This window comes from Botryllus schlosseri, chromosome 4, assembly GCF_051294905.1.
Source record: "Botryllus schlosseri isolate E-star chromosome 4, Bs_hap1, whole genome shotgun sequence".
In the NCBI taxonomy this organism is placed as follows: Eukaryota; Metazoa; Chordata; class Ascidiacea; order Stolidobranchia; family Styelidae; genus Botryllus; species Botryllus schlosseri.
Window position 1 is genome coordinate 10074692 of NC_137239.1, and position 72089 is coordinate 10146780.

At 39.8% G+C, this 72089-nt stretch overlaps 1 protein-coding gene across 1 annotated transcript; it reads right to left on the reverse strand.

The window, feature by feature from the left end:
• Positions 1–9104: 9104 nt before the first annotated feature.
• Positions 9105–47704, reverse strand: LOC145438051 (uncharacterized). Its single transcript, XM_080315423.1, has 14 exons — positions 47567–47704; positions 45072–45407; positions 30796–30993; positions 18647–18816; positions 14439–14574; positions 14265–14375; positions 13517–13608; positions 13355–13448; positions 13110–13253; positions 12876–13043; positions 12722–12808; positions 11930–12004; positions 9838–9918; positions 9105–9763 (listed from the first exon to the last, which is right to left on the reverse strand). The coding sequence occupies exons 1-14, from the start codon at positions 47667–47669 to the stop codon at positions 9723–9725; spliced, it is 1836 nt and encodes a 611-aa protein (XP_080171549.1). The 5' UTR covers positions 47670–47704; the 3' UTR covers positions 9105–9722.
• Positions 47705–72089: the final 24385 nt, after the last annotated feature.

Below are 72089 nucleotides of genomic sequence, written 5' to 3' on the forward strand. Positions count from 1 at the left end.
CCATAACAGAATTGAATGCCGAAGATCACTATAAATATCTAGGGATCTGTGAAAGCGACAACATTAAACATGCTGCAATGAAATCAAGTCTCAAAAAAGAATACATTAGCAGGCTCAAGTCAATTCTCAAAACTGAACTCAATTCCAAAAACAAAATCAATGCCATAAACAGCCTTGCAGTGCCTGTCTTGAGATATAGCTTTGGTGTGGTGAACTGGCGCAAAGATGAAATTAAAAAATTGGATACAAAGACGAGAAAATTGATGACAATGCACCACATGCATCACCCAAAATCTGATACACAAAGACTGTACATCCCCAGAAAAAAAGGTGGTCGAGGACTACAAGAAATTGAACAAACTTTCAAAACAGAAATCATCGGCTTGTCACAGTACATCAACAACAGCGAAAACATTTACTGCATACTCATTGCGCAGGAAGACAAACAGCGCAAAACAAAATCTCTGAGCTATCGTCACGACAAGTACGTCAGAGAAGTCAACATGGAAACAGCTAACCTGTACACTGCTGAAAACACTGTTGCCAAACCCACAACAATAGCAAAAGCAGCACGAGTCCAGTACAAAAATGCAATGCTCAAAATGAGAGAAACGATATGGGAATCGATGCCTCTTCATGGACAGCACAAGAAGTTAACTTCACAGCCCCATGTAGACGAGCTTTCATGGACCTGGCTATCCAGCTCTGGCCTGAAACCGGCAAGCGAAGGATTCATTTTCGCAGCACAAGACCAATCGCTTCCTACAAAATACTATCGCAAAAGAATTCTGAAGCAAAACACGGACGGCCAATGCAGAATGTGCCACAACCAAAATGAAACTGTAGCACATCTCATATCCGGCTGTGGTGCACTTGCAGCTACCGAATACACATGGAGACACAATAGGATTGGTCACTACATTCATCTTGAATTATGCAAACATTTTAACATCACCACTTCGACAAAAAATTGGTATGATTACAGCCCAGCACCAGTGACAGAAAACGAACAAGTAAAAATTCTGTGGGATGTACCAGTTATAACTGACCGCGAAATCAGGAGCAACCGCCCGGATATAATCGTCAAACTAAAAAAGAAAAGAGAATGCTTATTCATTGAATTGGCTGTCCCAGCTGATCACAACCTACTGCAAAAAGAATCAGAAAAATACTCCAAATACGCAGACCTCAAAATGGAATGTGAGAAAATGTGGCGATGCAAAATAAACATTGTACCGATAGTCATTGGTGCTACAGGGGTCGTGAGCAAAAAACTCATGAGGCATATCCAACAAATTCCGGGTAACGTTCGATTCGACATGATCCAGAAAATCACATTATTGGGCACTGTGCACATTCTTCGGAAGGCCTTGAATGCACCACTGGACTAAAATTACACTTGTGAATCACAGCATAATTTCTGTAATTTCGATTCTTCATCTTCAATCATCTCTACCTCTGCTCTGTAACCCTTGCCAATTCTTCATCTGCTGCAATTCTGTAATCTGACTTCTCCGTGTATTGCATAGGAATAACAATTTGAATGTATTACTGAAATTTTAAAAATTTACTCCGATCTCGCCATTTTCCTTTGGGGGCAGGTTGCTCCCCGGATTATGTGTGTATCTACCAGTTTTACTGTGAATAAAGAATATAATAATAATAACTGTGATTTTGACAAGGGCGCGACCGTTCGTAAAATTACTCGAATTCGGAGTGACTGGGTAAAAAAATAAAAAGGACTCGAGTTGAGTCGGGTTAATCGTTAAAATCATAGAATGACTTGTGACTCGGGACGACATGACTTTGGTACGACCACGGACGCAACAAAGTATCAAACCATCACTTTGCAAACCAACAAAATGGAATATTTTCTAGACTAACTATTCAACTGAAGGATATTTTTCGAGCTACGCGCGTTTTATGGGAATAGTTTTTTTGATTTTTTATAGGTACCATGCAAATCTAACGCTGATTAAATTTGACGTTGGCCATGACATGAAAAATAGAATGCTTATCAGGACTATAACAGAAAACCGGATTAGGCTACACTTCTCAAATGCTCTGATATATCATACCAATCTTTGGTGAATTGTAAAATATTATACACCGATAATTATGGCACGTCACAGGTCCACTAGCTGCCATATTAAAACGCGAAAGCTTTTACGATGTCGCGATGCATCTGTCCTCTTGCACGAAGCCCATAACTCACTATTTTGACAAATTATGCCCAGCACAAAAATAATTTTATTTAAATATTTTAAAATGTGTTTTGTTTTCGTGCCAAGCGTGAATGGTACAACTGTAAATCACATTTTCACGATATTACTGGAATGCAAGTCTGCATAGATCCGTCAAATATGGCCTACTTGGAAATTATGCATTTAATACCCCAATTAGTAATGCTGCAGGCCGCGACGTCTTAAAAAAAAACTAGGAAATTACCAAGCGAGCACATTTGAGTTTGAGACCCGAGGAATATGAAGGATGGGGATGAAATTCCTCTTGAAAGGATGGGCGGTGTGGACTCTGGAGGTTGGCAAAGTGTTATTACGACCGTCCCAGAATCAAAACCTTGCAGTTACCCTGAACGCATGAATTATTCAATACCCTACTAGTTTTTCTGGCTACGCTACTCTGTTTTCTTTGCCTATCAAGGACAGCTAAAACTTTTGAGTAGGCAGGCCACGAAATATGCGATTATGATGTTTAAAAATGATATAGTTTTCGACCAGTTAACGGAATTATTGCAAATTCGTTCCTCAAAACATTTATCAATACGCGTGTGGGCCTTTGGCGAAAAGGTTGGACGCCTGTGTTCAGCGATATTAGGCCTATGTGGGATATTAAAAACAGTGCATTCAATATTACTAAGTGAGAGTTCATTCATGAGTAGCACCCCATCCAACTACGTCCCTGATGAGCACCTCTACATTCACAAGCAATTCCTGATCAATTTGATATTTCTCTCGTAAGGTCAAAAACCAAAGACAAATACGATTACATTAACCTCAATGTACACTTACGAAGTTTTTCACAATTGAGGAGCCATGTTGGAGTTTTATCTTGACTTTTCACATGATAAGCTACTAGAAGAATCAGTGTCAACTGTCGAAGCATGTTGTTAGACAATGCAGTGCAGAATTGTATAAATAACCGCAAACTATTTTATCATACGGATAATTATAGGTACCCCTAAAGTAATTTGTAATATCAAAAAAGACCATCCATGAATACACAAATACCTCTAAATATCACAGGGATATCAGGTCGAGTCGAGGTAAAATTATGGGTTCAATATAATTAATATAGAGCAGATATCCTCATGCCATGAGATATCCCATCAGATGCGTGCGAAACGAAGAAGGCGTTGGAACCGTTCTTTGGCCTCTGTGTAGTAGCCTATGCTACAGCCTTTTCCCTGATAAACACATCAGTTAGCCTTTATCCCCGTCATGAACTACTGAATTCTAGTGGTACTGGGGAGCAACTGTCATTAATTGTGCTTTGAAATAGGTTTCTTGATAAATTCCACCCTAACTTTTGGCGCAGCGCAAGTTACATACACAATATACATAAGCCCCTTATGTCATGGGCCATTGCTTAGTGTTGTGGGTTAAATAATATTTAAACTGCTGGCCAACTCCATCAATGGAAATATAGCGATGAAACAATACGCGGCGTTTACGCAATGTTGTCAAGTGCAGTTGATGTCTTCCATATATGCCTACGGCTAACAAGCTGATTGCTACATAGGCCACTCAGTTCACAATATGCATGCAAATTGCGATGTCAATAAATGTTCGAATGAATAGGATTTTTGCACATAATAGAAAAGGTTTGTATTCAAAACCACCGACCAAGACGCTATGGCATTACTTAGCGTTTAGCATTGGCATTTTTGTTCGTATTTCTATACGATATAAAACTGGCAACTCGACGTATCAATTTCAATCGTTTGGAAAGAATCGATATATGTTTTATTGAGTGCAAATAACTCTCTTGGGGATGAGTGAATTAGTCTTTCCGTGGTGCGAATCATACAATGTTTGCCTAATATGCTGTTGTACTCAATTTTCAATGCTATGTAGGCCTATTCATCAGTAAATCCGGTATGAACCACTTCTAATACGGCATTGCTGTAATCTGGAAGTGGATCGAGGGGACGAAGCCAAACTCTCCAGTCGCACTTAATTCCATATTTATACCAAGCATACTTTTACGACACTGTGTCTCGGACCGCACTATAAAAGCTAACAGGTCGGAGCCACCTGGTCCCTGCACTATACTATGGACATTACGTCCGTTCATCTTCAAATGTTTCTACACGTGGATTCATAATATTATTATGAGTCACAAAGTCCATTTACGATCTATATTAGAGATGGTGCGAACCCCTGAAAGTTTTTGTTTCGTACTTTATTAAAAGATTAGCTGTGAACACGAATATCTGGCGCCACGTCAAACTATACTTCAAGATAAGGTTATGTACGTTTTCAGTGGGCCTACTTGACATATCAAAGTGGTTTTCAAAAAGGCAATAATATCAGATGGTCATTATGATGTTCGAAAATATGATGGCGTCACAATTACTTCATGCGTCATCCGAATAGTTCAGGGGTTCTCAACCCGCGGCCCGCAGACGTTTATTTTGCGCCTCGCGACATCTTTAATTATAAATGCAATTACTAATGACACAGTAATTTTGCAAATTAATTTAGATACTTAGCTCTGTTATCGCACCGTCTCTCTTTCGTTAGATTACTCATTCTTGAAAGCAGTGGTTCTCAAACGGGGGGACGCGCCCCTTGGGGGCCTGAAAGCATCTGAAGTGGGCGGCGGGGGTGTGACGCTGCGGTCAACTAAAAAAATTGCGCTGGGCGCAATTTATCTCCGATTCCTAGTTATTTCTCGGTGTATAGTCAGAATTTCATATTTGAGAATTCTCTCATCAACAGCCTTAACTTTCCATGCCATCAAACTAGCCGATTGTGTTGCTATCAGTGTGGTTGCATTTTGTTATATGACGATAAGGGGGCAATAAATTTTCCATATCAAAAACGGGGGTCTGCCAAAATACTTTGAGAACCACTGCTTCAATGTGATCTCGTTTCTTGATATATGCCTGACTTCAGATTGTTATTGTTTTGAATCGGTATTCGACTGGACTCTAGTTCAAGAGAATTCCGCTACGTAGTAGGCCTACACTTTTAAAGAGTGTTAGACTCACTGCGAACGGTTGTTGAGATTGCCGACGACGTTACAGACGCATCGTTCAAAATTGATTGAAATATCGCTAAACCCAAGAAATCTGCTGGAGAAGGCGTTATTTTAATGAAACCTCAACATTCTGTGCGAATATTTGCTGTTTCCGGAACTTAGTAGCAAGGACAACATCACCCGACGAATTGCAAAGGTACAGTCGTCTGATTCAATCGTGACCAGAGGAAAAACATCAATGTCAATTGATCTTTTATCGCATGTTCTGAAACAAGTTGCCGCGTAGACTACTTCAACCCAGCCTCAGACGAATCCACCGATATCGCATAACTAATCGTCTGGTTGAATTGTATCAGAGTGGACTTATATGCAGGGGAAATGCAGGCTGGACAAGCGTTGGGAGGGGACCAGCAAAAATATTAACTTGACAAAGCTGACCACTGTAATTATTGGAAGGCTTGGAAGGAAAGAAAAAGGGTTGATTGATGGTGTCCTCAGAAAAGGCCCCGATCACCAGACGTCTTCTCATATCGCGCAGAGCTCAATGTGATAATGGCCTCCGTAACGCAAAAGTTACAGTAGTTTTATACATGCTCTCTCACGCATTCAAACAGAGAGTTCGGTTCTCTGGTGGAAGGGTTTGAAGTTGAATATACCGACTTGGTATCGAATACAATGAAGGAATTTACTTGCGCCGCAAGAAGACACATAGTCTCACAACAAGTAGAAGCTGCAAACTTACGAACGCTGTCCATTAATGCTTTAGAATGCATAAAAACGTACTACATCGCCGTATACGACTAGTATAAATAGGCTACATTAGCCTAAGTTTAACAGTAGCCCACAAATACATGTAAATATTTTTCTGCGGCCCGCAGCGTCTTCTGCTGTTAAAATGCGGCCCGTTATACAAGGGAAGTTGAGAACCCCTGGAATAGTCGCTCGACAAACCGCCCGAATAACTCAATAATATATTGCTAAACTGGGAAATTATGACTTCTACAGGACGCTTCTCGTCGACGCATTCCTGACCCACTGATTCTACCGCAATTATTTTTCCCGGACGCCGAGTTTATCATTTCATGAGAAAGGCAAATACATGTTTTTTGAATCATCCCTACCGACCCATAGCATAACAGCAAATATCAGCAACAAATATCATTGTCGGAGTCGCACAAGGCCGGTTACGGCGACAAGCGACAGTCCATACTGGCCGAACGGGTAATATATCGTTTCACGTAGCAGTACCTGACCGTGTATTACAATTGAGACATTGAGACAACGTTGTTATAGTCCTGATTGAGTTTCTTAATCTAAGGACGGAGGGTGACGAGCTCATAATTGCTATTACTCTGCAAATAGTCACCAGCTTCACACATATGCCATGAGTAAGTTTGTGCGAAGATGCTGACCTTAGGAACCAGCACGCTACACCAAGTGGTGGGGTCGTGCAACAATTTTAAATCGAAAATTTGGGGTCGCTATCTTAACAAGTTTAAGAACGGCAGTTATAGAGAATAGCTGCCCTCTGAGCAGCTTAGAAGCAAGTGCGGACGAGAGTGAGAATGTGAATGAACAATCGGTTGCGAAACAATGGCCAATGCCCGTCCGGTTTGCGCTGCTTCTCACTTGCTCCTATATGGTATGGTTGCATCACAATACCAAACTCCTTTACAATGTAACATTCGAGGCGTATTTTGGAGGGTTCCAGGGCCACGAGCAGTATATTTCCGCATTCAGATACCGCGGTAGCTTTCGACTGATGCCCGTTTTATCAAATTTCGCGCTCGGCAAGCCTTCAGCCAAATGTAAAGTGTAACGTATACAAATTTTACTGAGCCGTGAGATTTGCTTGTGTCCACATCATATAGGACACTATGACCGAACCCTGAATCAACGCAAGGAATCACGTGTGGGAACATAAACTTTCCCGTGCATATTTACCAGAAACATTGTTATAACATTATGTAAGTCATCACAGACTATGATGATCAAAATACGCTGGTCTCGAGTAGATAGCCATTTCATCTTTCCCATGTAAAAAAAAACATTTTCAGATATCCACTTCATATCTCACATTGAGGCATGCCATATTCCCCGTTACCTTAGAGGACGTTGCGTTTGTGTCGTAACATAAAGCCTCACTCATATGGACTATTTACATCGCAAAAGCCATTGCAATCTTGCTTGTGGTTTTCCCAGAATACTCAAATAGCTGGTTCACGGTACAAAACTTGAGGATTGCTTTCACCACACCACCCATTGCCAAAATGTGTTTATATTACCTTGAAAGACAATTCGGGTGCCTGTTATCAAGGGTTGCCCTATAGATACGTCATCCTTTAGGAGGATTTGTCCTCGTTTTTCAAGAAATGTCCCCCCTTAGGCCAAAAGTCCTCCTCGTTTGCAACTTGTCCTCCTCGATACAATACAGCAAAATGACACGTAAAAATCATTAGCATTGTGTAAGGTCGGTCAGAAACAGAAACCCCAGACACAATGCACGCCATGAATCATCACTGGGGGAAGTGTTTGTTGCGCTAAAATCACAAGACATTTGCACTTAATTTTCACAAAAGTTGCAGAAAAAAGTTGCATTTAAAATTTTTGTTGAATTATTAGGGTAGGAGATACTCGAAAGGTTCAGTTGTATGACCTAGCTCTGCACAGATGTCAAATTTGTTACTTGGCCATTTCAAGGACGGTCTGGCGAGACCGCCAGAAATTACATATTTTCCCGGTAGCCTACACAGCAAGAAGATTGCGCAATGCGCGAATAATTTCCCCCCCCCAAAAAAGCCAAACAGCATAGCAATAACCCCTCCCCCTAAATCAAGTCAGATAACACACGCCAAACCACCTAGGTCTGCAAACCTGACCCGAGGCATTGCAGAAAACTTAATCTAGGCGACTTTATCAAAATCAATAGCCTGAAAACCTAGTTAAAATGTAATTTTTTGCGGTCTCACCGGGGCGTTCGTGAAATGGAAAACTATCTCAAATTTAATAAAGCGATCTTGTTACATATTGTTCGGGCACAGTCGCACTTTTCTGGGGTAGTTGAACTTCTTGCTTGCAAGCCATTGCGTCATAGATAACAGTGAGATGCAGCTAATCCATCATATAGCTCATCGTTATGCAAATCAAAGAGAATAGAACCATACTAGCATGTTTTTGAATCACTCCTTTGCATTTTTAAGCAATATTTGATAAAAGTTGCCGTAGAAATTGACATAGTAAATAGTGAAAAGTTGCAAAAAGTTGCACTATAAAATCCTTCCAAACAGCTTAAATCATTATTGTACAGTACATAGATTATGAGTATCAAGGAAGCTGTTGTAAGCTGTAAAGCAAGTTGCAAAATTTGCAAAAACTTAACCTAATCATCACATCTACTGGATCACACGACTTACAACAGGGATGTCGCGATATCCCTGGACACACACGCATACGCATGGCAATCTCACATGGCAAAAATATAACGATCAACCAATGACGAGAACGTGTTGACTACGAGCAATCAAAACAGACTCACTTTCCAAGTACTAACGGCGCATTATATTGAAGGACTTCTCGTAACAACAGCTACGATTTTCATGGAGCCTTTTTATTCGACCGGATGCATGATGTCAAAATCACCACAACACTCTAAAATTTACTGATCGTCCCCGAAATGGTGTCCCATGTTGAAGAGCTCGTTTTGTCGCGAGGTACATATTTGTAAATCTGTACTTGCCAATAATGTCTCAATAGTTGCGCTCTTCCGGGTGGTAGGTGCTCGAAACTACTCTTGGGAAAGTAATTGTTCCTGATTTGGTATACCGCACACAGATTTCTAGTTCGTGACGCACCTGGCTTTACAGGCGTAATGCGTCACTCCATTTGTCATCAATATTGGTAATGAAGCAATATCAGATTTTAAATCTCTATCTATGTTTTCTAATTGTATCCAACTGTATTAAGATCGAAATGCTGAAAGAGACAATGAATAGACATAATGCTACACAACCAGGTATCAAATTTGACATTCACATTGAAGTACACTCGAATATCTTCGTCTGCCACTTGTTATGAGTAATCTTCAAGCAACTAGTAGAGAATTTTGTATAACAACAGTCGTATTATTGCAAAGTATATGTACACATTTTTCATGATTAGTTCTATGTCACGTCACAAATCAATCGACAGACCATACATGAGCACATGAAACGGAACATTGTATGAAATGTACGTTATACTTGCCCAGCTTCATATGCATAACTGAAGATTAGCATGATTTGTAGAATAGGATAGAAAAAGTCATAGTCAGTAACAAGGATTACCGCTTTTAATCTGCATATTGCTTGCAACGCTGTGTATTTCATTGAATAGAAATGTGCATACTTGTTGAGAGCAAGGAAGTGCAACAGTATACAAAAAATGTCCCATTAGTAAAGTACATCTGAATAAAGGATAACTCGTCCGGCAAGTTCATTCTTAAAAGGTAAGGCAGATTTTCATTATTGGACAGTAGATCCATGGAGATCATCATCGCCTGCTCCTGCAAATGATGTCAATGTGCAGATGTGAAAAGACTATCTTTATTCTCAGATCTCTAGTCAACAATCACTGTACCTTTTCTTTTTTTATTGGTTCTATCCACAACTGCGTAAGTATCAACGTCGGCTGTAGATGATTCATTTGCTTTCTGCGCGCCTTTAAAAATGTATATAAACCAGAGCATTGGGTTTCGGGTTGCATTTAAAACAAATAGTTGTTTAAACCACTTTTCTCAGACACGCGGACTCGATTTCGGATTGACTGGGTAATTAAATGAAAGTGACTCGAGTTGAGTCGGGTCAAACGTTTAAATCAGAGAAGGACTTGTGACTCGAAACGGTGACCTGGTAATCCTTCGGACGCAACAATCTATGAAACTGTCATTGGGAATAGTAATATATCAAAACGTCGTAGCTTGCGTTGCGTAGGGTATATAGATATCTAATTAGGTCAGTATGGCAACCATTGTCATTCTGCGACCCCCGAGACGTATAATAGTTGGCTAAATGCCGGGTGTTGTTTGTTCTCTTTATCCATGTTATGAACGGTGGCGAGTAAGGTAGTAGTACGCTCAACTGCTGTAACACCAATGATTTTTTCTCCGATTTGACATTTCTATTCCGTTTTTTTAACGAGATCTGCAGACCCCATCGGGGTACGAGGCACCACATCAGCTGTGCGAGATGAATTGTGGAATTAGGCCTGTATGCTGTGGAATATTGTCTTCGCGAATTTATTCAACTGGAAATTACTCTACGCGCTACCCGCGAATTCATGGGAATGGGCTTTCTAATTTTAATATAGGTACCCTCAGGAATTGTGTTCTGAATGGACAGGGGTTACGAGAATTCCCATTGGAAGCACAAGGGATACGATCGCTGAAAAGGTCAAGAAGCAATGCTATTATACTATCGATCAATAATGATTATTTTTATGTTGTTATTGATATGTTCCAATATTATTCGAAGGCAATATCCAACGGTGATGTAATTTGACTTTAGCAACGACAATAACAGTAGCTTATGGGCCTACTAATCACGACTATATCAAAACCAGAACTTGCATGATGTCTATAACTCATTAAATAAAAAAATTATGCCCGACACAAAAACAATTTTATTCATATATCTGAAAATGTGATTTTTCCGTGTCAAGCGTGAATAATATAATGGTAAATTACATTTCTACGATTTTTGTGGAATGCCTCTCTGCAAGGTCCCGTCAAATAAGGCCAACTTGGAAAATATACATTGAATATTCCTATTATTGATGCTGCGGCCCGCGGCTTCATCAAAAACTAGGAAATTGGCCCGCGAGTAAAGCTGCAAAATTTCACTCAGTTACAAGTAAAAGTAGCAATTTTCAAGACATGTCAAAACGTCTTCCAGCTGAAGTCGAAAATGGAAGATCAGAAAAATACCAAAACAACTGATTTCGAAAAGTAGATGTGATTTCGCATACTTTTGCAGCTAATGATCGGTGGTGACTGCTTTCAAACTTACTAGAGGCATTTCTCCGACCAACGCAAAATTACTATAATTACACCACCAGTAGGTTCAATCGACGAAAATATCTTCATTAGTTACGGCCATGGCGATTTCACACGTCAAAGTGACGCAATTTATTCCAACCAATCCCAGGGTTATTATGACTCCAGTCGCGATTTTGTGTCACTCAAGTGCGAGTGTTGGGTCTAACGAGCAGAAACAACATATTCACACCATGTACGATTTTTATTGCAACAAACCCAAAGATGTAAAATTATTCTGCAAGCTTTATCATAAAGCCATGAGGGGTTTCGGAAACCGTTTTAGTAGAATAAAGTGGGTCACGGAAACTATCACTTGTACCAAATCGGTTTGTTTGTTTGAGGCATTCATGATGTTTGTCGACTACTATTGTTATGTACACCAGGGTAATATCGTCAATGTTATTCCGTAACTGCCGGCTTGTGGTGCGGCCCACTTTTAGGCTTTAATAAGACAACCTTTACACGGATGATATGGCGAGAAGGAGCCTAGTTAAACCGCCAAAACTTGGGTAGGAATGCTGGAGTCGACCTCGGTCGGACTTGAACCCCCAACCCATTGGTTTTGCAGCTGTGAATTATACCACTACGCTATCATTCCATCGTACAAGATCAGTCATGATTATTACTTAAGCTTACCCTTATTCTTTTTGTCTACCACAGTGTAGGTGGCATCTGCTGTAACCTCTGCTTCAAACCCAGTGTTTTCCTTGCCTAAAAAATAATCGATAATTATCTTATAAATGTGGTGTAATAATATTCTGTGAAATTAGCCTTGGACCATTATTGACCGCGGACGCTGCAAAATAAAGTCAAAACATGTGTATATAGCACCTATACATATCGGACTTATTCACATATGTAACACAGCAACACCAGTCTAGATGGTGGATATTGTGGCAGAAACAAGAGTTAAATGAGGTTTCTGTGTATGGTTTTGATCGCACTGGCTAGTCACGACTGAGTTACGATGTTATATGCTAACATCATATCACTAGGGCGTACGAAGTCTATCTGATTCTGTTTGGGAAGCGAGTGGCGCAGTCAGTTAACACTGCAGTCACGACAACGAAGGAAGTGGGTTGGAATCCCGGTTCTGGTCATTTTCCATGTGTATGAGGTTTATCTGAGCTCCTCATCGCCGATCTCACTACTACCGTAGTACATTGATAAGACCAGACTCAAAGTGAGCCGCGCTACAAGTCGGCAGCAGACACCACGATGGAGCTGCATGGAAGTGAGAGAGATTGACGTCTGACTGAGGGAAAGAATAAAAGGCGTCCTCAAGAGTGCGAAAGTCAGAAACGTTATGAACATTACACGCATTCGCGTCGTAGTGTACAAAACCTTAAAAAAGCGCTACTGTGTTGTGCCAATCCGTTATATTAATAATATTAACCTAATTGTGTTTACAACGAAATCCTATGTAACCTTTTGTTTTCCCCTTTCCTTTGTCGACAGAAGCATACACATCTTCATTGCCGTTAGTCGGCCCTTGAGGCTTCTTACCCTTCTTGCCTGTTTATGAACAGTAACTAATATTATGGCTAGAACACTAAACCAGTGATGGGACTGGGGAAAATACCTTTCTTGTTCTTTTTATCTACAACAGAATAGACTTCCGTATCATTTTCTGCAGTCCCGTACAGAGGATTCACCACTTCGTCTGATTTTGCTTCCAAGGCAACATCATCTGACGTTCCGTAAAGTGGATTAACATTTTCCACTTTGTCACTTCCGGACTTCAATTTTTCTGAGACACATTCGAAAATATTTCATCAAACCAAAATTCCGAATATATTAATCCATATTCATTCACCTTCTGCGCATCTTTTTCGGCATATTAAGATAATACCAATCACTATCAACAGCAAAAGAACTCCGGAACATGCAAATATGATGGTTGTGATTTGACTTGGATTTGTCGTTGTCTCTGCGGATTTAATGTCATTGGGACTTGTCGCTGTTGGTAAACAGTTAATAGAGTTGATGTGAGTTCCTACATTTATATTGATTTTATTTTGATGTACTTTAAGAGGAAATTCACGGAACTGAGCAACATACCCGGAGTAATTTCCTTCGGACAAAGTATCACTTCATAAAATTCGGCTTGTCCGGATGAATTCGTTCGTAACGACAATTCCGCAAAATTTGTCAGCTTAATGTACGGCATGCACCCATGTTACTCAATATGTTGTATCAGTAGGCCTACTTATCTCTACTCACGTTCTCAGACGGCGTGATCATTTGCCCAATGACACCATATTTCTTACCGCAGCATTCAGTGATATGGCTTACAATTTCTTCATTTCTTTTTCCTGAAAATATAACATCAACGCGTTTAGACGCTATTCGAGCTACAAAACGAAATACCCGTGTGTTTAAATATCAACAATATAAATATGGTGCTGAGCAATTGAGCAGTCATCTGCAAACACTCTAAAGCAGTGGTTCCCAACCTTTCTCGACTCATCCCGCCTTATCAAGCTCGACACAAATTTTCGGCCCTATATTTACTGATCCGGAATAAGGACATATAAACGGGAAATATATTCACCTAGCTCTGATCGCTGGTGAATTGACTAGAAAGGGTCATTTTTCCAGACGGTCGTCGGAAACCTGCTTTCACGGCTACTTTCTGTCTGGACTGACTGTTTTTGAGACAACTTTCGCGTCATAAGCAGAATAAGCCGTCTTCTGATGCATTTTTGGCCGTAGTAATTATATATATCGTTAACATTTTCACCCGCTATCGCCCCCCAATTGAACCCCTTGGTATTTTCGTCCCTTGTTTCTCAAAATCGCCAACATTGGGAATCACTACTCTAAATGAACAGTATACAAAATACATGTAGATTGAAATAATGAAATGATAAATGAAAATTGAGATATGAACTGAGATATGTAAAACTAAGTCAGCCAAACGTATAATGAGTTATTCCAGCCTTGGTTACTTGCAAAAACACCAGTACACCTTTTAAGAGTGTCAGCGAACTTGTCCTCGCTAGCGGGTTGGAATAGAATATAATTGAACCGTTTGGAAATGCGCAGAGCGAGTCATTGTCTTTCGCTGGATATGGCCCAACTGAAAAGAAGCAAAATCAGTTTTAGAGGGGATTAAGGACTATATTCATGAATTCATACTCACACGTGATGTTTAATGTAGACGTAGATGAGTACGTATCGAAAAGTTTTTCAAAGTATCTGGTATAATTGTTCTCAAAGTAGCATGATACCTTTTCTCCGTTAAGACTAGGGTGAAGTGTGATACTAGAGCCCTTTAGCTGCACAAAAAAATAAAAGTATACAACAAATATAATATCATGAATTAGCATTATCAAAGTGCTTGTAGCTTTACCCAATTATAAGATTTTAAATTCCGACTTTTTCATGATAGCAAAACAACGAAAAACAACGATCCGGGAAATTCATGATTCGCGTCACGCATACCGTATCTCTTTTGACTTGATTATAGACAGTTATTGTAGCTATAACTACAGTCGTTGCTTCAATGCTGTCGCCATCCCAACAATTTCAAACAACTACTGAACTTAAGATCGTTTACTTTACTCAGTGGCTCTCCACCTTTTTCCTCCAGCGCCCCCTTTCAAAAATTGCCTGGGTCTGGCGCTCCCCCCCTACTTTAAAGACTGTAGTAAAACACAGTGGGTACGTGGTCGAATTCCGGTATGGGGTTGGGACGTCACTATTAGAAATATTTCGCGCTTAAATTGCGCCCGATTATACCACTCGACTAATTACCGATATATTAATTGTATGTGCTATATTCGGGATCAAATCAAGGTTGTTTAACAACCATGGGGTCGGCCTACGGGCTCTTTGTTCGAGCTCGATGTACACATCCCGAATTCCGTCTGCGATTGGCAATACGTGGAAGTTAGTTGTATTGGGTTTTGTTTTATTGCTTTGTGTGACTACTAAAAAGCCAAGAAGCCAGCCGTGCTACAGGTCGGCAGTTACGGAACAAAAATGAAGAAAATAGGCCTGATGTAAATGTCACCGTTGTCGACACGCACCATGAATACAATAAACGACAAATCAACTGAGAATGTGGTAGAGATTTTTGCTTTTGACTTTAACAAGAATGTTTTCCAAACAAAGCAATCCACATTTTATAACATGGGTTCTTAAAGTATGGGTCGCGAACTAAACGCGTTTCATACAGCTGCTGTCTGCGCGTTCCCCATGTCCGTAATAATATAGCATAGTAATTTTATAAATGCAAGGCTTGGGTCGCGAGCGCCCACTAAAACTAATTTTTGGGAAGCGGTCATAAATGTTTTAGAATCCCTGTTACATAACGTTCCTGTGTGTTGTGTAGGTCACAACACCAAGCAGTATCATCCTTTATGATACGACGAAGAAATATCCTGACGATTCCATTTTATAGCTTTAAAATACAAGTATATTAGATTAATCACTTTTGCCAAAATGCTTCGAAGCATCTTTTATGTACAAAAGTCGCTCTTAGCGCGACGAAATAATTCGAGATTTGACCGATTTTGTCAAATGCGAGGCCACTTTTTCTGCGCCCCCATACCGCCTCCTGAACCAAGCGCAACCCATATAACCCCCTTCAAAATCCAAAACGCCCCATGGGGGGAGGTGCTGGAGACAGGGTCTAGAACCACTGACCTAACTGGCGTGTTGGGATCAAGTCACGACATTTGAGTCACATGTCATGCCGAGTTATTGCACATTTTGATTCGTGTCAAGTGAGGTATTTAGTTTTTAGAAGGTGACTCGAGTTGTAACAAATTGAAATGATGCAATACGAAATCCACCTACCCATCAATAGAATACAATTTAAGCCTGCACCAATTGTCGGCGAGTATTATAAATATATAAACTCGGACTATGGCTCCGATTTCAATTATACAAGATTTTCGTTAATGTGAGCATGCACTGAGCACTCTATAGAACAAAAATACACTTGTCTAGATAGATTACTACTAGTCTCTGACAACGCAAGATCTAAACACTTCGTCTGTTGTCAACTTATTTGCGAATGCGGCATACCAACGGAAACGCAGTTAAAGCAAGCTGAGCTATCGTCTAATGAATTGATGCTAACACAGATTATACCAACGTGTGAAGAAGGGTTGCCCGACATATGAGCATGCGACACAATGAAAAACGACAGTTTAGCATGCGACGCTATAGCATGAGGACACATTAGCATGGTAACACATGAGCATAGGGACACATGAGCATGGGGACACATGCGCATGGGGACATATCAGCATGGTGAAACATGAGCAAGGGGACACATGGGCATGGAAACATATTAGCATGCGACACTTGAGCATGGTTACACATTAGCACGGGGACTAATCAACATGGTTACACATGGGCATGGTACCAAGTGAGCATGGGGGCACATAACCATTGGGACACTTCAGCATGTTGACACTTGTGCATGGTGATATATGAGCATGGTGACATGTTAGCATGGTGACAAATGAGCATGGGGACACTTGAGCATGCGACACTTGAGCATGCGACACTTGAGCATGCGACACTTGAGCATGCGACACTAGAGCATGAGACACTAGAGCATGCGACACTTGAGCATGCGACACTTGAGCATGCGACACTTGAGCATGCGACACTTGAGCATTTGTCATTTCTTAGTGTGTAGTTAACTAGCGTCAAAATCATGGATTTATACCAGTCCGAAAATGATATATCTCCCCTCCTCCAACCCTAATATCCCCCCTCCCAACTTTGATACCCATCACCTCAACCACAATCTTGGGATACCGTAACCCTAACGCAAAGCCTAATCCTAACCCTAACTCTAACCCTAATCTTGGGATACCTTAACACCTTAACCCTAACCCTAACCAACCCTAATATCCCCCCTCCCAACCCTAATACTCAATACTCATCACCCCCAACCCTAATGTTGGGATACCTTAACCCTAACCCTAACCCTAACCAACCCTAATATCCCCCTCCCAACCCTAATACTCATCACCCCCAACCCTAATCTTGGGATACCTTGACAATAACCCTAACCAACCCTAATATCCATCCCCCCAACCCTAATCTTGGGAAACCTTAACCCCAACATGGACCCTAATCATAACCCTAACCTAACCTAACCCTAATCCTAACCCTAACCTAACCCTAATCATAACCCTAACCCATCTCCAACCCTAATGTCCCCCCTACCCACACACGGCACGTAAAACTAAAATAATATAACAAGTCCCGTGTCGAAATGCGAATTTGCAATCGCTTTCGTCTCACAAAAGGATATATTCTTTTAGTTCGTCGGATACGTGTAAACGATTCCAATATATGTGGAGCAATGACAACCTTTATCGCTTTACCGTGATATTTGGAGCTTTGCAGACAAATCTATACGGTCACATGCTCAAGTGTCGCATGCTCAAAAGTCGCTTAAGACACGCAAGTGTCGCATGCTCAAGTGTCGCATGCTCAAGTGTCACATGCTCAAGTGTCGCATGCTCAAGTGTCGCATGCCCAAGTGTCGCATGCCCAAGTGTGGCATGCTCAAGTGTAGCATGCCCACATGCTCAAATGTCGCATGCTCAAGTGTCGCATGCTCAAGTGTCGCATGCCCAAATGTCGCATGCCCAAATGTCGCATGCTCAAGTGTCTGCATATCCACGTGTCGCATGCTCAAGTGTCTGCATGTAGACGTGTCGCATGCTCAAGTGTCGCATGCGTACATGACCCCATGCTCATGTGCACATTTGCTCTTATGTCCCCATGCCCATGTGTCCATATGCGCATGTGTGCCCATGCTCTTGTGTACCCATGCTCATGTGTCGTCAAGGCTCATGTATCGCATGCTCATGTGTCACCATGCTCAAGTGGCACTTATTAAATTGTCACCATGTTGACGTGTCCCTATGCTCACGTGTATCCATGGTCATGTGTCACTATACTTATGTGTCCCCATGCTAATATGTCCTCATGTTAATATGTCCCTGTGCTGATATGTCAACATGCCCACGAGTCGCCATGACCAAAAGTCGCTATGCTCAAGTGTCGCATGCTCAAATGTCGCTTGCTATTGTGTCGCATACTAATATGTCCACGTACCGTGAAGAAGATGTGCCTAAAGGTATAGAGACTTAGTCGACATGATTACTTGATGACTTGAAATTGACTCAAATTTTTTCTTCGAGTCACGAGTCAATCCACATTTTTGTAACGACGAGTCACGTCAAGTGAAGTCATTTTTTTATTAAAACTCAGGTGAAGTCAATACATTGTAAAAAGTTGACTCGAGTCGTCTCAATACTGCTTAACCGTAATTGAATATTCATCAATCTTGATATGTTAGACTGCGAAACTTACCGGTGCATTATTAAGCAAGAATTTCTTCGTACCAGTTATCTCATCTGTGCCCACTGCGGAACAGTCGAACGTTACTTTATTATAGGCACTACTGTTTGCTGATTGGTAGTAATGGAAATATAAAGTTGAGTTGTAGTCATCTTCTTCAACATGAAGCCTCGCATTGATAGCTAAAAGCACGACAGAATTCATCGTTGATGTAGAGATGATGCTAGTTAGCTAACCTAGTAGTAAAATGCATCAAGCCAAGGCTTTGGAGCAGCCGTAAATTTAAACTGCTCCAGCTCCGGCTCCGGAGCTTTCTTCTATCATACATTAGCTCCGGCTCCAGCTCCGGAGCCGCATTATTACCACTGCTCCGGCTCCAGCTCCGGCTCCGGCTCTGAAATTATCGAATGGACCTGTCTATATCAGAGGTGGCCAACCTGCGGGTCAAATGTGGCCCGCGAGAGGGTTTTGCGTGGCCCGCAAGGTAATTTCCTATTGTATTATCGAAAATGAATTGCTCAGATTGTGAACTTGCAATGCCAACCAAAAATTACAAGTCTGGCTGCGACACTTGGGATGTTGATGACTAAAATATCAGTTCGGACGCATTTGTAGATCCAGGGTCCAGTCAAATTTTCAGTAAATCGTCGTACATTACAATAAATATATTACAATAAATAGTAGTGAAATTTTTCTTCACGATTCGCGTGTTTAATTGTCACACGATTTCTTGCTTGGTAGCCTACCCCCTACTGAAAATGAAAAAAAAAACGCCTAATTTACCCGATCGAGTCTAACTGTATTCGCAATTACGGGAGAAAGTCTTTTCGCGTTTGCGCTCGCATAAAGATCGTCGACGGTGAAATGTAGGCACAAAATGATTATCGCATATTATCGGAGACCTTCGATATCGATGTGGCCAGACGCCGAATAGTCGTGTCCTTGCAAACTGAGCCTAGCGGGCGGTATACAGTGGACCCGCAATATACTCAAGTAATAATATTACTGACCTAGTTCATTTATAAACTTTGAAAATTTTACCCGCTTGGTGCGGCTAGTGGACCGCCCACTCGTTCGTCAATTGCATGTGCCCCTTTAGCCGAAAAGGTTGGTCATTCGTAGTCAGTCTATATAGATTACTAATCTACCCAGAGGTTAGTTATCTATAGTAATCTAGAGCAGTGCTCTTCAACCGGGGTGGTCGTACACCCTAGGGTGTACCAGAATTTGCAAAGGGTGTACCACTCGGATGGGGTGTACAGGGGTGTACCAGATCCGAATTACAATGAGCCGATGGCTAGCTATCACAAAGGCAGGTTTATGGGTCAGGACAGGTTGACGCACAGGTTAATGAGCATGCAGCATCGTAACTGCCACACCCCAAACCCCCCAATTGGGGGGGGGTGAGCTCGAAGGGGGCCCCAAATTATTTCGTGAATTAACATAAATTATAGCGTATTTTTTTAAAATTTATGCAATTTTTTCCAAAATTTTTCGCGCTGCGCGCGATTTAAAGTTGCCAATTATGTTCATTATTTGGTACTCTTACCCCAAGAAAAAACACGCAACATTTATAGAAATGGACATATCGGCGTTGGCCATTAACACGTCACCACGCACCAAGATATATAATGATTTAGTACTTATTACATGCGACTCCAAGAAGTGTGCCAGAACGATCGGCAGCGCGAAAAGCTTGGCCGAAACGGACTGCCCTTACGCAGACCGAAAACTTCGTTATATATACCAAATAATAGGTTAAATTGTCCATAGGCGCCTAAATGACTGGCGCCATATGTTCCTGTCTTGGCAATCTGAACCTCAGAAGACAAATACCATCCAGCAAGAAAAATATATATGCCAGTGAAGAAATACCAATTTGAAATCGTGTGCGTCTTTTAGTTTAGTACGTTAGAGCAATTTTATATTTTTGATATAGCAGACAGGAGGTCACGAAATAAAATCATGTAACGAAGTCATACCAACGGGTCCGCCCACCCGAAAATGTTTAATTATTATTTATGGGCCCTACAGTTTCCGGTAAATCTGATAACATGAGCAGAGAGGACAAGATATTGATAGCAATATATATGCAATGCAATCTTATTGGCCGATTGTATCATGAATTATCGAAAATTTTCGCGCTTCGAGCTGGCACACTAAACAGTGCAGCAAATTTCTCGACAAAAGCGAACACTGTGATGAGGGGTCGGTTTATCACCCTATGAGAACCCAAAACCCAAGTTATTGTGGGGGGGCGGGGCTGACGAAGTGCTGTTTAGTTCCTGCCAACGGGTATACGCCCAAAGATGTCTAATTATTATTGGGATGTCCTACAATTTTAAAACAGACTTCGCTCAGCTCTACCGGTAAATCTGATTACGTGAGCAGAGAGAGGATCAAAATTGATAGCAATATATATGTAATTCCCGATCATATTGCCCGATTACATTCTTGAATTACTGAAATTATTCGCGCATCGCGCGTCTAGGCGGGAAAAGCGGTCTCACATAACGTACACCCAGTGGAGATGTGAAATAGCGTCAAAAAGCGGATAGCCAAGGGGGGGTCTGGGGGCCGAAGCCCCCCATAAGTTAGGTTTATCACCCCATGGGGGCCCTAGGCCAATGGTTTGGGGGGGAACTGACGAAGTGCTGTTACGGCCCTGTGAGCATGGTACGATGTTATCTCAAGTGTAATACTGTACACCGTTTGATTGTGATGTCATAAGCACAAATCTCCCGTAATCATTTAGCCGTCGGCAATAGACCAATGGCTCCGTTTGGTGTTGGAAAGTATGCAGTTAACAAACATGTGTTCAGCTAGTCATTTGTCTTTTAGTGATTTTTGAGGAAACCGCCGCGATAGCTCAGACTTCTTGAATCGGTACTTCATACCCGACGTTAATAAATACCGCAACGAAAATAAAAAAGTGACGTAGCCAGCCAGGGTCGAAAAAGCATCCATGATGAAATCGAAACCCTTTTGTTTTAAAATGCCGATGTTATGTCCAATATTTCGCCATACATTTGTAATTTAATATTTTGTTACTAGTGATGCAAATTAGCGACAATAGACTGTGTATAGCGAAATAGGATCTGAGGTTACTGACATCTCATGCAGCCCATGTGCTTCTGTCGACTGTGTGTGGTGTGGGGCAGGCCTGATACGCAGTAGGCTGGTGCGCCTGCTATCATCGCTGATCTGAATTACCGCTTCTGCAGCAGTAGCTTTACCTATTCTCTCCCCAATACTGTTACATTTAGGTTGATTATCGTTCGTAATGTCATGCTGTTTTGGGGCTGACACGAAATAAATTCCAATTTGCGTGACAGGCGGCCTAACTGGCGGTGAATAGACTCTGTGACCAAATACTATTTTATTCAAATCCAAATTTTTGACGGCAATAACTCCGCTTCTACTGGTTGGAATTGAACCAAATTTGAAGAACATCGTTTTTATAGACAACATAATACTTTCATCGGGTGAACAGAAAAATTTCAAATTTTTCGTTATTTATTTTTCCCGTAGCAATGCGGCTACTGGTTGGAATCGAACCAAATTTGGTGTGTAGGCTTAAATTAGGTAACCTAACAATTTTATCAAGTAGCCAGTACGATTTGAGAAAAAAAGTCATTTTTGAAGACCCCTAATGAACAGGGGTGTACGAGTTAAGTTAAAAGGGTGTACCACTCCGAAAAAGGTTGAAGAGCACTGATCTAGAGCCTGTCAGCCGTCAGTAACATCCGATGTAGCAACAAAGACATAGGTGCCGCCGTGCTGGCTTGTGACGTCATAATGAATACTTGTCAATTGTCGATAACATCATAGTTGCACTGGAACGCACTTTACTCTATAATGCCATTGCTGTGTACGGCATTAAAATTCAGGTCTGCTGTTCAATTATGATAAATCAGCAGATGTGGTTGTTGCATATATAATAGCATCGTATGAAATACGTCGGAGCCGGAGCTACTCCTCAGATAACGGGCTCCAGCTCCGGCTCCGGCTCCGGCTGAATTTTATACAGAGCTCCGGCTCCGGCTCCAGCTCCGGCGAAAATACACGGCTCCGGGGCTCCGGCTCCGGGCTCCGGCTCCAAAGCCCTGAATTCAAGACTCGTTGATATTATCAAACATCCACACTTTGAAATGATGGCCAAGGCGTATGGCAATAAATAATCTTGACTCAACCATGACCCCTTTCATATGTGTTCAATTAGTCGTCTGTTGACGACTGGTGAATCTGGACCAGGGTCAAGGCTTGAACTGTATTTTACATGGTGTTTTGGCCATTCTCCAACGAATTGAAGATTGTAAAGTTGTTGTATCATGTTCATCCATGATCTTTCATGGATAAGAAATTATTTTAAACTCGATTAATATAAAGTCAAAACACAGCGACATTTAAAAAAAAAACGGAAATATAGTATTGATGCTGAAATGAACTTTAGTTTTGGTGCTTCTCAAAAATCCAAGGTAGTGTAGCGTACTACTCCCTGCAGTAATCATGATTACCCCGAATAGATTACTATTACCCTCGCTGATTCGCATAGTTGACTACCTCTTGTTGTGTTAGACTCTGTCGTGATTTCAGTTTGTTTTAATGAAGGAGTTAGGCTGACGTGTTAACTTTATCTTAACCAAGCCCCGGAACTAGAAGAAGGCGCGCCGACGACCAGAGCATGCTATTGTACCATCCCTAACTGACGTGCGGTCTGAGCAAGCAGGGTTTCACGAGCCATTCAGTCAATGGAAACAAAACTGACAAAATCGATATTCATGATCATCCACAAATTGTATGAATGATCAATCCCAAACATTTAAAAGTCAAAAACACTCAATGTGAATACTTCCTGTTCAAATACAAGAGTAAAACCGGAGGGAGGTAGCAACAAGCCTACTAACTCGAATCCGCAATGCTGCAAACTCATCATGAATCACGTTAATACATCCATTTGCATATGCCTGTACAAAGATTAAAATGAGCAAATTGTATACTTTTACAGACTAGTTTTGAACAAATTGAGTCAACTGGTTGAGAATTGAGATTTTAAAGATATGGAGAGGATTTATCAACTGTTCCAAGAATTGCCCAAACTGTGGCACTACCCGATTTGCACCTTACACAATATTTTTTTATTTCCTAAATTAAAACAGACCTGGAACTGGGATCGTTACAATTTTGGGGAGAGCTAGAAAACTTTGGGGGGTTTGCTTGGATCACCATCGCGTAGTCAGTAAATTTCTTTTGTTTGTTTTATGAAGTCGAAGGCAGCAGACTATTTGGTTGAAACAAATAACTTATACTTATTGTGTCAAATTTTATTTAATATTTGAAAATGATTCACTTAGTCATGATATTGGGGATAGTGTGAAAAATTGTTATGAAACTTAAAACACGTGTATTGTTTAACAATGGTAAAATAGAGTAAACTATAGATGAATGGTACGACGGATAGATAGTATCGGTAGTGATTACAGATAGTATGGTGTGGTATTGTCTTTCCTGCGTAGATTTGATCAACTTATTACTGTCTGAATTCGAGTCCACAGATGACCTACTTTCTCCATCGAATACCGAACTTTGACCCGGATGGAGTTGAACCAGCGTGTACTCAAAGGTGGTGTGGACACTCGGAAAATGACGTCACCGTCACACCCTGATACCTTTGATAAGATTGTTATTGTCGATCCGCCTGCAGCAGCGATTAAAGGCAAAAGCCGGTATTAATCTTTGTTGATTTCGAAGGTGTTCTATATCGAGATTGGTGACAGGATTTCGCATGGTATAACTTTATGATGTAATCTAATACTGTGCAAAGTTTCAAGGTCGTCGCTTAATGATTAAGGCAGTTATTTCGTTATCAAATTCTAGTATGTTATTGTCGATCCGTTTGCAGCGGTGATTCAAGGCAAAGCCGGTATTAGTCTTTGTTGATCTCCAAGGTGTTCTATATCGAGATTGGTGACAGGATTTCGTATGGTGTAGCTTGATGATGGTATTTAGCACTGTGCAAAGTTTCAAGGTCATCGCTTAATTATTGAGGCAGTTATTTCGTTATCAAAGTCTAGTATGTTATTGTCGATCCGCCTGCTGCAGTGATAAAAATGGCAAAAGCAGGTATTAGTCTTTGTTGATTTCCAAGGTGTTCTATATAGAGATTGGTGACAGGATTTCGTATGGTGTAGCTTGATGATGGTATTTAGCACTGTGCCATGTTTCAAGATCGTCACTTAATGATTAAGGCACTAATTTCGCTGAATCACTCTGCTTGAATGTCAACTGTTGCAGATTGCCAGACTAACTGCCGACGCACATATTGTAATATGAGTTACTGCTGTGTTCCTGGATGTAACTGGTCTTCTGTCAAATCAAACAAGACAGGTACAGGTCGTACTTTCTTTGCTATATTGCGACCAGATTTAGCAAAAAATGAAGAGTAGAAGATTCATAGGGAGACGTTGCGAGGATTTATTTTGTCGCTGCGAAATGCCTCACACAGGAATGACAATATCATGCAGCAGCTTCACAAGGAAACGTAAGATTAGAGATAGTGAGATAGACTTATTGTAAAACAGGCATCTATAGCTTCGTAATAGGCAACTCGGGAATAACGTGGAGAGGAAATATAGTGGCACTGACTTGATAACGTCGCGGTTTCTACCCATATAAACCATCTTCGTTCATATCAGAGTTTTGGCATTTTAGAACATTCAATACCGTAATTATTTCCTTTGAGTCAGGAAGCACTGGAGTCTGTAGCAAGTAATATTGTCGCTGAAGAATCTGAAGCAGATGTAATTTAAAATTGTTTCTTTCATCAGATTAATAGTTGCAGCGAACTACTTTGATATTGAGACATAATAAATTCTGACGCTGACTTCATCCGTCGAAATTGTTTTTCAGTGCTCGTATTTGTGATGTGCATTTCGATGATGATGACATCATCCCTTTTAAAGGAATGAGAAAGTTGAGGATTGGCGCGCTACCAAAACATCACTTACCAAAACCTCAAAATGTTTGTGTGCCACGCAAACTGCCAGCTGTGCGAAAAGTTCAACCTAACAAAATCAGGCATTCAGATCAGAAGGATATTTGGCGTTCAATTAATAGCATGTCTTTGACATTACGAGGTGATACAGCTATGTATATCAGTTTGCAAGAATAAATGAGTGTATTCTTTACCCTGGGAACATTTCATCAAAGTAATCCTGTTTTATGTACAGCTCTGATATACTAGCCTATAATTCAATAATATATTCTTATTGAAAGAAGGACATTGCTTGATACTGAATTCCATGCCGCTCTTTGGATCATGCGTTTTCTGTTTATATGTGCTTGGTTAATACTTTGTGTTCGTTGGCAGGCGATTGGGTCTTTTACTCTAGAAAAGAGATGCTAGTCATGGAGCTACGAAGGAATGGGGCTATTGTTCCTCAAATACGGTATATAAGTCAAACCATGAATTTGCATGATTTTAGTGGCAGTCTCTAGCCCCGAGAACTAACAGGACTTTTTATTCATGTTGGAGTTTGCACAGGATATTAAGCAGATTTGTGCTTCTTTTTATGGTTGGGATGCCCCCATTGAAAGTACCGCCCTGCCTAACTTGAGATTCCAAACCTTACATTCATTTTTGAGTAAGTTCAATATTCCAAAGCTTCGTTAGCAGGATATGTAAAACTGTTAGCGGTAAAGTGCAATATGAGAGAGAATTATTAGTTGTATGATTGGTATTGTAAGCTAGTATTGTGCTGTAGATCATAATTTTTACTGCAGTGGACATCGTAGTTGAGCTGTACCATTACATCAATTTTATTGTTTTTTTCAAGAAAACTTGATTTACAGGTGATATGGATGAGCTGAAAATTTGTTGTGGTAGACCGAATTCAGTCTCAGCATGCAATATCAACATTCACCCAATTCCTATTTGGGATGGTAACAAGGTTTCATCCCAAGATATTAGGAGATCTGCTGATTGTCTGATCATTGGTAAAGTGCATGTTTAAAAATATTGCTGTTTGGTTGAGACTTGAGTACTATTTCTCATCATAGCTGGAGATAGTAAGGATAGTTCTTCACAGTGCATATTTTGTGAGAAGCTAGAAGCCTCATCTGAGTTGACGATGCATCTGGATGAAGAATGCAACATGTCGACTGAGGTAATCAGATTTAATGATTAGTTAGTAATGTTAGCAAGGTAGCACAGCCGTCAGCCTGGCTATGAGATTTCTCTGTACTTTGTTCAGTAGCTAATGTAGTCAGTTTTTACCTTTATGATGACTCAGAAGCTGCCATGCCTCTATTTAGACGTCCCAGGACAAGATTGGCGAAGGAGTGAATGAGTGGCAAAAAGTTTTCATTTCCAATCAAATCGAAGATGCAAAACTTGACCCCGCGGGAAGGAGATATCATCCTGATGTCATCAGATGGGCTCTGGAATTATACTGTCGCTCACCTGCTGCATATCAGCATATCATTACAAGCAAAGCTCTTGTGCTTCCTTCAAGTAAAACATTGCAGAGATACAGGTAAATCTGTTTTGTCATCTGAGGCGTAGTAATGTTGTGATGTAATTGTAATGCTTCCATTCACAGGAACTTTGTGAAGCCTCAACCAGGCATTAACAATCTGGCATTCAAAGAAATTGAGAGAGTAATGATGCAGCATGACCACCTCCCTGCCTTCATCACTCTCGATGAAATGAAAAGTAATAAGATGTACGTTTCGATATATATTAATGTAAATTCATTTCGTTATTATTTTATTAGTCAGAGAAAATTTGGTGATGTCTGAAGGAAAATTGGTGGGCTTTGTTGATGCAAACTTTTCTACTGAATGCAAGCTGGCTACACATATTCTTGGTAGGTTTGTTTTCAATAAGGTTGCGGACTGCGGGATTACAATATTTGATTATTTTCCAGTATTTTACCTGCGCACTGTCAAAGGAGAAATCTCGCTCCCCATTGCGTGGTATCCTACAACTGTTACTCATGGGGGGGGGGGGATCTGGCTTTAAAATTTTGGCACTTACTCCGTGAATGTGAGATAAAGGGCATTCAAGTTCATGCCGTTATTGCTGACGGCATGTCTACAAATAGACAATTTTTCAAAGTTCTGGCTGGAAGCCAAGAAATTCCTCTTAACTGCTCCTTCTCCGCCCCCAATCCATATGGTCGTGATAGACCGATACTTATCTTTTCTGATCCACCTCATCTTCTCAAGGTATTGTACGTAGCTATATACTCCTACCTCATAATTATTTTATTATTTCTTATCTTGCAGACCGTGAGGAATGCTCTTTACTCATCGAAATCAAGTGGAACAAAATACATGTACAAAAACGGGAATGACATACTATGGACGCATATTTTAAAACTCTACGAGAATGAAAAATACAGCCTCAAGCTAAGACGAACCAGGCTCACAGAAGCCCATATTCGATTGAATCCATATTCCAAAGTACATTTTCCATTTCATTCTACAGTTCAATATTATCACAAGCCTTACAATTGATTGTAGATGAACGTGAACTTGGCGAGGGATACTCTAAGCTGGGAAGTTGGAAAAAATTTATCAACGATGGATGGAGCAAAGGGTACCTCTGACTTCATTCTCCTTATAAACAGGTGCAATAGTTTTTTCTCCAATTCATTTATGTGAGCAAAACCAAAATTGGTATATTGTCTTACAGTTGGTTTGAAGTGATTAACTGCGGAGTCAGGAATCCTGTACGCAGTATGGAGGATCACAGGATCAACTTCCTCAGGGAATTTGTCCAGGATCTGCTGTTATGGAAGGTAGACTTCAAATGCTTGCCATGTAAACTAATTAGAGAGATAAATCATTATTTGGAAGGCTGAAGTAGATGAATTGGGGGAGCAAAAACGCATTCTTCCTCGAGCAACCCTGGAGGGATTGATTTTTACATCTCGAAATTTTGATGTTCTCTGTGAACGCTTGCTTCGTGAACTGGACTATGTTTGCCTGCGAACTTTCTCGCAAGACATTTTGGAAGCTTTCTTTGGAAATCTGGTAAAAATATATTTCGAACTGACTAGTTCTGATACCGTATCATCTTTTTCAGAGAAACTTGGGTAGGCACTCGCAAAATCCTGATCTGAAGGCCGTAGCTTACGGAGTGCAGCAGATCACCCAGCGAAAAATTATAAAAAAGGTGAAAGGTGGAAACACCACTTTCGGTACAAAAAACGCTTGGCATGAAGTCTGCAATGAGCCAATACTGAAACGTAGTAAATTCAAAGGTCTGCTAAGTCCTGGTATGAGGAAAGTTATTTAGCAGGCTACTTACACAATTTCCTATTTTCAGAATAATGGTACATGATGGTCATTTTCTCTCGCTGCCACCTCAAATCCCCAAGCAGAGAAGCTGTTGCTGTTTATATCAGTTTTGCATCATATCAATTTGTTTGACTACTCATTACGAGTGTTCTACTGTGCGAGCGATACAACATATTTAGCACGAATACACGTATATTCAACTCTCTATATTCATTCCTTGATAAGAATTAATCCGACCTTGATCTGTATTTCAAACATGTAACAAAAAGCGACTCTAAAATTTGATTTGACCCGACTTCACCAAAAAAAATTGATTGACTTGATTTGTGACTTATGACGAATGCCCCTGATGAGTCTTGGGTTTTTACTTAAACATGAATAGAAAAGTGGCCTGTAACGGAGTAAAAAGCTGTGTTGTTATAATCACTACTTCCATTTTTAATAAACTAATTATTCTGTCTGTCTTTGCATGTTGTGTGTGTCTATTGCAGCCTACTACAATTCACTGTATATTTGAGATATATTAAGAATCAATTATCATATGCAGGTTCGTCATGATACTCCTTTTATTGCCATCATAATACAGAATAAAGGATGAGCAGTGAAAGCTGATAGAAATCAAAACGCCAACAATTTACCTCAATAATTAGAAGTGGTATAAAAACAAGCTGGGATATGTAAAATTCCTTGCACTAGCAGCCTTTGGTTTGTAGTTTCAAATTACCTCTCAACCCTTTGGTTAACATGCATTTACTTCTGATTCTTTCGAATAACTTCTTAGCAAACCCTCTTCCAAGAAGTTTGATAACGGTATTCACAATATGTGTGAGGATTTCCTCCAATAAATCGTAATCTAAGTCCTGGTTGGAAAGATAGATATTTTCAGCAATTTTGAATAAGTACTGATCTTGCCTAATAGTCTCAGCAAACACAGATATGTCGATATTTGTTTGGGACCTGCTAAATTCCGAAGCTAATTTAAGATAAATATTATCATTAAGCGACGACCTTGAAACTTTGCACAGTATTAGATTACATCATAAAGTTATACCATGCGAAATCCTGTCACCAATCTCGATATAGAACACCTTCGAAATCAACAAAGATTAATACCGGCTTTTGCCTTTAATCACTGCTGCAGACGGATCGACAATAACAATCTTATCAAAGGTATCAGGGTGTGACGGTGACGTCATTTTCCGAGTGTCCACAGTGTGGACTCCACACCACCTTTGAGTACACGCTGGTTGAACTAGTCGTGTCGTTTAAGCATGACTTTAGTTTGGGAAACTAGCTTTCTTACGGGTCTTGTCGACTCTGTTCCCGTTCCTGATCTTGGAGCATTGCAAAAATATTCAACAATCGTAGTTGACTAAGGTATTTGTCGCCGTGATGAGCAAAATAAAATCGACTCATAATAACAAGTTCTTACTCAGGAGGAAGTTAGCTTACATAGCATCTAGCGCCGTGGTTCTCAACGTGGACGATATCGATTCTAAGTGGGAGATTTTGAGGAAAAGGCGGGTGAAAATACTAAAGGGAAGTCTGGGAGGCGAAGATTTCAGACCGTCCCGTGAGATATATTTGATTACCACGGCTGAAAAATACACAGACAGATTATTCTGCATATGACGCGAAGGTTGATTAAAAAAAGGTCAAGTGAACGGAAAGTAGACCCGGAAAACAGTTTTCCGAGCACCTTATTGGAAAAATGACATATTTTTAGTCAATTCACCAGCGATCAGAGCCAGGTGAATACATTTCCCATATATATGTCCTCTTTTTCTGGACCCTAATTTTCAAAACAATGGACACAACTCAATGTAGTCTAGCATTTTACCATTATATTTACTTACGGTACAGGCAAGTTATGTGATTAGCATCTTTCCATGTAGCATTAGCCAGGCATTGTGTTTCGATTGCCTCACTGCCATTGCTATACTTCGCAAGTCCATTCCTGTTGTTATCGTTACAACTGATATTTCCAGTGTCCATGTATTTTACAATTTGTGGGTTGTGTGGAACCACGTCGAATTCTGATGTATTCTGACATTCTGAATATGAAAAATATGTCGAGTATCCTGACGCTAAAACAACTCAGGTAATGTAAATGCAATGCAAAACGGTATCAAATTGAATTCAATTCAAGATCAAAGAATATGGAGTATATAGTATCAGGTATGGTTATAAGCATTGATACCTTAATAAAGGAGCAAATGCTTTAAAGCAGTGGTTCTCAACTGCCGGTCTGCCAGGTATAATACAATTTTATACCTAAATTTCAGGATGCAATATGCTGCGGGCTTGTCAATTGATAAAATAAATAAACATTAAATTTTGAACTTTGTGATGTACAATTAGGCCTGCTGGAAACATGTTCGATGCGACTTGAAGTTCAAGCCGTGCCATTTTACGACATGCTAGCGACGAGTACAAGCTGCCTCGCTTAACCGCAGTTAGCACGATTATTCATTTTCGATTCATTAATTTTGTGCGGGGCCGAAACTGTCGGCCCTAAAATTCCCCAATTGAAGGGGCCCAAACTTATTTCGTGGATAAAATGAATTATTTTGTATTCTAATAACATTTTATCAATTTATTTTGTACTTTTTTTCGCGCTGTGAATGATTTGGTCTCAGTAAATGAGGTGCCCTTTCCCATATGACTTATAGGAATAGGCATTTCGGCGTCAGCCATTACCGCGCCACGACGCACCAATACAAGATGAAGTTTAGGCTAACATGGGACTCCAAAAAGTGTCCCATAAATTCTGCTTCGAGGAAACCTTGGCCGAACAATACTACCCCTTGTTGACCGAAAACTTCTATATGTATATATATATAGAACTTTTAAATCGATGTCAAATTGTCCAGTCCATAGAGGGCTAAATGGCTGGTGCCGAATATCGCTGACCTGACAATCTGTACCTTACTTGACAAATGCCATCACACAGAGAAAGGCTACTTGACAGTTAAGAAATACCAATTTAAAATAGTGTGCGTCTTTTAGTACGTTGGGGCTATTTCAATATCTATTGTCTATATAGCTGACAGTAGGTCAAGATATAATGACATGCAAGGAGGTAATTATTCCAACAGGCCCTTCCTAATATTTTTAATGACACTCGGCAACAATTTGGAACGAAGAATTTGTTGACTTTGATTTTGCTCTTGAATTAGGCTGATTTTGCCGTGCTGATTTAAAAAATACCGCTGGTTTTCTAATATCCCGCCAAGTTTTTGCTCTCCGGCCTGTGCCCAAAATATGCAAATTTTCACGAATTTATCCATATTACTCTTCCATACCATATGGAAATCCACACTATTATCATATAATAAGTTATATAGCCAAGAGGTCAATTGGGAAAAAGGTACTGGTATCGATCTAGGCCAGAGGTTCACAACCGTCATTTGGCCCTGGCCCATTTTCGGGTTTGAAAATGTACTGTGGCCCATCTCTTGTCATAGAGTTATAGTCCTGTTCAATGTGTGATAGTCGCCGCCACCGATATGCCTATTTCTTTAAAATATGTAAATTTTTTCTTACTTATCATATTTAAACGTAGGCCTATCGGGCGAAGCGCAACGAAAACTTTCAGGATGTATAAATATCCTCCAACGAAATAGTTTTGCGCCCCTGGAGCTCTCAGCAATTGGAGGTTTGGCGCACGAAAGTTACGGCGCTGTAACATCGTATAACTCTCGTGTAGGCCTACTTTCGCTCCTCCACTTACGTCGCGCAACCCAATGATCCAATCCCCACATCCACACTGTGCGATTGGGGGTTTTAGTTCCAGCATAGAAATCATCAATCAAACAATTCTTTGGTGAATGGGATACTACAGAGACGTGGAGATTTTTTTTATACCATGTCAAGCTGGCAATACAGTCTGGTAGGCTATACTTATTTAAGTTGCGATGTCAGAACATTAAATCCAATGATACAATCAATTTTGTTACTCCTACATTATGTACAATGACTTCAAGGCCGGAGATTTTCAAACCGACTCCAAAGAATAATGTGCTGCGTTAAATCCTCAATCCAAAATGAGTCCGTGCGGTGCTGCCGCACACTCTTTTCAAGGGCATACGGCGTATGACACTGCCGGAAAACTTGGTTACTTCAGCAGTAACATCCAGTTATTATATAATCGAAATTATTTTCATTTCTGTCGGCCGAAGGTTGCCATAGCCGGGGGACGAAATCCGCCGTTTCCCCTTCGATGCTTTCGCCCATTTTTGGTGAGAGGATGTAATCATCCGAGGTTATTTTAGACACATATTTGATGCAAACTGCAGGATATTACAACAAAAATAACACTAGTCAACAAATAGAAAAACATACTTGACAGAACACCTATAGGAGTCGTTTCAGGGGTTTTCACGGTTGCTGATTACGAATATCACATTAGTTTTTCCAGATTGGCTCTGGAAAATAAGATACTCATACCCCTAAAAAAAGCTTAAAATCACCGTCTTTACCCTTGAATATGTCACTACGTAGGAAGTACATCTTGGATATTTCTACTTTTATAGTGCGCATAAATAGATAATTGACCATGATGAACACTCATGTCGTTCTGAGTTATTCCATTAGTATTAAAATGACCTGATGCTAAAACTTTGTTTGTTAAAAAAGCAGTTGGTCAAGCCTAAAAATTGTACTTTTGCACAATGGAAATATATTTTCTCAGGTACCAATTGATCATTCTACGAATATGATAGAGGAGTATACAGCTATCAATGTTGTCCCTGGAAAGCTTAAATAAAATACTCATATGCGTCTCATCTCTTTTCACCACTAAATGGATAATTTTCCGTGAAGCCAACAAAGTGGGTATACCTGTAGTATCAATATCAAACGAGAAGCTTGAATCTGAAATCTTTGATGGATCTGAGATTCGAATATGGACGAAGGATTACAATTTCTTTTTAAGAAAGGTGCTCATTGCCTGAAATCTCTTCTAGGATGTAGTAAATAAAAACTTTTTGGAAGATCACAAAGCACACAACTATAAGCAGTTGGTCCGAGAGTTGGTATCTGCATATGGAAATCTTGGAGCAAACATGAGCATTAAATCTCACTTTCTGTTCCGTCATCCTGATATATTTTCTGATATTATTGTTGATTAGAGGGAATAGAAGGGCAAAAGGTTCCACCAATACATCAAAACAACAAAGGAAATAGATCAGTGGAGATGCGGTGAACATATCATGGCAGACTATTGCTGATGCCTTTCGAAAAACTGCACTAAATTGCTCACAACCGAAAATAGTACAAGAATCAATTTTGCTTTAAGATAAGATATTAATATTATATTCCAACTTATTGATTTGAATTTAAAATAGTGGTTGACATACAACTGTTTCAATTAATGCAATGTTATTTGACGATGTTGGGGGTAAGATACCAGAGTAGACTGGAGCTTACATAATAGCTGACTGTTGATCGAGTATCAAACGAGCCAACCCCCAGAATGATGAGTTTATAGCTTAGGTTTGGACCCTAAATCTCGCGCTTTTTTGTCCTGCAGAAGCAATTTCAGTCTAAATCTGTGGTTCTTAAACTTTTTTCTCCAGCGCCCCCTTTCAAAAATTACCTGGGTCTGTTACCACCCCCTATTTTAAGGACTGCAATAAAAAAAAAACAGTGCGTAAGTGGCCGAAGTTTGGTTTCGGGTTGAGACTTCACTATTAGATCACTCGACTAATTACCGCTATAATTGTATGTGCTATTTTCGGGAGAAAATCAAGGTTGGTATAATAACCATCGGGTAAGGCCTACGGGCTCATAGCATTTGGTTCGAGATCGATGTACACATCCCGAATTCTCCTCTGCAATTGGCAGTACGGGGAAGTTGATTGTATTTGATTTTGTTGTATTGCTTTGTGTGATTGAATAGTATATTCATATTGAAATGAACCCGAATATTTTCGGCTGACACTCGTCAGGGGTAATCGTCAGCAGCTAGTAGCGAATTGGAAAGAACATTGGATATCAACAATCGTATCACAAAATATGACGTCACCAGCATGAAATTTCGTGAATGAGAGAGCGTTCAATGTACTATTTTTAGGTGGTACACGAACTCCTTTTGTTGACAGAGTTTCGGTTGGTGTATTTTGATAAAAGTAGACTCCAAGGCACACAAATGGAATTGTGAACGGCGTCGCCCAACGATTCGAAATCGGTCATCTCGATAATTATTCGCACAAATCGGATTATCTAACAGATGTTTGCCGATGGCAGAATTAATGGCCTTTGATCGATCAGCATCAAACTTAAGCGGGTGAGTTAAGGGTGAGCTTTTCACTGAGCGCGATGCACGTGTTCTGATGAATCTGGGGACATGTTGTTTTATGCGTTCCTGAAGACGTTTTGACATTCTTCCCACGTAGCCACAATCACAGTGGCACTTATATTCGTACACTACATTACTTTGTGTGACTGTTTAATCAACTGAGAATGTGGTAGAGATTTGCTCACATTAAATTTAGTACTGCAAAAAGCTCTTAACTTTAACATGAATGGGGGTAAAATACTAAGCAGTAACATCATTTATGATACAATGAAGAAATATCCTAAGGAATAAATTTTGTAGCTCTCAAATACAATTAAATTTAGTTGATCATTTTGGCCGAAAAGCTTTAAAACATCTTTAATGCACAAAGAGCATCACTCTCAATAGTTGTACAGTACAATGCCTTTTAGAAATCGACATGCAGTGCGCTGCAGGATACAACATCTAGTTCAAAATATTTTGTGGAATATAAGCCGACCTGTCAGTATAATTATCAGTTTATTATTGTTTTCATCATTTCAAAACACCACAAAACTGCGATACAATGAGAAGTTAGAGGTGCCGAAACGATTTGGAGTAACTTACGCGACAGGAGTGTTTTAACGGGTAATTGTAAATCCAAAAGTATGCCATATCTATTTTACATGAATTAAAATAAACCATTGCATTCATGGAAATATCGTCGGTGATTATTTCGCGATGAGTACAACGAAAAACGTTTTGATTTGACGGATTTTGTCGAATGTTTGTTTGCAATGCGAAATCAGGAAATATAGAACTATTGTTCTACTATATATTAATCATATGTATTTACTAAACGAGCTACTGCGAGGCCATTTTTCTTCAGTGCCCCCCCTCATTTCGCTCCCTGAGCGTTTCCGCCCATTTCCATATCTAAATATCAACCTGAGGGGCGCTGGGGACAAGAATAAGAACCACTGGTCTAAATCAACCAAATACAGCCGCGCAAATGTTTATTTGGAGTATATTGATTTACTTCTGACTACTTGTGGTTTTTGAAACGTTTTGTACCAGTGGTTTTCAGCGTTTTAGAGCTCAATTCGCACTTGAAAACATCATTCGCACCAGCCAGTCAGAATTTATTACACAAAAAAAATGAAGAAAGTTATCACTTTTGTATTCGAAGAGCTTCTTGGAGATACAGAGCTTCATTATTTTACATTCAGCGTCTGGTATTATTGGTTATCCAAGTACTAAAATCACTGCAGTAAAAAAATCACAGATATCGCACTCCCGTTGTTCTCAAGGTGTTCGTTGATTTTTCCGGGGGTATCGTGCAATGATTTCCTTCGAAGCGTAAGGGGCGAACCCAAGAACAATATTCACTCGCAACAATATCACTTTTCTACTAAATCGACATGTTACGTCATCGCGATGTGAATATATTCGCATTTAGAACGCACAAAAGTGTGAAACTGCAGTTGAATCGTCGCATCAATGTTGCGACTAGTACCTGTGATTCATTTTCTGACAACATTCAAAAAGATGCTTCACCGTACAAAGGTATGTTAGCCGATTTGATGGTACGAAGGGCGCTAAATCAGGAATGCATTGCCGTACAAACCAACACAATCTGAGTAATCGATGACGGTAATTTATGGATTGGCTTAGGTTTCATTCACTTCTTATCCATGCAATACACAAATCAACATATCTTTCAAGAACAACGGGCGCTATCCTTGTGGTTGTCAAAGCCAACACTTATACCTCTTTGGATAACACTGGTCAACAAAATGAAACAAAATCTTTAGGCAGAACATCTGAGAGCCGTTTCTGGGGTTTTGAGGTTGCTGATTACGAATATCACATTACTTTTGTCAGATTGGCTCCTTGTCCGAAGATATTTATACCCCTAAAAAAATTCTGTATTTACTCTTAAATATTTCACTTGATAGGATGCAAATCGTAGTTTTTTCTAATTTTATACTGCGCATAAATAGATAATTGACTATGAAGAACCCTTATGTCATTCAATCAATCAATCAGGTTTATTAATATTTTGATCGTTTCAAAACATCACAAGACTGCGATGAAAAGATATGAAGGTGTCGAAACAACCTGGAGTAGCCTTTAAGATCAGACACCCACCTTAGCCTAGTCGAAGTAAATAAGAGGCATGCATGCTGAATGAAAAGTAATGCAGAGAATATAATACGCAAGCGACAAAATGAAGTGGCATGTGGCGGAGGGCGAGGTCGAAGTTAGGTCGTGGTCCGGTAATCCTGAAGACTGACTGCATGGTATTTATTTAGAAGAAATTGCTTGTATTTCGACTTGAATGAGGACATGCTCGACGACTGTCAGATAGCCGGCGAGATGCTGTTCCACAATTGGGGTCCGGCATACTTGATAGAGCAATGCGTTTTCTTGTATTCAGTCCTGATCATATGGTGGTTGTTCTTCATTGACGCGCGTGTGCTGTACTTGTGCGCTTTTGTCTCCGAGGTGAAGTAGTCGTTGAAATTTGAGGGACATTGACCGCAATGGAACTGATACATAAACTTGGAAATTTCTAGCTTTCTCATATCTTCTATGTTTAGAAGCGATTTATCAGTTGCACATCCAGGCCCCGTGGAGCTTTGGCAATGATACGGATGATCAAATGTTGAAGTTTTTGCAGTGGGTCAATTGTATTATTGCAGCCACCCAAACAACGAATTCCGTATTGTAACTTTGATAGGAATAGAGTGTTGAAGAGTATCAACAGCACGCTGACTGGCAGAGTGTAGCTAAGGCGGCGAGTTAGACCACATACCTTCGATAGTTGTGGTTTGAGTGATTGTATGTGACTTTTCCAGGACATGACCGAATCCAGTAAAACACCAAGGTATTTGGCATTTTTAGTGTAGGAAATTGGTTGGCCAGCGATGTCAACGGTTAGGTCATCGCAGGAGTTCACGACCAATTTTTGGGTTTTCGCAGCGTTAACCCGAAGGCTATTATGGGAGTCCACTCATGCACTTTGGGCATTTGATCACAGGTGACGGCATTCAAGCATGCGGTGGTAGGTGCGTGAGATAGGAGGTGAGTATCGTCAGCGAACAGAGTGGTATTCAATGAAGAGGTTTCAAAGATATCATTGACATATAAAGTTAAAAGGACCGGTCCAAGAACAGAGCCTTGCGGAACACCACATGTAACAAGGTGGGGGAGGACAAAGTGTTGGATATCGAAACCATTTGATATCTCCCAGTCAGGTAGCTTTTCATGAGCTCTGGTTGTTGACCCAGGAACTCGTAGCGCGCCAATTTCGAGAGAAGAATACTGTGATCGACGGAGTCAAACGCTTTTTTTAGATCAAGAAAAATGCTACACCCCAAACTTCGTTTCTCCAAGATGTCATAGTACTGTTCAGCCACTGTTAGCAGGGCATGCCAGGTTTGATGCCTTTTGCGGTAACCGAATTGTTGTGGAGAAATGATAGACATCTTAGCGAGGAACGAAGATAGGCGGGAGAGGAGCAATTTTTCGAACATAATTCCAATACACGGTAGGACAGATATAGGTCGGTAGTTGGTGACATTAGTTCCATCTCCGGCTTTGTAAACCGGGACAACTCTGGCAGTTTTCAGATAATTTTGGTAGACACCATCTATCATGAAATTGAAAAAATGAGCAATTAGATGGCCGATGTGTAGGCTAATCAGTTTTAAAAACCAGGCTGGAATTAGATCATATCCAATTGCCTTGTTAGATTTAAGTTCATGAATGGCAAGTAGGCCTACCACTTCCGTGTAAGTTGCAGGCTGGAGCATGATGGATTGGGATACTGATTTAACCTCAGGCCTGGTCGACGCGGGTTTAGCAATAGATGAGGCGATATTAGGCCCTATATTGCAAAAATATTCATTGACGTAATTTGAGATGGCCGCAGGATCTGTCAGATTGTCCCCGGTAGTCATTCTCAGTCATTATATCAATATAAAAAGGACCTGATACGGAATATTGGTTTGTCATAAAAGCAGTTTGTCAAGCCTAAAAATTGTACTTTTGCACAACTGAAATACATATTCTCCTGTATCAATTGGTCATTCTACCAAGATAAAAGAGGGTAATAAAACTATAAAATTTGTCCTTTAAAGGCTAAGCTACAATACACATACGCGTCTCATGTCTATTGAGTGGTAAATAGATAATTTTCTGCAGAGTCAACAAAGTGGGTATACCTAGTAACCCTATCAAACGAGAAGCTTAAATCTGGTATCTGGTATATTCGAACACCGATGAAAGATTCTAATTTCACATTAGGAAGGAGTTCATTTCATGTAATTTCTCCTAAGATGTAGTAAATTAAACTTTTTAGATGATCACAAAGCACTCATCTACAAACAGTTGGTCCGAAAATTCGTATCCGCATATCGAAAACTTGAGCTCAAACATGAGCATAAAAGTTCATTCTCTGTTCAGTCATCTTGATATATATTTCCTGATCATCTTGTTGATTAGCAAGGAAAGAGGTTCTGCCAAGACATCAGAACAACAAAAGAAAGATATCAGGGCAGATGAGATGAACAATTGAACATGTTATGTCAGACCATTGCCGGAACCTTTCGAAAAACTGCACTAAATAGCTTACAGGCGAAAATCGTACAAAAAATTGTGATTTAAGATATAATATTAATATTATATTCCAACTGAATATTTCAAATTTACAATAGGTGGTTGACGTAAAACTGATTGAATTAATGCCACGTTATTCGAGTATCTAAGTAAATACTTATATACATGACTAGAGTTTTTTTTATGTACATGATATCCGCGAAAGTCTGTAACTATGATATATCTGTCACCCGTAAATAAATATAGTGCTGTTGCTGTATTTTGATTTAAAAGAGTCTTCTGTGTGTAAAAATAACAGGTAGCTTGAATTTCTAAACTTTATAGTACAACTGAGCCGATTTTACATCTAGTCAATACCGCAAAAATTGGAGATTTTGAGCAAATAGCCCCACTGGGTATCTCCACAACAAGAGCCAATTTGAAAAAAACTAAAGTCATATTCGGAATCAGTGCCCTTCAGAACCTCCGAAACCACTCTTACTTTGTCTGCCTGAAAATATGTGTTTACCTGTGTAATTATTACTTTAAAAGATTCATGATTAACACACTGCTATATCGGCCCGGATTGCCAATTGCGGGATGGCTCGTAGGGCGTCCATACAATATTGGCAAACTGACTGAAATAATATCGAAATATACCCTATATTCAAAATATCCTTATACATAAAGAGGAATAAGTTTCAACAGCCTACATAATCTTAAATTAGGCTGTAGAAGGAATATCGTAAGACATACGTTTTGGTGGATTTTATGTCGCTCTGCAAAGGATGCTCAAATTAAATGGGTAGAGTTCGCAATATTACAAAGTTTCAAAGTACGAGACATGATTCGAAGTCATTGCACATTCCTTATTGTTTTGAATACAGATGGAGCGCCCATTTATTTTGAATGGAGGAACGAATAAAGAATTGATTACACTGTGCTGCGTTAATTTTATGGTTACTAAAGTATTGAAGGTTCTCAGTGTACATTTTGATGCTGAATTTAAAACTGTTATCCGTTATCTTCAATCAGGTCTATATTTTTGGCAAATTGCATTTGAATTTTCGAAAACTGCAGCTTTAAGCGTTATGCGATTAAGAATTGTGACGTCATGAACATGATTTAGAAATGATGTTTTGATGAAAAGTTTTGAAAATATTTCAATTATGACGAATACCATTTGCTATAGCAGTGGTTCTCAAAGTGGGGGCACGACAGCATCCGAAGGGGGGGGGGGGGTAACGAAGCCGCTGTTACCTGCAAATTTTTTTAGCGCTTCGCGTGATTCATCACTAGATCATGGCATTTAAATTAGATTGACTCGTGACTTGTAAATTTTGCTTCGAGTCACGAGACAATCTGCATTTCTGAAACGTCGAGTCAAGTCATTTTTGCAAAGTGACTCGAGTCAAGTCAAGTCATAAGAAACAGGTGACTCGAGTCATCCCAACACTTCTAGCTACACGAGTAAACATTACTTGTCACAAATCCAATGTGCTAATTGTTATAGTTGAAGATAGTCGAAAGTGCCAACGCGATGAACTCAAAATTCTGGTATCAACCATTATGAATATGTCCGAATGTCAACACTGCCATCGGCTGCTATAATGTACGTACACGGCGGATGATTCAGAGCAACTAACACCGATTCGACTGTTTATTTTTTCTAGGCAGTGACGTAATCCTCACGCGCGGAAAAATTATCTCAAACTTTGCATTATAGACGCATCGGGAGAATTCCTCACTTGTGAACTAGAAAAGCACAGCTACCAACAAGTTTTTAGAATTGCGTCCGAACGACGAAAGTTCCGGAATCACTGCGCTTGATATCTTATTAATTTTATTTGAATATTTCCACGTCTGAAAAAGTGAGATATATGGACAATTTTCATTCGCACTCTTCCGGATGACACAGGTTGAAAACCACTGATCTACAGAATAACCTATGGATCAGCAGTATTTTTAACATATTCCAAATTTTGAAATACCTTATATTGTTCATTAGTGCAATGGCAAATAGTTATGTTGTATATGATGCGCAGGAAAACTATTCGTCAACTGATCACATTCTTAAAATAAGGCTGAATTTCTCGGCGTAACCCTGGGTACACAATCGTATATTGTAAATAAGCATGCTTAAGTCTCCTATGAACAGGCAGGGCATGGTATGGTATGGTAAGGTATGGAAGTATGGTATGGTATGGATCGATATTTTGGTATGGAATATGGAACAATGCTAGTATGGTATGGAATGGAAGATTTTAATCTATGGTATGGAACGACATTTCCATACTTCCATACTTTGGTGTTTTACACATTTTATCGTGATCTGTGCAAGCTTCATGAAGCGTACGTTGTTCGTTGTTCACGGAATACGATCGCTTTTCTTATGTGTGACCGTGAACTATTGAACGCTGTGTAGGAACAAATACACGCTTGTGCAACGGTTTTAGGAGCACTTGGAATGAAATGATTTCGTGATGTAATAATGACAACAGTATTGTTGATCCGATATTCTCTCGAATCTAGACACGTCTCCGAGCATAGTCTATCTATAGCAGAGGTCTCAAACTCAAATGTGCTCGCGGGCCAATTTCCTACTTTTTGATGGCACCGCGGGCCGCAGCACCGATAATAGGGGAATTTAATGTATTTCCAAGTAGGCCTTATTTGACGGGACCTTGCAGACTGACATTTGACACGCGCATCGTAAAAATGTGAATGACTATTGTGAATTCACGCCTGGTACGAAAAAAATTTCATTTTTAGATATTTGAGTAAATTGTTGCTGTACTTGGCATAGTTTGTCAAAATATTTAGTTGTACACACCATGTGAGTGTATAAATACATAAGAACATCGTAAAAGCTGTCGCGTTCTAAGTTTGCAGCTATAGCGGACATTTGACGTGCCGCAATTATAGGTAAAATTTCGAATATTACAAAGATTGATCTGATATCAGAGCATGGGAGCAGTGCAGCCTAATACTGGTTTCGGGTATACTGCTGAGAACTAGGCTATTAATCATGTCATTACCAAGTTCAAATTAAATCAGCGTTAGATTTACCTTCGAATATTTGAACAGATCAATAACAACGTGAATATAATGATTACTGTGCCATAGCAATAGAAATCTTCAATCGCCGAAAAATCCATTTGTGTTACAGCTGTGAAACGTAGGCTACGACTTCTTATACTCGCCACATTAGCTGACGATAATAGCATGAAAAAGATAGGCTACTCATGATGACATAGGATGTAACCAACTATACATCAAGAACGCAACATCATGCCAATGGTTGCCATACAGACCTGTTTAGATATCTAAATAAGCTACGAAACGCAAGCTACGACCTTTTGATATTTTACTATTTTCCATACCAGTTTCATAGTTTGTTGGGTCCGTGATTGTACCAAGTCACGGCGTTCCGTGTCACAAAAGTCCTTCTCTGTTTGTATGTTTTGAAGCGACTCAACTCGAGTCATTTTTATTTTATCACCCATTGAGTTTGAGTTTGAGTAATTCTACAAAAGGTCGCGACCAAGTTCAAATCACAATTTACAGTACGAATCATCAACATGTTTAGCCATCATAAAGAAGTAATAACAAGTATAATAGGTAATTCTCCATTGCGTTTGATGAGTAGTTTCTGGCTTCTTGAGTAGTTTTAGAGCGAATTTTAGGTTCTCAAATAAGAAAGATGGTAGCCAAATATTTTCGAATACTTCGAAATCCAAAATGTCATGGCGGGCCGCACAAAATGGTCTCGCGGGCCGCGTGTTTGAGACCTCTGATCTATAGAGACTGTAGACTACATCCTCTATAGTCTATCATGTGACGCAATAATTGGTAATGTCGGCTACTCCAACTACCTCATTCCATGAGTGACGACAGCTTACAAGCAATCATGATGCAACGAACTAAATGCTCAATGTGATTGATAATTACATTTCTTCCGAAAACATTGTCCGCACATCTACACTATTTACATACCGAGATATCTTATTGGTCATATTTCAAATGATCTCGCATTAGGATTATAGATCAGGGAGTGGGGTAGATATAGTTTGGAATACTCGCCACGCTAACCCCAACCAAATACTGTACTAATGATCACGCAGATCGCTGCAGTATTGATCGCCTGCAGCTGGGATATGTTATGGGTGCGCCTATATTATAAATTACTTTGCGAGTATTTACTTCAAACTTGCATGTGCCTCATGCCAATGTACCGGAAATGAGATGATATCCTTATGGAACAGGGGCGGGCAACTTCTCCAGCAGTCGGCGGGTCGGAAATTAGGTACTTGGCGGGCCGGATTGCTGAATGGATAAATTATTCGCCCATGTATACAAGGAATAAATCGTATTAAATGAATGTATTTTATCGACAGCAATGTCACTTCAAAGCCATTTCTCGCCGATAATGACTATGCAATGTTGATTTGAGAATAGCATTGTCATACAGGCGCCGCCGTGTCTGCTTCTATCTGATCAAATAACTCACGGTGCAATCCTTAATTAAGATTTCAAAGCGTTTGATAAGCCTGGTACCCAAAATTTACCAAGAATCAATTCATTAGGGTTCAGCACATCGTAAATGCCGATAATGCAAGTCTTCTCGCTTCGACGAACTTACGCGTAAGCTCCACTCTCGCACGCTGCACAGTGCGCACACCTATATAATAACATACAGTCACTAAAATTTGACGTTTAGGCAAGTAGGGGAGAATCTTGGCAGACTGGGGCCGCGGGCCACATTATTATGTAAGACGGGAAACTGTCCGCGGGCCGTAAAAATTCTTGTTGCGGGCCGCATCCGGCCCGCGGGCCGTATGTTGCCAGTCCCTTTTATGGACAGTCCTAGTCTCCTAGATAACACTCTGCTCACTATCTCATTTTGCTTGCGGAAGCTGTAGAGTAGACGTACACGGCACCTCAGCACCACCGTGAACTAAAACCTCACCAAAACAGACTCTGTAAAACTATTACCAGGAATTAGATTCGCACCATAGCCAGTTTAAGCAATAATGACATCCGAAATATCAATAATATAGGTGCTATAAAAGGTACTATACTTATGATATTGAAGTATTTTAAAGTATGGAATATGTATCAAGTATGGTATGGAAAATTGCAAGTATGGTATGAAGAGAGTGGAGTATGGAAAATTCTCGTTCCATACCATACCATACCATGCCCTGTGAACAGGCAGCATGCAGTATTAATATAGCGAAGAAGCACGTGTCGTAGTTGATAATTACTCACCTATGAAATTGATTGATGCTATCTGAAAATTGTAAGAACAATCTGCCAAAGTTCTACTTGTTAAATTAACAGTGCAAGGGTTGACAGAAGAATCCATGGTTACAGTGTAGGTTACGTATTCCTTGTTAACGATCGTCCGTGAATATTCTACTGCTACTCCCTTGAGAGCTATTGTGCCTGATGTCGTTCCATCCTTCGCAGGGACCAGTAACTTCTGTGGTGTGTCGCCAGCAGTGGCCAAATAAGTAACGTCGCATCTACTTTGCCCATCACCAGATTTACATGGACTAATGAGAGTAACAGAGAAATTTGTCCCAATTGCTTGTGTCACATTACCTGAAAAATAATTGCAATATGAGGTATTGATCAAATTCAGATGCCTATAGATGTTGTTGCTGTTTTTGTTGTTGTTTGTGGTGTTCATGGGGTTTGTCGAATACTATGGTCATTTAAACCAAGCCAATTTTCTTCGTTTTTTATTCCGTAGCTGCCCACTTGTAGCACGGCCCACTTCTAGGCTATTTTATAGATCACAGCTTACACGGATGTTACCTAACTAACGACTGGGAACGCCTAATTCCAACATTTCTAAGTCTATTATCTCAAGCTGGGGACTGAACTGAACTGATATATTATTTTCACTCCCATTATTGCTGGATGTGTTGGCGTAGTGAGGCGAGTTGATACAGAATCAAATTAAATTTGCATGATGAAATAACATGGCCTCTATATTTGTTGTCCAAGAGAGTTTTGCGGTTGTATAGGAGAGTTTTGCGGTTGAATCCAAGAGTTTTGCAGGTAACTAGCAGGGTTTTGAAGGTGACTAGCAGTAGTCAACCTCAAAACTCTCCTATAAAACCGCAAAACTCTGGTAGTCAACCTCAAAACTCTCCTATGCAACCACGAAACTCTGGTAGTCATCTCCTATACAACTGCAAAACTCTGGTAGTCAACCGCAAAACTCTCGCATACAACAATAGGGTAATTATTTTAAGTTGTGATTGTGAGGTTTCAATAACAATGTAATTGAAATTGTAATAAGACGATTTTTTCATCCAATTATAATGACACAAAATAATATGCTTCAATTACAATTATAATTACGTGAAGAATTGTTAGTAATTACATTCAGCTCAATTACAAATTACAATTGATCCTACTCTGATACACAGTTCTTCTTTATTGGCCGTCATCACTCACAACGTAATGAATGATATCAGCGATTCACTGTCAATTGGTAAGCTGACCCATTTTTGCGCCGCACATGAAATTATATGAGAAATGTCCATCTTCTCTTTGGATTGACAAAATATGATGGTGACGCTGATTATCTCAGATATGAATGCAAGCGTTACCATTGAGTGGAGAGAGGTCATCAGTGATACTATTGAGTCTTCTGGAATCTGCGATCCGTTGCTAGGCGGGACAGTACGTTTTTCGGCTCCAGTCAAATTGCATGTGTCAGGAATAGGATAGGTGGTGGTTTTAGGTTTTTGAGCATTAGGCTTTGGAGATAGGTCTTGGATTATATTTGGCACTCGCATTATATCGCTGTACGTACGAAGGACTTCGAGGGGTATTAGTTGGTCTACTCTCGACTTGCACTTTGGCTCTTTCAGCTTCATATTAACTTTTCTAGCTCTCTTTCAGTTTCTGTATATGTCGTTCCCTTTCGTATGCTGGACATCCACTATATGCATAACTGTGGTTACCTGAACAGTTGACGCATTTCATATCTCGCGTGCAAGTTGAATATTCGTGATCTCGCCCGCCACATCTCGAACACGTGAACTTGGAACCGCAATTCTTTGTTGTGTGTTCGAATCGGTTGCAATTGTTGCATCTCAATGGGGGGGGGGGGTATATGGTCTTGTGTTGAATTTTAAATACCCGATTGCAACAGCATCTGGGGGAGATTCTATGTTAAAGCCTAGCAGTACGCTGAGACTTTCTACTTATCCATCATCTGCTTTACGCTTAAGACGTTTTCAAACGTCACTCCATAATTTGATAACGCTTGGACGATTTCATATTCAGACAGACACCATTTTGAAGACGGCTCTGGAAGCATGCGTCCTGTTTAGGTAGCGTATAACTTGGACAATGATGCGGTTTTCTACTCTTCAGTAATTATCTCGTCTGTGTCAAGTATCAATTTATTGCTACAATTTCCATCATTTCAATGCACCACAAGACTGCGATACAATGAAACATAAGAAAGTGACACGACTTGGAGTAGTCTTCGAAATCAGACACCCACCTGACCAAGGCGATTTAAAAAAGGAGGCATGCACACTGAATGAAAAGTAAACGATGATACTATATAAGGACAGGTGACAAAAAAGGCGGCACGTGTCGGAAGGCGAGATCGATGTGTCAGGTCGTGGTCCGGTAAACAAGAGGATTAACTAGTATTTATTTTGTAGAACTTGTTTGTATTTCGACTTCAATGATAAGAATGACCGTCTTCTTATCATTACCAAAGTATCACTCACGCTCTGAATGACACGTAGAAAAGTTCCATATTGCATTTTCCTGACATTTCGCCTGCCTCAACGCGATACAAATCAGTGTCAATTGCACGAACATGAAGAACATGACCTGAAAACAGATGCAGTCAACTTATTAATCGTTTGTACCCAATTGGGAATGAAAATTGTTCCATAAATTTCTATATACTCGATTATAAATAAAAGTAACGATTTATAGGACAGTTCGTAACTAACTATACTTCAAATGGAAGTAGAAAATGGAGATCTAAAAAGTACTAAGCAAGTGTAGTTACGAAAAGTACGTTTGCACGAGACGTAGCGTACGTTTAGTAGACAATCGACGGTTACTACTTTGAATATTGCAAGATGTATATTTTCGACTGACGCAAAATGACTGATCTAGGACGATTTTATTTTTGACATGTCGACAAAAGTCAAAATTTTGTCAAAATGGTAGCGTTAGTTCTGTGGTTCTCAACGTTTTTGATCTCGCGGCACCCTTTGGAAATGAAAAATAGTTCGCGGCACACCATCACAGTGGTTCTGAACTTTTTTGCCTTACGTGCTGCAACCTACCAGAATACCAGCACCCAAGTGATGCCGACTAATGTGACCACCTCTGCAGTCAATCCAAAATGTTTCTGTGCTCCCTTTTTTAAAATAAACTAAAGTAAACTTTTGTACGTAAAGCGTCCATCATATAGCTTACTAAGCCGTGATAGAAAGTCGTCGTTTTCCTCTGGCCAGAATATCGTTCCTTCGTGAATACAACAAACAGGGCGCATTCCGAAGAAAGTAAAAAGGGGTTATTTTTATATAGGCCTACGACCTCACAGAAACTTCGGGCTGCCCTAGATACGATTTCATGAGATTTGTTTGTTCGACCCACTACCGGATTTGGTCGAAGGGTATAGCACGATCGCCGCTAACGAATACGGAGGCTTTGAGGTGCAGGCTTTACCAGGCTATATACAATAGGGGTATTCAAAAATGACTCTTTTTCTCAAATCGTACTGGCTATTTGATAAAATTGTTAGGTTACCGAATTCAAGCCTACGCCTCAAATTCAGCTTGATTGCAGCCAGCAGCCGCATTGCTACAGAAGAAAGTTTCGATTTATTACCTAAAAATATTTAACAAAAAAAATTCTGTACACTCCATGAAAGTGTTAGGTTGTCTACAGAGACGATGTTCACCAAATTTAGTTCAATTCCAACCAGTGGAAGCGGAGTTTTGGCCGTCGAAAAATTTGGATTTGAATAAAATAGTATTTACGGTGAGCACCACTATAATAAATATTTCAAGAATTTGTCACCGTAAATACTATTTCATTCATAATCCAAATTTTTCGACGGCAGTAACACCACTTCCACTGGTTGGAATTGAACCAAATTTGGTGAACATTGTTTCCGTAGACAACCCAACACTTTCATAGGGTGGGTGAACAGAAAATTTTCAAATTTTTTGTAATTTATTTTTATATAACAAATCGAAACTTTCTTATCCTGTAGCAATGCGGCTACTGGCTAGAATTAAGCCAAATTTGGTGTGTAGGCTTAAATTAGGTAACCTAACAATTTTATCAAGCAGCCAGTACGATTTGAAAAAAAAGTCATTTTTGAATACCCCTTATATACAATGCATTTTCGCGCAGATCGTGTAGCACGCTTGGAGATAGCCATTCCTCAATTACACTTCCAACAAACCAAGATTATAACCTCAGCGGCGAAGGGAAGAGGTTTGTTACCTGATATAATTTGATCAACCTTACTTCCAAATACTCATATTCGTCGACAGTAACACAACGCTACAAGCCTACATTTTAACGGAAGTGCCGGCACGATACCTAGCAATCACAATGTGGATTGCTATGTTCGAAATTCGAATTTGTAACCGCGAACGTCAATTCCAAAGGAGTTCATTTCTCGCTGGTGATTGGGGAGACAATGGGGATTAGCAAACCGCAGTGTCGTACAGGCGCCGCCATGTCTGCTCTTCTCTTCTCTGCGTGTGATCACTCAAGATATTGTGCAAGACTGAATTCACAATTCAGCCTCGAAGGCACGCGATCTGCGCAGTAAAGCAAATTTGAAGGGGATATTGATTGCGGGCATAATATCAATTTTGATTTGTCGAATGTACAAACTTCACATCAAGCTCAATTTAGATTATTGATCATTTGCTATGGACTGGAATTATTTTGCGCATAATTTCAAAATTCCGAAGAAATCGCTCGCGGCACACCGGTTGAGAACCACTGCGTTAGTTCAAAAAATTGTCAAAATTGTTTACAAATTCAAAACAATTTTTCAACCTTCATTTCCTTTATATCAGTGGTTCCCAACCTTTTTCGGTAGCAGGGCTAAATTTAGAATTTCAGAGTACGGTCGGGGCCGCACGAATACCAGGGCAATGAAAGGAACCCAAAATAGTCACCGAAATATGAAAATTGGCATTGTTCCGATCATTCGCTTGACGCCATTGGCGATTGTGTTCCCGCGCTCCCGTTGTTCAGAACAATCAACCTTTGCTGGCTCTTTCGGAGTAGTTTTATTGCCCTGGCGAGATTTCAATTCGTATTTTTGGAATCAGTGCGACACTTGCTTTCGATAAACACCGACATATCAAATTATTCGGACGCTTGGGTCGCGAGCTATAGGACTACCAATTATGCTGCTTTTTGCCGGCTAAGCAGTACGCATCTCGGCGTATTCAATCGTGAGTCACTTGTTGCACATCTATCCGTAAATTAGTAATCACTACCCAGGGCCGTAACAGCACTTCGTCAGCCCCCCCCCAAAACGTTGCTCTTGGGCCCGACATAGCGTGATAAACCGAACTTCGAAGCCCTCCAGACCCCTCAGGCTAGAAGGCTGTTTACCGCTATTTATCATCTAAATCGGGTGTCCGTTTTAGGCAGCTTCTCTCGACTGATCGCACGAAGCGCGAAAAATTTCTCTAATTCATGATTAAATCGGTCAATATAATCGGGAATTGCATATATATTGGTATCAATTTTTATCCTCTCTCTGCTCACGTAATCAGATTGACCGGTTGAGCCGAGTGAGTTGTGTTTGAAAAGGTAGGACCGCTCAATAATAATTAAACATCTTGAGCTCCCATAGGGTGATAAACCGACCCCCCGTCCCGTTGTTCGCTTCTGCCACGAAATCAGGATCCCCGTTCAGTGAGCCAGCGTGGAGCGCGAAAATTTTCGATAATTCAAAATAAAATAGCTCAATAAGATCGGGAATTGCATATATATTGCTATCAATTACTTATCCTCTCTGCTCACGTATTCAGATTTACCGGTAGAGCTGAGTGAGGTGTCTTGGAAACTGTAGGGCCCGTAAATAATAATTAAACATATTCGGACGGGCGGACCAGTTGGTACCACTTCGTTACATAATGTTATTTGATTATTTCGTGACCTCCAGTCTGCTATATCAAAAAATATAGAATCGCCCAAACGTACTAAACTAAAAGATGCACACGATTTCAAATTGGTAGTTCTTCACTGGCATATAGGCCCAATTATTCCCTGCGGGATGGTAGCCTATTTGTCTCGTGAGGTTCAGATTGCCAAGACAGGAACATTCGGCGCTAGTCATTTAGGCGCCTATGGTCAATTATACCTATATGTATTTTGTATATACATAACGAAGTTTTCGGTCAGCGTAAGGCACTCCTTTTCGGCCAAGGTTTTCTCGCTGCCGATCGTTCTGGCGAACTTCTTGGAGTCGCATGTTACATGGCCTAAAACTTCAGATGTCTTCGTGCGTCGTGGCGCGGTAATAGCCAACGCCAATATGCCCACTTCTATAAATCTTGCGTATTTTATCTTGGTGGAAAAGTACCCAATAATTAAGGTACTTGGAAACTTGAAATCGCGGGCAGCGCGAAATATTTTTGAAAAGTTGCATAAAATTTCATAAAATACTCTATAATTTATGCTAATTCACTAAATAAATTTGGGCCCCTTCGAGCTCGCTTCCCTCAATTTCCTGCAATCCTAATTGAAAACTCCAGACTCCAAGCCAAGCAAGAGTATTTTACAAATATAATTTTTTTTTCATAAATCGATTTCTCAATATTTTTGTGGGGGCCGCAAGAAGGCTAGCTGGGGGCCGCATGTTGGCCGCGGTTGGGAATCACTGCTTTATATCGTATTGTTGCACTGTCGATGAACTTATCATTTGACATTTTACATCTTGTAGCCTACTTTACAGGTCCGCCGTTGTAGGCGGAGCATTGTCTGCTAATTGTGAATCATATACGGTCACATGAAACGAATAGGTTGACATGGTGTTATGCTCAACGTACCGCAATGTCCTAACTCAGGGGTGGTCAACCTGCGGCCGTACGGCCACATGTGGCTTCAGAAGGAAATTTGTGCGGCCGTGGGCATGTAATTCAATCAGTATGTGTTGACGGGCGTCGATATGCAGTTTGAATTTACGAATTGACTCCCGATTTTTTGAAAGAATATAATTATTCTTGAAATTTTCTGCGCGCTGTGCGCGATTCAATGTGTCGTCATTTTCGATTTCAATACAGTATTAGCGCTCTCTGCAATCAAATCCCCACAGTACGGATGCTAACAGCAGAGGAATATGATACACCTCATATATAGAAATACCAAATTTCTCGGAATCGCATGCTCCTCACTATACCGACAATCCTGATGGGAGGTCAAGAAATAACAGGATGCAACAAAGTGACTAATAACAATTGGCCCTCCCGAGAATGCATCATCATTTATAACTTGCCCTAAATTTTCAAAAAGCCCCCTCCATCAACTCTACCGGTGAATCTGATCACATAGGATGTTTGATAGTAATATGTAAAACTGCTGACATTAATGACGAAATTCATTTGTGAATCTGAAAAAAATTTCCGCACTTCGCGCGACTATGAACGATCGACTTGCATCACCAGCGGCCAACTGACCAATCGCAATTTCGGTGCTTATAGTAAACCTATATCATTCAATAGATTACATCGGAGTTCACCAGAAATGGACATATACACTTTAACATTGATATTTGCCGTCGAGCTAGTTCATTACGACTATGCCCTGCATGGAATGCGGCCGCAGGAACATGAGTAGTAGAACTGAGGTCATGAATGGCAAGAAAGTTGGTCACCCCTGTCCTAACTGAAGCAAGAATGCGTGGCAACAAGAAGCACATTATGAAAACCTTAAAAATTGCAATCAACCCCAAATGTAATGTATGCAGCCGTTTTTCTGCTAGTATGACTCTATAGAGAAGGTGTGGCCAACCTTTTCGCTATTAACGGACACATTTCGATTACTTATACGGCCTATAACCGCATTCCAGGACACAGTCGTATTTAACTAACTGGACACTAAATAATGATGTTAAACTGTCCATGTACAATAGGGCTGTTCAAAAATAACCTTTTTTCCTGAATCTTGCTGGTTACTTGATTAAATCGTTAGGTTGCCTTAAAAAACGACGCACACCAAATTTGAATTCATTCCAACCAATATTCGCGGATTTCGTAGAGTTTGAAAATTTTGAATTTGCCTAAAAATGCAAAAAAAAAATTTTTCAAATTTTTTTGCCAACCCCATGAAATTGTTGCGCTGTCTTCAAAAACGATGCAAAACAAATTTGACTCAATTCGAAGCCGTAGAAGTGGAGTTATATCAGTTTTTCTTTGATAATTCTGGGATTATCCTTGATTGGTGGATCATCCCAGAATTATCATCAAAAAACTTGAATAACTCCGCTTCTGCAGCTTGGAATTGAGTAAAATTTGTTTTCCATCGTTTTTGAAGACAGCGCAACAATTTCATAAGGTTGGAAGGAAAATTTGAAAAAAATTTTTTTTGCATTTTTAGGCAAATTCAAAATTTTCAAACTCAACGAAATCCGCGAATATTGGTTGGAATGAATTCAAATTTGGTGTGCGTCGTTTTTTAAGGCAACCTAACAATTTAATCAAGTAACCAGCAAGATTCAGGAAAAAAGGTTATTTTTGAACAGCCCTAATGTACAAGTACATTTCTTGTGAACTCCGGACTAATCTACTTTTTCATATCGTCTTACTATATGCATCGAAATCGCTACATAAAGGTCTTGTTATGAATAACGACTGGGACCAGTCATGGTTGTAGGTGGTAGGGCGTAGGTGGCAGACACGAAATTAAAATGACAGTGACCATTACATGCCGGCGGCCCTGAAGAATGCGAACCCGTCATACAAGGTATTATATCCATCAAAGAGTCATTTCAAAGGGCCACCTATACATAGTTTAACGTAATGCCGGTGTCTGGTAACCACTATAAATATTAAAGTGTCTGGAGCATAGAAATCTATAGGGCAGTAATTTTTACTTCCAGGAGAACTGCGAGTGACTGACATTGATATGTGTTAACGGTTTATTTCATACATACACGCTCGATGGGGCCAAATACCTTACACTGGTCAACACATATTTTTAAGCAGACAAAGTAAGAGTGGTTTTGGGGGTTCTGAAGGGCATTGATTCCGAATATGACCTTGGTTTTTTCAAATTGGCTCCGTTTTTTGAGATAATCCCTGAGGCAATTTTGACTAAAATCTCATATTTTCACTGTATTGGCTGGATAAAATTTCGGCTCAGTCGTACTATAAAGTTCAGAAATTCAATCTACTTGTTATTTTGACACGCTGAAGACTGTTTTAAATCAAAATACGTCAACATAATTATATTTCGGGGTATTAGACTTATCATAATATGAGACTTTCATTGATATCATATACAGTACATAAATAAACTCCAATCATGTATATAAGTATTTACCTAAAGACTCAAATAACGTTGCAATAATTTAATCAGTTTTATGACAACCACCTATTTTAAATTCAAAATAATCAATTGGAATATAATAATATCAACTTATCATAAAGCAAAATTGGTTCTCATACTATTTTCGACTGTAAGCAAATTAGTGCAGTTTTTCGAAAGGTTCCAGCAATAGTCTGCCATAATATGTTCGTCGCGTCTGCACTGGTATCTTTCTTTTGTTGTTTTGATGTAATGGTGGAACCTTTCCCCTTTCTCTTTCATCTAATTAACAATATTATCAGAAAATATATCAAGATGACTGAACAGGAAATGAGATTTATTGCTCATGTTTGCTCCAAGGTTTCCATATACGGATACCATTCTCGGACAAACTGTTGTAGTTGGGTGCTTTGTGATCTTCCAAAAAGTTTTATTTACTACATCCTAGAAGATATTCCATGCAGTGAGCTTCTTTCTCAATATGAAGTTGTAATCCTTAGTCCGTATTCGAATCTGAGATCCATCAAAGATTCCAGATTTAAGCTTCGCGTTTGATATGAATACTAAGTATTCCCAATTTGTTGGCTTTACGGAAAATTATCCATTTACAAGTGAAAAGAGATGAGACGACGCATATGAGTATTTTAGTTAGGCTTCCCATGGACAAACGTGAAAGCTTTATACTCCTCTTTCATCTTGGCAAAATTAGCAATTGGTACAGGAGAAAATACATTTCCATTGTGCGAAAGTACAATTTTTAAGCTTGACAAACTGCTTTTTTAACGAACAAAGTTCTCCCATAAGGTTGTGTTAGTATTGATGGAATATCTGAGAACGACATGAGTGTTGAATTGTTCATCATAGTCAATTATCTATTTATGCGCAGCATAAAAGTAAAAATATCTTAGATTCACTTCCTATACAATGCAAGTGAAATATTCAAGGGTGAATACAGTGATTTGAAGCTTTTTTAGGGGTATAAATATCTTTTTTTCTAGAGCCAATCTGGCAAAACTAATGTGATATTCGTAATCAGAGACCTCGAAAACCCCACAAACGGTTCTCAGATGTTCTGCCAATTTTTTTCATTTCGTTGACCAGTGTTATTTATCGTTATCTGTATTTCGCGTGATGCAGAATTACACGTAGTAGTACTTGACTACCTCAATTGAACATAATAGAAATCGTTCGAACAGACGTTCCTATAATCTTGACTGGCGGATGTTGAAGAGTTCATGATTGCATAATTGCTAATACTGGGCACATAGTCGGCAGCTTCCAACATGGGCCGTGAATAGTGAATACCTGAGTAGGTTTGAGTGAATGTGCTGACATTTTTTAACGATTAGCACGCTATATTAGGAGATGGGGTCGCAAAACATTTTCGAATCGAAAATATTTTTTATTTTTGGGTGGGGTGGATCGCGACCATAAAAAGTGTGGAAGCCCCTGGCCCAAAGTCACTGCGTCTAATTGATAAATTTGGTAAAAAATTGAAGTCCACTTTACAGTAACGTCGATCATACAAGTAGGCTGGTATTTCGCGTAGAACTGAACCATTGCAATTAGCAACCATCAAGACTTAACTGACGATAAGCATATCATCGATTAACCTCACTCTCCAATATCACATCATGTATGCATTTTTGACGATAAAAGTCTTGACGTTATCTTAATTCCAGATATAAACTTTCGGGCGACTAAGTGAATCAGACGATGAGAACTCGTTCTCCGTTAAAACAGTACCGAAATATTAATGTCTCATTCTCTCTCTCTCTCTCTCTCTCTCGCTGGGCGAACACAATACTCCTACTTGAGACACTCTATACAGAGAGAAGTAAGAAAGTCACAAAATATGACAATGTAGAAGTAGAAGTAGCGGAAAAGTATAACCACTTGCGTATGTGCTGCAAATAAATGAATAGTAGCCTAATTGTGTACTGTTAAAATAAGTTGGATGTATCTTTCGCATATCGACTGAATATGTCAGGGTTATCGGCAAGCACGTCTAGTTATCGGAATCTAATCAAAACATGACATCGCTGTTTCAACTCTGCACGAACATCTTGCGCATGAGGCGTGTGGATGCAGTAAAATGCGTTCTTATGCGAGTATGACGTTATCAATACAGATTGGCTGTGACGTCACATGACCCTGGATATAAACTCGAAATGAAATTTCGATGTCTATACCTGATGAAACTAACTGATATCTCCGTGTATAATTAATTGCTCTTTACGGCAACGATGTTCCTCCGTTACAACGCAGCTTAGATGCATAAATTATCCACTATGCCGCATATGGCGAGTAGAGTAGTGGTATACCTGTACGTCTAACAGCTGTAACATCAATAAATTGTTAGCGCAAAGAGGACTGATTTAGAATGCAGAATGCTGGAAGTTCCTTCCAGTATCCAAACGTCGAAATGTATTCCCAACACACTAAATAATAACAATGCCGTGATACGAAGCTCTGCTCAAGGGAAGTCATATAACTACTGACCGAAATCACTCGCCGTAGTAATAATAAAATGGTCCGCCGAATTGAATCTCTCGTATTAGTAGACAGCGAAAAAAGCACATAAGCGGCAGATTCATCACACCATTGTTATCATTATGTGTTAGGCTACTACACATCAACACATAGTATTCCAATAAACGGGTAGGCTCAGCAGTGCATTTGTATGCAAACACATAAATGGCAATTATACAATCTAGTTGAAACCTCTTATAAATGCATTCGTGTGATGTTTTCAGTTATAATATCAAAAGTGCTCGGAATGGAATTCACGGAATGCTGTGGACAGGTATATGAAGTCAATGAGCAAATGATCACATTCAATCCTAACAACGTAATTGGATAGTACAATAATATGTACTGTTGCTTAACATGGTTGTTGGTCATATAATGAGTAAGACGATATATTGAACTTGACATTTCGAGTAAATCATACTGGACTTATGAAGTCTTATAATTTGCTGCCTGCGTATTACATGACTACTCCCTGCGTATTACTCTGTTCATTAAAATTCATTCCAAAATACTTCCAATCAAAAAATAGAATGTAAACATAGAAGCCGATAGATTGTACACCAACAGGTTAATATAACCATATTTAGCAAGTGAATTGATGAGCTTTGGCTAACCTCGATACGTATGCAGTTGATACTAGAACCAATACTATAACCAACCATGACGATAACTGTTAAATCGGGATTTGCTAGTTAGATAGATCTTCCACGTTTATAATTATCATCAGACGTTTATAGGATTTGCGTGAGCAATCGATCACAGCTGCTCTGTTATATTGAAACCATTTTTGTTGTAGTTGCGCAGTAACACAGGGAATTTTGAAAGAACAATTTCTAGAGATGGTGAGAATCCCTGAAAGGTTCAGCACGCGAACCTTTTTGAAAGGTTCTGTGTGAACGCGAACGTGAACCTATGACGTCACAATTTTAATTCTAAACGTACATTTCAGTGAAGTGATGTATCAATGTAAAACGATACCTATGCAAGGGAATATAACCTTACGACTTAACGGTCTAAGCGAGACGGGACAATGTATTCGGCGTCTGACTATTGCTATAATGATATTGAACAGAGTGTAAAACGGTTTCTATAAAATTGCTACCGATATTACCCCATAAACAAGTTATTCAGTATCCAACACCCCAATCGCCCGGATTTGGTTTTTAAGATACAATAAACATAGCAAATCAAGATGGATCTCGCATGCCTGCTAGATTTCATTAATTGGTTGAATACGCATCATGCGCTGACTACCTCCATCCTACATGTATTGTATTTCGTTCTTGATATTGTGTGATTGCGGTTCAAGGGTCATTAAATATTCACAAACGGAAAGCTGGATATTTCGACCAAAGTTTTGTAACAAAGCAAATAAAAATTTTGTCATTGGAAATGTGCAATGTGCATGTTCGCATAGTTTTGATTTACATGCTGCTAGCGTCATGCATAGAGTGGTCCGAAGTTGAAATGCCAAGAATTTCAACCAAATATGTTATAATGACGTGAAAAACTGTAATGTATGAAAAAGATTCACAGTGCAAAACCTATCAAGGTTCGTTTGTGAACTCTAAATATCTTAGGTTCACACACAGGGCGTGAACGTGAATCTCACGTTCACACTTTCGTAATAATTAACCTACATTAGGGTGTAGTGAAAAATGAAATTTTTTTAATTTCAGAAAAGGGTCTTGATATGTGGTACCAAATAACAAATAAATAAATTCTATCATAATTTTGGGTTGCTACACCCTCTAGTGGTCGTGCAATAACACCGAACGGGCTGAAAATAGCTGATTTCACCATATCTTGATAATCATTTACACTAGAAAGTCAGTTTTAGGCTTAAAAGTCAGTTTTAGGCTTAAAAGATGCAGAAGCAACATGTTTCTATCTCACTTCTATAGAACTTACTCTTAAAAATGAACAGAAAAAAAATTACAAGCAAATTACTGATTTTATAGGTAAAATTTAGCACTGAAGCAGTATGTAGGATGTCAGAAGCGTGTAGTGATTGATCTTATGACTGAGAAACATACCCTAACAATTAGAACTACTTTTCAATACTTTCTCAAACAAATGAAACCCCCTCCAAGTATAAATAGGGCTAGGGCATCCAATAGTGACTGCTAAAACTGTATTACGGCGTCTATCGGTAGTGCGGCCTCGCGATATTATGTTAAGTTCATAACAACGACTGTCATTAGATTTCTTACCAACATGCTGTTGTAGGGTTTATATCATATTTATCACAAAGCTACTGAATGAAAATACGAAAATTGGAAATCCACATTCAAAACACAAACATCAACTCTATACTGGAAACAGAAGATTTTTGTAGCAGTATCACATGAGTATCAGAGTGCACATGCACATACATTAAAATCATGTTTGGTATTGAAAGATTTCATCTGCTTTCAAGACTTCAGTTTTTGTCTAATGAGGCCACCTCGACGTTTAAATCTTGAAGAAAGCTTTGAAAAGTAGTTCTAATTGATAGGGTATGTTGCTCAGTCATAAGATCTATCACTACACACTTTGATATCCTACCCACTGCTTCAGTGCTCAATTATACCAATAAAATCAGTAATTTGCAAGTAACTTTTTTTTTCTGTACATTTTCAAGAGTAAGTTCTATGAAAGTGAGATAGAAACATGCTGATTTTGCATCTTTTAAGCCCAAAACTGACTTTCTAGTGTAAGTGATTATCAAGACATGGCAAAATCAGCTATTTTCGGCTCGATCGGTGAAATTGCACGACCACTAGAGGGTGTAGCAACCCAAAATTATGATGGCATTTATTTATTTGCTATTTGGCACCACATATCAAGACCCTTTTCCGAAATTCAAAAATTTTCATTTTTCACTCCACCCTAGCCTACATATCTGTGGTTGCAATACCATATAGCTTAGGGCAGTGGTTCCCAACCTTTTTCCACCCACGTACCACTTCGAGGTTTTATGCAGTGCTCGCGTACCACCTACACAATTTACGCACGCCGTAGGCGAACAAAAATATTTTCACCATTTATAACGTCATACTCACGTATTTGAGCTATGTGAGGTGTAATAACTAGGGCGATTTTTTACTTAAAAATTGGAGGATTTTGACGTAAAAAACTTGATTTTGACCAAATTTTGACTTCACGTACCCAAATTAGGTGTTTTCGCACATAATGTTAAAATTGTACTACTTATATTCATTTCAGGTCGGGACTGTCTGTCCTTACGAAGTAATTTGACCTGAAAAAGCGTTATTGACTGAAAAACTGACAAATTTTGTCATGAAAAAACTTCATTTCAACGATATCTGGCCCAGTATTATGGAAGAGTTAATTAAAATTTGTTGTAGTACAACGAAACATATGCTTTCTTACATTCTCGAGTAGAAAGTGTCTATCCTTACTAAGTAGCTTGCCAAGGATGAAGAAATACCGTGTAACAGTAATAGTTGTTGGCTGACAACACTGAAGCTGTACGTACACTGCTGGTGACGCAACATGTTGCTCCATTCTGACAATGTTGTCATACATCACAATCTTTCATCATGCGCTCCTTGATAAAATAACCATGCAATGCCCAAGCAGGCTTTGCTTCAGTTAGGATATTGCGGTACGTTGAGCATAACACCATGTCAATTGTCAACCTATTTGTTTCATTCGACAGTTTATGATCTACAATGAGCAGACAATGGGCCGCCTACAACGTGGCTATAACGCTGTTAAATATTAAAATCTACGATACAAACGAAATGGAGGGGTCAAATTTTTTTGACTTTGAAACAATTTTGACAATTTTTTGACTTAACACTGAATTTTGTGAAGGATCGCCCTAGTAATAACAAATTCTATTAAACTAGGCATTATCAGCCCGGTTTGATAAGATGCATATGGCAGTCAAAAAACTTCGAAAAATTCAAAATCAATCCCACTCGAACTAATAACTTCCTTCGGTCGAAAAAAACAGAATCTACTCGCGTACCACCTGGAAGACCTTTGCGTACCACTAGTGGTACGCGTACCACAGGTTGGGGACCACTGGCTTAGGGTTACCATACGTCCTCTTTTAAGAGGATTCGTCCTCTTTTTCGACTTTTTTGAAAGTGTTCTCGAATGACGCCGAAATGTCCTCTTTTTTGAGATTCTGTTCTTTTTTTAGAATTGTGGGTAATGTAGGAACGCCCTCCACCCTCTCACGGTTCATACACTTCGTAAGATGCAACATCATTATGGCACATCGCCCATATCTGTATATCACGTGACTTCTTTCTTCTCGCTACCACGTGACTTACCATTTATCAGCTCGTGCATTTTAATTATACGCCAGACTAATATGCGATATCCTACTTTATATTCCATGCATATACGACCAATATATCTATCTGAGGCAATACCTTCGTTGCATTCACGTTGAAGTTGTCAGATCAAGGACTAACGCAGGGACGTGTGTCTACTACCAAGAGCTAAGTATATCTACCCAGCAACACATTGCGTGGGACTCAGGTTACATTTCTAGCAGGTTATCAGACGACACACCTCCTATAGTAAATACAGGGCCAAATCCGACTGAAATACGGTAAATCAGCTCTGAAGTAACGCTCCAACGGGTATTTCGGGAGCTGAGCCGGAATGTTGACCTTTTTCTTAGTCAAGCAACCACAATGTGGAAAAAGTTACCATTTTATCAGGATTTTCCTCCAGTTTTGCAAGTCTGAAAATTTTGAAAAAGTGTCCTCTTTTCACATTTCCAAAATATGGTAACCCTAATATAGCTTCTGACTCAAACTGTCCACGGCTTCCACAGGAACCCGTATGGTGATTCAATAATAATGAACCAAAGACTAAAACAAAGAGACCATAGAAATATATCAATTTATATCGTCGTTTGAGCCACTGTATTAGCGGTTTCGTACTGAATCGGCAAAGTTCGTTGCCTACGAATAAAGGTGTTGCTAGAATGGAGCCTCTAACATCCGTATTGACCCTGATGATATAGCATTCTAGTAAAAATCAAAGGCATATTTGAGGGTAGCATTTTTGCAATATTTGACTGGACCTGTCCGCGAGCGATCAAAAGCTTTGCCTCTCGCCCGCGAACCAAGCTGAGTTTGACACCCCAGTCATATTGCGTCACCTCCAACGGCGAAACAGAAATACGTTTTAGCCGATTTTATATTGAAAGCAAAGCATTAATCTTTAAATTTTCGCTTTTCAGATTGCTTTCAACTACTCATTGTAATCATGGATGAGATATACCTCATATATAATGAGGACGAATTTACCTAACATACACACGAACCTTTTTTCTTCAAGTGCCGCACCGACAGTAACAAACTTGCTGGAGCTGTCAATCTGACTAACATAAAACACGTCATCCTAATTAAGTCATTTCCGTGCTCTGTTTCTGGGATGTCGAGCTAGCGAAATATTTCAAAATGTGTTCGTTGGGCTATTGCCCCATCAATAAGATCAAAAAATTATATAGTATAGGAATATAACCTATCATTATCATGGTGAAATATTTTATGAAAAAAAAATCAAGTCGCCGCAGTAATTATATTATTCCTACGCATTATATCAATATTGTTTATAACACTTCTTCAGACCATCAGGGCCTCAATAAATGTTGTTGCGCCACACACGGCCAACCGGTCGTAGTTCGCCAAACCCTGCTTTAGTTAACTGCTTTGCTTGTTTTGGTTTTCTCATCTGTTATGTTCAGATGTGGTAATATTACGATTTAGGCTTCGTGGGTGTCGCCTGTGTACATCTATGATCAGCGCGTCTGTTCTCACCACCTTTGCCATGAAATCAATTATGACAATTTTCTTCTTACACAAACGTTGTTGCAATCTGCCTGTCTGATTTCGACGGTCGGACTTATCGTTCTCTGAGCAATCGGTTACGGTCGTGATGGTCGGTGAAAGGAAACAGTATACAATTACTTTAAATCTGAATGGGCATTTATCCCCATCCGGCTGTTTGTAATCTAAACAGACTATTTAACAGTGTAGAAATACCCTGCATAGCTATCGATTTGGAGACAATTAAAGGGCCACTGAGCTATCAATATGATGCGGCATCTGATTAAGAGTGATTATTAATAAGAGTGCAAGATATCATGGCAGTGTTGGGATCAAGTCACTACCTTCGAGTCACGAGTCATCTCGAGTCATTGCACATTTTGACTCGAGTCAAGTCAAGTCAATCGATTTTCAAAGGTGACTCGAGTCAAGTCAAGTCACTCGTTTTTTGGAAGTGACTCGAGTCAAGTCGAGTCAAGTCAAGTCAAGTCACGAGTCAAGTCACGATTCGAGTCAAATTGAATTTTCGAAGTATATGTGATGACCCAACTGTGTGATTGTGTGCTAACTGTGAGAAGGATAGATTAATTGGCCATTTATCTTGAATCAAATGACGATTATAAAGTTAAATATTCATTCAAAAAGGGGTTTTATCGCTCACGCACACGTAGAACTGATATTAAATTACGTGAGTAACGTGAGCTACATGCTACAGTCTGATTTTATCAGCCAATATAAAGGATCGAATACGAAGCCTCGAGAAGTTGAACAAATTAGTATGGTACAATAGGCACTACCGACCTACACCTCTGTGAGAATATAAAGGCATAAACTATATTCGTTCGATTTAAATCATACAAGAGTGTTGGTAAAGGTGAGCACTGCGCAATGTAAGCACTAAGCTGCCTAAGAAACTGAGATACGATGCGATTAGATAAATCTACTGCTACTACGACAATGTAGGTGTGATGGTTTCGTAAGCGGTCAATTTATTTGTGATGTAACAATGGATGATCAGTGAAACTTATAATGATTGAAGACTGGTTGCTCTCGCAAGTGACACCGGCGTATCGCTGACAACCAAAACATACATAATATAGGGTGATTTAATCGACACCGTTTACTTAATGACTTGAAATTGACTCGTGAATTTTGCTCCGAGTCACGAGTCAATCCGCATTTCTGAGGCGTCGAGTCAAGTCAAGTCAAGTCATTTTTGCAAAGTGACTCGAGTCAAGTCAAGTCATACGAAAAAGGTGACTCGAGTCTGACTCGAGTCAAGTCATGACTCGAGTCATCCCAACACTGTATCATGGTGGTATAATCTAAGGCTGCGACACCAATGGTTTGCGGGTTCGAGTCCAACCGAGGTCGACTCCATAATATATCCTACCTAGGTGTTGGAGGTTTATTTATTGATTCCTCCTCGCCAGCTCTAGAAGTGGGCCGTGCTACAAGTCAGAATCTACGGAATAAAGATGAGGAAACTTGGCCTGATGTAAATGACATGTGTAAACACCATGAATACCACAAACAACAAGAGTTGAAATGTGAAAACATTAGCGGAAGCAGCCATGTCACTCAGAAAACCACCGTCTTCGAACGGCTTCCACATGATTTTCACAAGTAATCTTATTCACTGTAACTTTCTAATGGTATCGAGATCACTCGCCATCACGCTTCATCGGCTTCTTAACCCTTTCCGAAATTTCTGGTACACATATCTTCACTATTGCACTTCCGTAACACGACCTTCGTGTGGGTCACATGTCTTTATGAATTACTCGGAAAATATGTGATACGGCAGCGTCACCCATTTTGCTTTCACATGATGCAGCGTCAATGACTCTCATTTCTTACATCACAGTTCCACGTTTCTAGAACCTCTGTAGATTATTAACGCTGATTACAATTATAATTATATTTTGAATTGAATACACTATAATTATAATCGTTTTTACTTAGCTATTTGATTCCGCGAATTATGTCGGTTGTCATGCACCTATGGTCATTACTATAGGGATGGTGTGAATTCTGAAAGATTCAGGTTCGTGACAACGCGAACCTTTTTGATAGGCCCTGGGTGAACGCGAACGTGAACCTCATGACGTCACGTTACGTCATATTGCTAATTCCAACCCCACATCTCAGTGAAGTGATAGCCTATATCAGGGGTTCTCAACTTCCCTTGTAAAACGAGCCACATTTAACAGCAAAAGATGGTGCCGGCTGCAGAACAATATTACCATATATTTGTGGGCTACTATTAAATTTAGTCTACCGTAGCCTATTCACCGGTCGTATGCAGACATTTGGTACATTTTTATGCATTCTAAAGCATTAATAGACAGCGTTCGTCAGTTTGCAGTTGCTTTTTTTTGTGGGAATATGTATCTTCCGGTGGCGCAAGTAAATCTCTTCTTGGAGCGTGCATTGCATTCGTTGCCAAGTCTGTATATGCACCTTCAAGCTCTTCCACCATATAATTGAACTATCTGTTACAATACGTGAGTGAGCAAGTACAGAATTACGGTAAATCTTTCGTTACCGGGGCCATTATCACATCCAGCTCTCAGTGATATGAGAAGAAGTCTTGCATTCGGGGTCATTTCTGAGCAAACCAATCAAGTTTTCTCCTTTCTTTCCATAACTGGAGCCCTGCACCAATAGTTACAGAAGTCAGCGGGCCGCGGGTTGTGAACCCCTGGCCTGTAATAATACACACGATACCTATCGCGACGACTCGGGCTACGTAATGCCATAATGCTGAAGTACATATTGACGTTTTAAACGTCACCAAATGTATCAACTGGGGCAATCAAATGATATAATAATCCCATAAAATCAATATCTACCGTCGCTTTTCTAACATTTTCGAAGAGGACTTGCAATGCAAGGAACTATTAACTTAATGGTCTAGGCCAGACCGGACAATGTATTAGACGTCTAAGTATTGCTGCGTTCATATTGAAGCTCAGTGATCTTGCACATGCGTATTGTGGCACCCCAGTGGACGCCGGTGATTTTCTGATGAACAAGGATTGTCTTAAAGCCATCAAATCCTTACGTTCAAACGAAAAAATTTGCATCACAAAACCTGACAAAGGTTCTGGAGTTGTGATTTTGAACCGGGTAGATTACAACATGAAAATGGAATCCATTCTTCAAGATTCGTCAAAGTTCACCAACCTGGGTCCTGCCGACATGAACGATAACACGCGCAAGTTAGAAATGAAGCTGCAGCGTCGCCTTCTCAAACTGAAGAAGGATGGAGTACTTCCTTCAAATCTGTACGAGTCTCTACGCCCAACGGGATCCCAACGGCCGCGTATGTACGGTGTACCGAAACACATAAAGATAACGTACCTCTTCGCCCCATATTGTCTATGTGTGGATCGGCACAACATAATTTAGCCAAATGGCTTAACACCGTCATTGAGACAGTTCGATCCTTGTATACGCACCACCGCGTTCGCGACTCGTTCACGTTTGTAGACGAATTAAAACGCGCCAAATTAAATCCGTCCAATGTATTTCTTAGCTCATTTGACGTGAAAAGTCTTTTTACTAACGTACCATTGTCGGAAACTTTTGAAATCTGCGCAGACGCGCTTTATGATGACACGCTTGAACCTCTGAAACTACCGCGTGAAATATTTCTTGAATTGTTGCAAACTGCTACTAGTAGCGTTGAATTCAGCTTCAATGACAAGATGTTCCGTCAATGTAACGGTATTGCGATGGGTTCACCGTTGGGACCTAGTCTGGCCGATATATTCGTGGGATACCATGAAAAGAAATTGTTTGAAAACGTCGCAAAACCTCTCCTCTATTTTAGATATGTCGATGACACCTTTGTTGCCTTTAAAAATGAGCGAGAGTGTAATAATTTCTTCGGAAATTGAATTGTCTCCGTCCAGCTCTACAATTTACCATGGAAAAGGAAACTGATGCTGCCCTTCCTTCCTTAGACGTCTTAGTAGAGAGATCAGGACAAACGTTTTTAACGTCGGTGTACAGAAAACCTACTTTCACTGGTCATTATATTCGGTGGGATTCATTCTGCCCGAAGCGGCGTAAATTAAACCTCATTTCATCTCTCGTTAATCGCGCCTTGCGCCTCTGCTCACCGAAAAAACTGTCACGCGAATTGGATGATATCCACTTGATTCTCTCCAAAAATGGCTATCCAGACCACATATTAAAATGCTCCATCTCTAGGGTATTGAAAAAATCGGATACAGCTCCAATATATGGCCCAGAAAAATGCCCGGCATTTTTACACCTACCTTGGCTAGGTAATGTGTCTAGCCGATTTGAAAAGCTTATTAAATCGGCTGTTCACCGTTGCTATTACAGCGTTAACACGCATGTAGTGTACACGACGAGACCCTTGTTACCCAACTCTCGAAAAGATGTACTTCCTGCCTTTGATGCAAGTAATGTTGTTTACCAATACAAGTACCACTGTGATAGTAGGTATGTAGGACGTACATCTCAAAGATTGTCAGAGCGTATTAAGTAGCATATCCCAAAATTGATTCGGTCAAAAACATGCGCAAATGATCGCACGGAGCTCGCACGTTAGTGCAAATTGGCTGCAAAAACAGACTGCTATGATGATTACCAAGCATATGCTTCGTCAATCGGTCAGCATCTGAGCGAAAACCTTGCCTGTGCACAGCACTATGATGACAATATGTTCATTGTCATTGCGCGTGGTAGGTCTGTGTTTCATTTAAAAGTGTTGGAGTCTACTATTATTCAGTTGAGCAAACCTATTTTATGCAGACAGAAAGATTTCCTCTATAAACTACAAATTTCTCATTAGTGCGTGTTGTTCCGTGCGTGTAATTGTTTATTTACAAATTGTGCTGCCACTATAGTACCGTATGTCCGTATACTTCGTAGTTTGTTATTGTTGCCATTGATACAATGCGAGTTTGATGGTCCGTGATTTTGATTGTTGCGTCATACTGTGCCTTTTTGGTTTTGGTTTTAAATCTGTTTAAATCCCTTCAGTGTGCCGATAAAAAAGAGGCACCCGAAAAGTCTTCGAGTTTAATAAATATACTGCTACAATGGATGTTGTATTGAAAGCTATATTCAAGTTCTGTACCACGAACCAGCTATTGAAGAAAGTGTAAACGGCTTTCTATACTTGCTACCGATATCCCCCCAATAACATGTTATTACAGCAGTAGCCAGCACCCCAATCGCACGGATTTATTTTTTGCGCTACAATAAACAAGTGAAATCAAGATTGAACCCGTACGCCTGCTAGGTTTTTTTCATCGGACTACGATATCAATTTCATTGATTGGTTGAATAAGCATTATTCGCTAGCTACCTATACATTACTTCGCTCTTGGTGTTGAATTTTTTTACGCTGTCAGCGCCATGTATAAAGTGGTGCGAAGTCGAAATGCAAAGAAGTTCAACCAAAAATGTTGAAATAGCGCGAAAAAGGGTAGTATATGGAAAAGGTTCACGGTGCAGAACCTACCAAGTTTCGTTTGTGAACGTGAAACTCTAAATTTCTGAGGTTCACAACCAGAACGCGAACGTGAAACTCACGTTCACACCATCCCTAGTCATCACACTTCGTAATTTGGTCGTGTAGGCCAATTTACACAAAATACACGACATAATTCATGATCTGGTTTAGAATAATGAAAAAGACTGAGGTGTCAAGTTCCATTTCATGCATAGTTTGTAGATGAATGTGTCGTGTTAGCTAAAAGGTATCTCGATAAATAGCCGGGAAGCATATGGAATATTACATAGTTCTATAGAGTTATGCTAATTCATTTCCCCTTTCAGCAGTCCAATACTATCTGAATTGGGCATAATTGCAACGGAGTCAATTTGCTTCGAAACTTGTGCCGTTAATAGGTTGATGTAAAAATTCGAAACTCATTCTGATTTAGTTCCTGTTAACTTTCAAGTGTTTGTCATTGGTTGCTAGTAACACATGATGCCTATGTGATCCCTACAACATGCGTTTTTATACAGGAAATGCGGGAATTCATGATGTAGGCCTATGCAGTCACAAATTGACCTAACGGCATATGCCGAGATGGTATACATACAAATTTTCGATGGAAGGCAGCTCAATTCTGCCAATATAACTTTGTTTGCATTATCTTTTAAGTTACGAGTTTTGCCATGTCAACCCCGTCTTGGTAGCTCCTGCGGTTCTGTATAGGATCGAGCAATCATTCATGTGACATTTAGACTGCTTGAACTCACGGATATGTAGATATCGCTGCCTGAACCCGTGGACTATATACATTAGACGTACCTTCCTCGACTTCTTTAAGAAATTTCATATTTCTATGTTTTAAAAAGGCTACAAAGCATTCATAAATATCTTCATGTCATGCGAATTGGTCAATAAATTTATACTTTTTATCTGCTGTATTGAAATACACGTACATTACACAATTTTATATATTGAACTGATTTTTGTTTCAGATAGGCCGACGTCCTATATATTGTCGCAGTGCAAACATTATTTGTTCTGTATATATAACATATAAATAAGGAAATGACAGATGTAACATCGAGTCTTTGAAAGAACAGTGGCCGCGCACTAGAAAGGCATTGATTTGCTTATCGCCACTTCGTGGCACGAGCGCCATACAGTTTCATTCTCGCGTTTTATATCAATCCAACATCATCATCGGCATAAAAGTCGATCCTATATCAAAGTCTTGGCGACCGTATATAACGCTAATCTCTGTCATAGTCATAACGTTGAATGCTGATACGTGCATGTAAATCTTCCCGTTTTTTATACTGCAAATATATTCAGCGAAGCAGAAAAGTAGCCATGTGAAAATAGTACCTCAATGCTACGGGAAATGCAGTAGAATGGTATAACTCAGTGGCTCCCAATCTCTTTCGAGCTAGCGCCCCCCCCCCCCGGACAACGAATAAATGCCAGCACCACGCCTAAATCATAAAACGAACGTTATCCTGTTTTTATTACAGGTAAGAATGAGACGAATGAAGCTAGTGGATTATTATTAGGGTAAGTATTTGCAACTCTTTTTACAGCTTTTGGCAGATTTCTAGATACTCAGAATTAATGTAGGCTACTATGATGTTTTAAGCTGTTTGATGCGATTTTATAGTGCAACCTCTTGCAAGTTTTCTGTATTTTTCATGCCAGTTTCTACTGCAAATTGTATCAAATATTGTGTAAACACGTGAACGAGTGGCTTAAAAAACATGCTGTGAAATATTTATAGTTTGGTTCTATTCTCTTTGATTTACATGGCAAATTTACATTACAAACAAACCTATATGATTGGTTAGCTGCATTTCACTGTTTATTCGTACACAACGGCTTGCTAGAAAAAAGCTCAACTACCCCTGCCAAGCACCATCGTGCCCGGACAATGTGTAAATAAATTGCTTTAATATTTCTGTCGTATAAATCTGAGATAGTTTCCCAATTCACGAACGCCCAGGCGAGACCACTGAAAACCATATTTTCACCGGGTCACATTTTCAGGCTATTGATATTGTTAAAATCGCCAACAGTGAGTTTTTCTGCAATTCCTTCGGTCAAGTTTGCAGACCTTGGCGGTTTGGGGTGTGGTACTTGACTTGTTTTAGGGAGAGGGGAGGGTGGATTATCGCTATCCTGTTTGGCATTTTTGGAGAAAATATTTCCGCATTGCGTCATCTTTTTGCTGTGTACCCGAAAAATGTAATTTTTGGTGGTTTCGGCAGACCGTACGTGAAATTGGAAAGTAACAAATTTGACAGTTCTGTAGGAACTAAGTTATCCAACGGAACTTTTCGAGTACCTTCTACCCTTATAATTCAACAGAAATTATGAATGCAACTTTTTACTGCAAATTTTGTTAAAATTAAGTGCAGCTTCCTCGGGATTTTAGTGCAACAAAAACTTGTCCTAATTATTATCATCATTCTTGTCAACTTGGGTTTGAGTTTTGATAAGAACAATTTCATTCTAAGATTTCCAGTCACGGCACTGACAACACGATCTATTAAATATGAGCGGGGAGGAGCAACGACGAATAACTCAATCCTAATCCAATTATAGTATTGCTATTTGATTCAATTGTGAATCCAGAACGAATGATTGGAGATATAGAACTTTGTGTTGAACTCAGAAGTATTCTACACTACAATTTAATCAACTCCTCAATCCTTCCATGCTCGGGAACTTCACAGAATGGATTGATTATCCAATGAGGAATTTCTAATCGAAATATATCCTGGAATCAAATCACCATATCCTCGTGCAATTTTCTGAAATGATTGATTTATTTTTCTCCGTCAAATTGGTTATTCGAGCTGGATCGGTAGATCAAGCAAGCTTGAGAATTGGAACGGTTCATGTGTCACAAAATATCGCTGGAATATTACAGGCTTATCACCAATTCTCCCTCTAACCAACTCACTGCGCTATCTCTTGGACAGCAGACCGTAACGACCAAAAAAGGTCATCACATTAGCTTTCTTGTGCGCGGCACTCGTTGTTCTGTGCGCGACGACTTTGTCAGCAGTGCGCAGCTTAGAAAGAACATGGCTTATCACTGAATCCGGACAGTGCTTTTCTTACCTTCATCGGGTTTCATTATTACTAATTACTAACTACGGATCTATTCTACTCATAAATTTTGCAAAATATGCCCGTCAAATAAGAGCGATATCGTTTCTCGCAACCAGAACACCGTATCGGAGTTCATGTGTCGCGCCGTGTCGAAAGCGATGTAGAAAATTCATGACCGTTTGAAACAGAGAATAAAATCACGCAAGACAGTTTCTGGTAAGAAGCCATCACACCCAGCAGTGTGCAATAACTGTTGAAATACTTCGTAGTACTCACAGCACACAATGAACCACGCTTTTCAGGGATACTGCCGAATGCTAAATTATCCATTCAATGGCAGGATCAACATTGTCAAGTAACAATGGACTTTTCCGGTACAGCTGAATAAATAAACGAAAGACCCTAAATTGTCCTGACTGGATCGATTCTGCATTTTTACTGCGAATTTAGCTGCTTTATTTATCAATCGTTTCAACACTACATAGCAGTTGCCTTCTAAACCTACACCACCCTCATTTGCTCGCGAACTCCACAGGGGGCGCTGGCGCCCACTTTAGGAATCACTGGTATAACTCGCAAAAATCTAATAGATACAGTTCCAATACGGTGACTTTTTTAGGGTAATGGCTGCTGCAAAAGCACAAACTGAACTAATTTGAGACCACATGATATTTGGAGTGCAGTGCCCCTTTGAAGCTTCATAAAAAATAGAAAGTGATAGCATATGAACCGGACAGTCAATACACTGTTTTGTGCATTGTAGACCAGATGAGATCATCTATGACACCGGTCTATTTATTC

What these genes read in the sequence shown, in the direction of transcription:
- LOC145438051 (XM_080315423.1), bottom strand. Translation starts at nt 47,669, where the DNA reads ATGTTCTTCATGTTCGTGCAATTGACACTGATTTGTATCGCGTTGAGG. An exon ending in TTCGCTGACACTCTTAAAAG is followed by an intron (nt 13,609 to 14,264) that starts GTGTACTGGTGT and finishes TTATATTTTCAG; the next exon opens with GAAAAAGAAATGAAGAAATT. An exon ending in AACCAATAAAAAAAGAAAAG is followed by an intron (nt 9,764 to 9,837) that starts GTACAGTGATTG and finishes CATCATTTGCAG; the next exon opens with GAGCAGGCGATGATGATCTC.